General features: G+C 41.6%; 2 protein-coding genes and 1 pseudogene across 2 annotated transcripts in view; 1 reads left to right on the top strand and 2 right to left on the bottom strand.

Moving 5' to 3' along the window:
• Positions 1 to 1173: 1173 nt before the first annotated feature.
• Positions 1174 to 4469, top strand: LOC127786270 (uncharacterized; annotated as a pseudogene).
• Positions 4470 to 26226: 21757 nt separating this feature from the next.
• Positions 26227 to 35016, bottom strand: LOC127785784 (cysteine-rich receptor-like protein kinase 14). The gene is made up of 7 exons (XM_052313181.1): positions 34563 to 35016; positions 34303 to 34338; positions 34220 to 34250; positions 33949 to 34010; positions 28705 to 28812; positions 28085 to 28448; positions 26227 to 26863 (listed from the first exon to the last, which is right to left on the bottom strand). Exons 1-7 carry the CDS (start codon positions 35014 to 35016, stop codon positions 26227 to 26229), a joined length of 1692 nt encoding a protein of 563 aa, XP_052169141.1.
• Positions 35017 to 71873: 36857 nt separating this feature from the next.
• LOC127786364 (V-type proton ATPase subunit a3-like) overlaps positions 71874 to 72089 on the bottom strand; it is an 8586-nt gene continuing 8370 nt past the window's right edge. Inside the window, exon 18 of the mRNA XM_052313750.1 lies at positions 71874 to 72089. This exon is cut by the window's right edge and continues 357 nt beyond it. The gene's annotated coding sequence lies outside the window, so the exon portion shown is untranslated.

The raw sequence follows: 72089 nt of genomic DNA, 5'->3' as shown, positions 1-72089 counted from the left end.
GTTTAGGACGCCTGGGCTGCTTACATGTTGGAATATTGATCTGGCGCGGCTATCTTTGCATCGTTAATGATTTTCTAGACCAGGCCAGCTACATGTACACATGTGTCCTCCAATTGGAGTGCATTATAAATCCTTAAGAGAGTATGGCGTGCACAATTCTTTAAATATTAATGATTAGGCTCGAGTATGGTGATCTGACTAAAAAATGTCCTTGTACACTCACTTTTGTCTCCAAAGAGATTGTCTTTCCGATTGAATTAATATTCATTGCACAAATGTACTTTGGAAGCAGCATACGACACTGCTGGAGAAACCATCTTTCGTCGGCCGATTTCCACAATAGTCCCGGATGCAATAAAAACCTGGCTAAAGATGATTTTTAGTCCCGGTTCAAAAAGGTAACGGGCATATTTGATTTTTAGTCCCGGTTGGTAACACCAACCGGACTAAAGATCATCTTTAGTTCCGGTTCGAATGCTGTCAGGACATGTCAGGCCCCCCCGGGAATACCAACCGGGACTAAAGATCGTAACTTTAGTTCCGATTGGTATTACCAACCGGGGCTAAAGATCCTGGTGATCTTTAGCCCCGGTTGGTAGCAAAATCCCACCCCTATATATATGTCTTCTTCCTACTCCAGCTGCCTGAGCAAGCTTCAAAATTTCTTCAAAAAAGAGGAGAGGTCATGCCAAAATTTCTATTGAATTTATTTTGGTGATTACATACAAATCGGAGGTGCCTAAAAGGTTTACAACTTCATCCTCCAATGTTTTTTTTTGTCATACTACATTTGTACCTATGTTTTGCACACTTTTTTTGTCTCCAAAATTTAGTTGTAAGTTGATGAGAGAGAAAATGTGTGTGGGGAAGAAAGAATATATAGAAATTTAGTTCATTTGCTAAGCAAGGTTTTATAAAATAGTTGAGAAGGAAAACTCTAGTGAAAGTTAATCTTAAATAATAGAAAACAAACTAAAATGAAAATTAAAAGAAGTAAAACACATTAAAATTAGATTAAAACTTTACACATAGTTTTTAAGAATTATTTGGTGTAATATTTTATGATTTTTGTATGAATAAACATATCTTATAATTATTGTATGACTGTCATTATTGTAAGAATAATTATTTGTGTACGGTTTTTTTTGACTCATGTAGATGGATCGGCAATGGATGTACGCTGACCGGCGGTCCAAAGAGTTTATTTACGGCGTGCACTATTTTTTGAGAGTGGCCGAAGCTAACAGGCAAAGGGGTTTTATTTATTGTCCATGCAATAATTGTAAGAATCAGAAGAAGTATTCTGCATCCGGATTATTCATTTCCACTTGTTTGAGTCGGGGTTCATGCCAAGCTATAATTGTTGGACATCCCACGGAGAGCAAGCTGTTGAAATGGAAGAAGATGAAATGGAAGACAACAATATTCCGGACTTTGCTCAGTATGTTGGATTTGAAGAAAATCAAACGGGTGAGGAGGAAATAGCTGCTGATGGTAACGACGTTGCGGATGATCTTGGTCAGATGTTGCAGGACGCTAGGGAGGACTGCGAAAGTGAAAAGGAGGCCCATAAATTGGACAAGATGTTGGAGGACCACAAAACTTCGATGTACCCAGGTTGCGAGCAGGGGCACAAAAAGTTGGATACCACTCTGGAGTTCTTGCAATGGAAAGCAAAAAATGGGGTTAGTGACAAGGCATTTGGCGATTTATTGAAACTCGTCAAGAACATTCTTCCGGGGGGAAACAAATTGCCCGAGACAACGTACGAGGCTAAGAAGATAGTCTGCCCGTTAGGACTGGAAGTTCATAAGATTCACGCATGTCCGAATGATTGTATCCTATATCGCGGTGAGGAGTATGAGAACCTAGAAGCATGCCCTGTTTGCAAAGCACTACGATAAAATATTAGACGAGACGATCCAGGAGAAGTTGACGGGCAGCTAACAAAGAAGAGAATTCCTGCTAAGGTGATGTGGTATTTCCCTATAATACCACGGCTAAGGCGTTTGTTCAGGAACAAGGGGAATGCTAGAATGTTGCGATGGCACGCTGAAGAGCGTCAACAGGACGGGATGCTGAGACACCCCGCCGATGGTTCGCAGTGGCGAAACATCGACAGAAAATTTAAAGAATTTGGAAAGGACGCACGAAACATACGGTTTGGTTTGAGTACGGATGGCATGAATCCTTTTGGAGAGATGAGCAGCGGCCATAGCACTTGGCCCGTTACGATGTGTATCTACAACATCCCCCCCTGGCTATGCATGAAGAGGAAGTACATAATGATGCCGATTATTATTCAAGGCCCCAAGCAACCTGGTAACGACATCAATGTGTACCTAAGACCACTGGTCGAAGATCTTAAACAGTTGTGGAAGAAGGAAGGTGTCCCCATGTGGGACGAGGACAAACAGGTGGAGTTTAACCTACAAGCGCTGCTGTTCGTAACCATCAACGATTGGCCTGCACTTAGCAACCTATCCGGACAGTCCAACAAGAGGTACAAGGCTTGCACTCACTGTATTGATGAAACAGAAAGTTCGTATCTTAAGCACTGTAGGAAGGTTGTATACATGGGTCATCGTCGATTCCTTACAGCAAACCACCCGGTACGGAAGAAAGGCAAGCACTTTGAACATAAGGCCAACCACCGTACGAAGCCTAAACATCGCAGCGGGAAAACAGTGTTTGCTATGGTTAAAGATCTTAAAGTAGTGTTCGGAAAGGGGCCTGGAAGCCAGCCTATAGAGAGCGAAGATGGTCACGTGGTGATGTGGAAAAAGAACTCTATATTTTGGGAGTTACCATATTGGGAATTCTTGGACGTACGCCACGCAATCGACGTGATGCACCTCACTAAGAACCTTTGCGTAAACCTTCTTGGCTTCCTAGGTGTATACAGAAAGTCGAAAGATACACTGGAAGCACGTAATGATCTGAAGCATACGGAACAACGCGGCGACCTTCACCCGGAACCAAAGGAGAAAGGAAGCCATTACTTGAGTCCAGCCAGCTACACTCTTAGCAAGGCAGAGAAGGAAACTATGTTTGAATGCTTGGAGAGTATAAAGGTACCATCTGGATACTCCACGAATATCAAGCGAATAATAAGCACGAAGGAGAAGAAGTTCACAAACCTAAAGTCTCATGACTGTCACGTGTTGATGACACAACTGCTACCAGTTGTAATAAGGGGTATCCTTCCAGACAATGTCCGGGCAACAATAACAAAGCTATGTGCATTCATGAACGCAATTTCGCAGAAGGTCATCGATTCGGATAGATTAGAAGCCCTTCAAAATGAAGTGGTGCAATGTCTCGTCAGTTTTGAGTTGATATTTCCACCTTCATTTTTCAATATAATGACGCATCTGCTTTGTCACCTTGTGAAAGAGATCCGTATTCTCGGGGCTGTGTACCTACACAACATGTTTCCTTTCGAGAGGTACATGGGCGTTCTGAAGAAGTATATTCGTAACCGTGCTCGTCCAGAGGCAAGCATCGCCAAGGGTTATGGAACAGAGGAGGTCATCGAATTTTGCGTAGAATTTATCGAAGACCTTTGCCCAATCGGGGTACCTGAATCACGCCATGAAGGAAGACTACGGGGAAAGGGAACTCTCGGAAGGAAAGCAATAATGACGGTAGACAACAATTTATTCCGTAAAGCCCATTTCACTGTTCTGCAACACTCTTCATTGGTAGCTCCTTACATCGAGGAGCACTTGGCTCTAGTTCACGCCAGGAACATCGGTAAGTCCGATGCATGGATTACACAGCATCACATTGATACTTTCCCCACGTGGTTACGACAACATCTCATGGGTAACGAGTCGATCAACCAACAACTTGCCTTCCTAGCGAGGGGACCGTCTGTGTCGATCGCGACATTCCAGGGATATGAGATCAATGGGTACACATTCTACACGAGAGCCCAAGACATGAAGAGCACGAACCAAAACAGCGCTGTTCGTGTCAATGCCATGGGACACGATGGAACAACTGCCACGTATTACGGTGCCATCGAGGATATATGGGAACTTGACTATGGTCCTCTCAAGGTTCCTTTGTTCCGGTGCCAATGGGTTAGGTTGACTGGTGGAGGCGTAATGATTGATGACAGTGGTATGACAACTGTTGACCTTAACAAGGTTGGATACTCGGACGAACCTTTTGTCCTTGCCAATGATGTAACGCAAGTCTTTTTCGTGAAGGACATGTCCAGCAAAGGAAAGAAGGGCAGAGGGCCTGACGAGCCAAAGCGTCAAGTGGTTCTCACAGGCAAAAGAAAAATCGTCGGAGTTGAGGACAAGACTGACGAGGATTACGATCAGTTGGATGGGCAACCCCCTTTCACGGTGATGATTGACCCTAGCATCCTCCTATCAAATGAAGACACCCCTTACTCACGCAGCGATCACAAGGAGGGAACAATAGTGAGGAGAAAGTATGTGCGGTCAACCGTCACCGCCGATGTAATGCCGTAATTATTGTGTACACGATGTAAACTATTTTGGATGTATTGATTATCCATATAAATCAATTGATGTATGGCATAATTTACTATCATTCATATGCTACATTTAATTGACTATCATTCATATGCTAATTATAATTGACTAGAGAATTTTTAAAAGTATTAAATCATTCATGTGGCATTTACAGATGTTAATTAGAGTTTTTCACAATTTAATTTACTATCTTTCATATGCTACTTATATATGACTATTCGAATTTTTAAAAGGTTTAAATCATGCATGTGGCATTTACATATGTTAATTAGAGTTTTTAACATTTAATTTAATATAATTCCTACGCTAAGTATATATGATGATTACAATTTTTATTAATTTTAAATCATGCAGTATGTACATACATATCTTAATTAGAGTTTTTACCAATTTAATAATATCATTCATATGCTAAGTATATATGATTATTGGAGTTTTTATTAATTTTAAGTCATATATTTGCTTATTACGATTTATCCACTTAATTTATTATAGACAAAAATAATTTTTCGAAGTAATTGTCATTAATCTTTGTACTTTAAATAATGTTAATACATTAACTTCTATTTTAGAAACACATATGTAAGCGAAAATAATATGCAGTGCTATAATCTTTAGTCCCGGTTCTTAACCCTAACCGGGTTTAAAAAGAATTTGGAAATAGCGGGAAAAGATCTTTACTCCCGGTTGATGAGAACAACCGGGACTAAAGATATCTTTAGTCCCGGTTGTTGAGAACAACCGGGAGTAAAGATCTTTTCTTTACTCCCGATTGTTCTTAACAACCGGGACTAAAGATATCTTTAGTCCCGGTTGTTCTCATCAACCGGGAGTAAAGATCCGGGGGTATATATTTTCCCGGTGCGCCCTCGTCTTCTCCACCAACACTTAACGTTTTCGGCCGATTGATCTCTCTCGGCCTCTCTCCTTTGCCGCCACTGCCTAGGGCAAATCCCCGCGCCGACGCCGCCGTATCTCGCCGTCGTCTCGAGCTCATCGTCCTCGCCGCCGCCTCCGCCTCCTCCGCCGCCGCCGCATCTCTGGGGTGAGAGCCGCCGCCGCCTCTCCCTTCATCAATCTCCGATCTCGATCTCTCTCTCCGTCGCGCCGCCCGCCACGAGACACCGCGCCACGACGACGCCACGCCGCGCCGACGCTGCGCCACGCCGCCGCCGGCACACCACGCCGCCGCCTTCGCCGCCGGCGCCACGCCACGCTGCCGCCTTCGCCGCCGCGCACCGCCGCCGCCGCATGCAACGCCATGCCGCCGCCGCCGCCGCCGCCACGCTGCCGCGCCAAGCGCCGGCCCGATGCCGCCACACCGCCGTTAACGAACACGTGAACAAGAACGAACACGTCAACGTAGAACGAGAACGATCGAACGAATTAATGTGAACGAGAACGAACATGAATGAGAACGAGCGAACGAACGTGAACGAGCTAGGGAACGTGAACGAGCGAACGAACGTGAGCGTGAAATGTAATATATATATATGTTACTTCGCATTTATCCTAATACATATTTTTTGTATCTTGCAGAAAAGACGTGTTGTCGGAGTCGTCCCTCAAGCCGGAGTGGAAGAGCTAGCCCTAGAAGGAATTCGTGCAGGCAAGTGACGTAATAATATAAATGATTGTTATATTTGTAATGCACTCAAATAATATTAGACTTGTAATTAGACTTAGCATATAAGATTGTGTAGTGTTCTAATATTCTTTGAGTTTTAATATAAGATTATTTTATTGCAAATTAGACTTAGTATGTAATTATTGACTACGGAATTGGTGCGACTCCTAGCAATTGACTATTATAGTCTTAATTAGACTTAGCATATACACACGAAACACTTAGCATACATGACTATTTTAGTCTTAGCATGTAATATTATTTGAGTTTTAATATAAGATTATTTTATTTGTAATTAGACTTACTATATAATATTGACTACGGAATTGGTGCGACTTCTAGCAACTGACAATTTTAGTCTTAATTAGACTTAGCATATACGACAGTTACACTTAGCATACATGACTCTTTCAGTCTTAGCATGTAATATTATTTGAGTTTTAATATAAGATTACTTTATTTGTAATTAGACTTAGTATGTAATTATTGACTACGGAATTGGTGCGACTCCTAGCAATTGACTATTGTAGTCTTAATTAGACTTAGCATATACGCATGAAACACTTAGCATATACATGACTATTTTAGTCTTAGCATGTAATATTATTTGGGTTTTAATATAAGATTATTTTATTTGTAATTAGACTTAGTATATAATTATTTACTAGCTAGGGTTGTATAATATACGTAGACTTAGCTTATATCACGATTTGTAATTAGACTTAGCACGTAAGGTTGTGTAGGGTTCTAATGTACGACATTTACACTTAGCATACATGACTTAGATTGTTAAAACATAAATGTCTCGTGACTTAGCAGATGTTTCTTGTATCAACAGATGGCTGACCGCGATGAGGAACAGATATTGTATGATACAATCGCGGAGGGAAGCAGCCAATACTGGAATGAAGAAGAGGGGAACGAGGATCCAAACCAGTACTTGAACGAGGAAGGGAACGTGGAGAGGGATGCGGAGGGGAACCAGCAGGGTCACGTGGAAAGGAATGTGGAGGGGAACCAGGAGGAGGAGGCTAGTGATAGTCAATCCTCCGTTGGACAGAAGAGGGCACGCGGGCAACGAGGTGCAGCGAAGAAGCTTGAGGGTCGGCACATCATAACGGAAGTGGAAGAAGATGGACGTCCTAATGCCCCGGCCGGAGCCGCCAAGAACTATGTACGTCACAGCGGTTGGGTTGTGCGGGATAACGTGCCTATTAGTACGGTGTACTGGCGAAGAACAAGGGCACGCGGAGATCATGAGAGCTTTGTCCCAGATTCGGAGAAAGAGATGCTGTGGACCACAATGCTCGAGACATTCACCCTTCCTGCGGGTACAGAGGACAAAGTGAAAAGGTGGACTCTGAAGAAAATGGCAGAACAGGTTCAGAGCTTCAAGGGAGAGTTGTACAAGAAATATATCTTGAAGGGGCAGACACCGAACTTTGACACATTCCCAAAGCTTAGGGATCACTGGGACGAGTTCGTTGCATATAAGACAGGTGAACAAGGGCAGGCGATGATGGAAAGAAACAAAGAAAATGCCGCCAAGAAGAAGTACCATCACCACTTGGGGTCAGGAGGCTATAGCGTCGCGATGCCGAAGTGGGAGGAGATGGAGGCTAGCTTGATTGAGAGGGGTGTCGAACCGGCAACCGCCAATTTGCCGGAACGATCGAAGTTCTGGTACTATGCTCACAGTGGAACGCTCAACCCAGCTGATGGCTCACTGGTCTTCGGCGATCAGATACGAGAAGCTGCACGACGACTAACAGATGCAGTGGAAGCCTCCTCTCAGGGCACGTTCCGACCGGACAGAGATAGGGACGAGCTAACACTCGCCCTGCAGACTCCAGAGCATCCAGGACGAACACGAGGGAAAGGGGTGATTCCTTGGAAGATTGGTTTCAAGGAGGACATCCACACGTACAGGAGTCGGATGAGGAGCAAGAGAGATACTAAGACGAAGATTGCAGATCTAGAGTTCCGGGTATCGAGCTACGAACTCAGCATGCAAGAGGAGGTGGCAAGGAAGGTTGATGAACGCATGGCCGCACATCGGTCCCATGATCCCCAGCCGACCATTCCTCATGCAATGGTGAGCCCGTCAGGAAACCATAGCAGCTCAACGGGGCAGGTAGGATCACAGAGCATGGACGCCATGCAAACACAGGACGAATCGACCTGTCCCGTTGATGACATCACTCAGCGGACACCATGTGAGCTGCATATTCCTTACAAGAACTTATCAATAAAGGTAAGCTCGTAGTTTATATATTTTAGATTTAGCCATTCCGCTAGTTGCTGCTTATATATGTTGATTACTAATAAATAATCTCTCACAACATGAAGGTGGCGTCGGGCATGGCCATCCCAACGGACCCTTCAGGTACTTACCACTGCAGGCCGATTCCAGCAGGATACTCGATGGTCGAAGTTGAGTTGGTCGAAGGCGCGTACGAGGACCTCGAGCTGGATTACCCTGGAGGAGACGGTGAGACGCATCTACGAGACACAAGCCATGCCATTATTCTATGGCGCAGGCAGTACATCATCCTCCCTGGGCGACAAGCGGCGTCTCGTGCACCATCTCCTCTGGCTCCGCCATCTCCTCCTCAGGATCCTGCACCGTCTCCTCCTCATGCTCCGCTAGCACCGTCTCCACCTCAGGCTCCAGCACCGACTGCTCCTCAGGATCCTGCACCAACTCCTCCTTGGGCTCCTACACCTACTTCTCCGCAAGCTCCTCTTCCGGCACCTTCAAAGTCAAGGGCCCCCCCAGCTCCACCGCCTGCCCACATAAGGGCAACGAAGAAGGCGAAAGTTGACGCCGCCAAGAACAAGGACCCGGGGTACGATTGCACGCAAGAGGAGCTTGACGCTTACGTTGCATCAGAAGTCAAGAGACAATTCAAGCCTCGAAGTCCAGAAAAGAAGATTCCTATAGACCCCAGTGTCAGGAACTTCTTCAGGGGTATGTCTGCACCTGTCAAGGAGGCCATCAAGCTATCGGATTATGAGCGAACGCTGAAGAAAGCATCTTCTGGAAAGTCCAAACCAGTCCCTCAGCTTGGAGAGCAACCAAACCAGGAGATCGAGCCATTGGTGACCGGGGAAGACATGACGATAGAAGAATTTATTATTGACACCGGTCTAACTACGGATCAATTGCTAGGAGTTGAACCAATAGAAAAGGCGGAATTGAAATACATGTACGAACTCGGTAAACCGCTTGTCAAGCCCGAGCTGGTGAAGTCCCTACCCACACAAATGTACAAGTTCCATCAGCTGTACATGGAGATGAGCACCACCGGTAGAGAGATGATCGGAGCGAGGATCAGGGACCCGGACTTCTTGCAAGGAGATGATATTCTCTGGATCAATTTCAAGGGAATCTACGAAGTATACCAGCTGGACGCCCTCGACGTCTCTATTATGAGTTGCTGGATTTTGTAAGTATATCATTCAGTTATATTTCTTAATTACTACGTCTCCTTTATTTAATTAGGTCCTTGTATATAAGTAAACTATATAAAATAAAATACTCCCTTTTATCGTTGTAGAATGAAGATTCAAAGGGCCCGTCGGCGGAGGGTTTTCGATACTGGATTCATCGACCCTCGGAGAGTAAACGTCGCAATGCTCGACCAATATCCACAAGAAACAGAGGACAATCTCGTCCATCTCCTGAAGGTGCAGCATTACAAGACGTTCATACTGTTGCCGTACAACACAGAGTTAGTTTAATTTTACTGTCTTCCTACATACCAAATTTCATTCCCGTACGAACTTGCTAAGTGTTTCATATGTAATGCATCCCACGCACATTGCAGATTCCACTGGGTGCTTTTACTCTTCGACCTGTCGGCCTGCACCGTCAACGTATATGACTCAATGGATAAAAAAGAGTCTACGTTTGACAAGGTTTTCGAACTTATAGACAGGTACTGGCATAAGTTCCTCTGTTAATTAAGAAATTCTTGTTATGTTAATTATTTCTACTACGAATCATATCTTCAAACTCCATGTAGGGCTTGGTATCGGTTCCGTCATTTGGTCCGCGGCAACTAGAGAGAAAGACTTAGGCGGAGGTTCAAATTTCCTGTGAGTACACATGCTCTACATTTATATTTCTCCGATTCAAATTAATACATTCAAGTGTATATTAATTAGATCTCACGCCGTTAATTTGTCATTTATTTGTAGTGCGCAAAGCAAAAGCAGGGAACTAACTTGTGCGGCTACTACGTGTGCGAGTATTGCCACTGCCTTGCAGACCAAATCATCACCACAAGAGAGCTCGATGTACGTACAAATAAATTCAAAATTTCATTACGTAACGATTTCTTGTTTAATTACTAATCAATTTCATACATTCATATAGTTTATTCGCATGAGGGATAACCTGACCACACACAAGGAATTTACCGCGGCGGTTCAAGAACAACTCATGGGATTCATCAACGAAGAAATCCTTGATCCCAAGGGTGAATTCTACTACGACGGAAACACAATTCACCGGTCCTTAGCTTCTGAGCTAGCAGCGAGTACTACTACTACGTCGAAATCGTAGCTAGCTAGGACATATAATGGATTGTAATTAATACATGACTACATATGTTTCTATATGCATGTGTACACATTTTCTATAATGTAAATATATTTTGGTCATATATATATATATATATATACATATATATTATGCATGTACATATGTACTGAACCATATATACATATAATATAATATAATATAATATATATATATGTATGCATATATATGTATTGAAACATATATATGCACGGTTTATATATATATATAAACCATGCAGCAACAGGACCATGCAAAAAAAAAAAGGTCAGCTCGATCTTTAGTCCCGGTTGGTGTTTGGCTGAGCCATCTTTAATCCCGGTTGGTGTTACCAACCGGGACTAAAGATCGATCTTTAGTCCCGGTTATTTCACCCGGGACTAAAGATAGCGATCTTTAGTCCCGGATTGGTACTCCCGGTTTGCAAACCAGGACTAAAGGGGGGTTACAAACCGGGACTACAAAGGGCTTCTCCACCAATGCGAAATGCTCATGGATGAAAAGAGATGTTGGTCGAGGATTTATAACCCTCCGGAACACCTTTTCCTGAATTACTGCCCCTGTGGAAAAGCTTGGATCTCCATTCCCGGACCTTCTTCTATTTTATTTTGTTATATACACATTTTTTTCGAACGCACAGAAGATATACACATCATTTAATTAAATAAGAGAGAAAAGAACTCTAAGAGAATTAGAATAAACCCCTCACCCCAACATCCACAAGTCTTGCACAACAAAAATTTGAAAAAAGACGACCACAAGCAAACATGCTTAAGGTAAAATAAGCATCAACATTGAGACAACGCAATAACATTGCGACTGACAAATTTAACAGAATGAAATAGCAGAAGGATGTTATACCATGTCTAGATATCGCAATGCAGAATGAACCAAACGACGACGAAGAGAGCAATCGTGCGGAAGCACTCCCCAAAAGCCTGATCACCCGCCTATCCCGTGCAGATCTTAGGCAAGGGTGTGGTTCCGGAGGCCCTGCTCGTCCCAATCACTTGTGCGCGCAAGCGATCAGAACTAGGGAAAAAGAGAGCAGCACAGGCACAGAGAGATGGTTAACCGGCAATGGAGATGGTTCGTCCAGAGAGATGGATCTGTTCCTCAGCTCGTCCTAATAGCGCAGGCAGAAGAGATGTAGGATCGAATCACAAGAACTAAGCCAACCAGAGGGGGGTGAATGGTTGGTATACCCAAAAAGCCAAACTTTTAGCGGAAATAAAAGTTACTCTCAAATTCGATGTAGATCAGTCTGACCGAGGTTGATCCGCCGGTCTGACCGCGCTCGTGCCGCCGGTCTAACCGGTGTTGATTACTCGATCCAACCGCCTGAAGATCGCCTGCCGCGTGTGAAGTCGCCGCCGGTCTAACCGCCTTAGCGCTGCCAGTCTGACCACCGCTTGCCGCCGGTCGAACCGCTGTTGAGTCGCCGGTTAGACCGCCGCACCCGATGAAACACAAATCGAAGAACTCTCAAAGTAGATGACAACTTTATTACTTCTCTCTGTGTTTACAAAGTGCAACAACAGCACTCCTTACAAAAAATCTCGACTAAACTCGAAACCCTAAAACACAACGCTATGAAAAGCGACACAAAAAGAGATTCCGGGAAACCTCACGCTCCCCCTCTATTTATACATGAGGTAGGCAGCCTAAAGCCACGAACCAAACTCATACTAAGAGTCCTAAATACCTTAGGAAACCCTCTAGTACAAGAAAGAAACTTTACATAACCAATCGTAGTAAATTTGGACTCCTTCCAAATTTGACATAGCGTCGGCCAATCAGACCGCGGGCCGGCCGGTCTGACCACACACAAAGCGCCGGTCTAACCGGCAACCTCTGCCCGGTCAGACCGTTCACATAAAATAACAGTGAATCCGATCATCTCCTGAAAAGTGATTATCTACAAAACCAGTTCGACGATAATCTCCAAATATAAAAACCAATAATCACATATGCCAATTATTCATCACAGAATAAGAAACAAAACACATTTTGATCTTACAATCTCCCCCTTGATGAACACATTGGCAAACCTCATCAAAAATGATTTGGTGTGTGGAAAAATAAAAACAAAAGTGGTTAAAAGCACACTTCGTACAAATGTACACATCGTGCTCTCAAAAATCCAAAAGAAAACTTCTCCCCCTTTTTAAAAGAAAGAAATTCCCAGTTGAACCAAAAAAACATGCTCTTCTCAAAAACTCTTCTCTTCTCCCCTTGCTTCTCTTAAAAAACCAAAAATTTTCACATTACTCATTATTTCTCCCCCTTTTGACAATGAATTCATTAAGCATAGGAATTATGTTCATTAATGTTCAAGAGCTTAGCATACATATAGCATATCAAGTCATGTGTTGCAATAAAAAGAAGATGAACCCATCTATAACAGGACAAGCATGCATTAAGCTTGAATCATGAACCAAAGATTTTACAATTAAGCTTGAATCAACAATCAAAATTCATGATTTCATACGATTTATAATGCAACATCTTTACAAGCACATAGGTTGAAGAATAAATACTAAACACATATACCTATTGCATTTATCACTCTTTCTCAAATAACCTTTTAGCACAAAATAACCAAGAGAATTTTTTCAACCTTTTCTTGAGCCTTTTTGCTCATACTTTTTCTTTTTTTATTCCGGTTACGTCCCTGTCGTCAAGACTATTTCCAGGAATTCGGCACCTATTATTTTGCTCACATCGAATACGTCCTTGTCGTCAAGACTGTTTCCAAGGATTTGGTATTCATTTTTTCATATATTTTATTCTCTTTTTCACAATGAGCAATTAAAGCTATTTGAGGAATAACAAGTCAATAAAGCATATGTATAGAGCATTTAGAAATCAAACCATATGCTAGCATATTTTCTTAATTCAAGTATAGAATTTAAGTGTCATGCATCATCTCCCTTAAAAGCAAAATCTAAATCTCATGAAAAGACTAGAATACATACAAGCTATGCTAGAGACAAATAAACCTTGAAAGTATTGCTAGCATGCACAAGAAAATACCATATGTATATAACAAAGCTCTCTTTTTGCAATTTTTTTTCATTGTTGTATTTTTGCTTGATAAAACCATGAGGTACAAACTCCCCCTCAAATCATGCCAAAAGGATTCACGAATAAGCACTAACTCCCCCTCAAAATAACCTCCAATTCTCCCCGAACAAAAATCAAGAAGAAATCAAAGATTTTGAAAAAAACATCCAATTGCCAATGATATCACCAAGATTCTCATGAATTGACATGTATACACTTGTATTAACAAAAACTACTACCTCAAACACTAGCACATGAAAGGCTAATAATTAAGAAAAGTAGAACCAAATATATGTCAACCCAGAAGTAAATTGATGTTACCTTGAGAAGCAATCCTCATCTCAAAATTGAACACTCACGGGGAGTATGCCGCCAAAATACCTACGAACGAGAAGATGTCGAGGCCTCCATGTTGGGGTTAGAAATGAGAAATTTTGGAACCAAACACTGAGTCACACAACCTGTAGAACCAGTAGTACAAATGCACTGACAAAATCAGAATCAGACTTACCTGAAAAATTACCTTTTTGCTTGACAAAAGTCTGAGTTGAATTTCGCGCAAAATTGCCCCGAGGCCGGTCTAACCGCCGCTATACCTGCTGTCTGACCGGGCCTGGCAACCGGTCTGACCGCCTGTTCAACTGCGGTCTGACCGCTGGTCGGTCTGACCGACTGGTCAGTGTCGGTCTAACCGTGGTCCTCGAATTAAAACCCGATTTTTGCCAACGTTGTTTGCAAAAGCAATTTCTCTTTCCTTGTTCTGTTTATGGGCAAGTCTAAAACAAAAACCAACCAAATGTCCATCTTTTCCACAAAAAGAACAAGTATACTTCTGACGACAAGTTTGTGAAGTAGATGGTTTTGAAAGTGATGGTTTTGCAACAACAGAAGGTTTTGCATTCACAACATTTGATTTTGAAAAAGATGCATTCAAAGAAGACATGATGCCAGCAGTTTTAAACACAGTGTTCTTAGGCTCAGTTTCAATCAAAATTTCACCTCTCCCAGCAGCACCCAAAACAGTAGGAGGATGTCTAGTATAATAAGCATAAGGATCAAAACCTAAACCATGATTGTGTGTGCTAGCCTTAGATTGATCAAGAATCATGTTGAGGTTTTTTTTACCATCAGAAAATCTTTGCAAAGAACTTTTCAAATAAGAAACCTCCTGAGTAAGAATAGCACAATTTTTGCAAGCATCCAAAATACCTTTTTGTTTTCTACAAGTTGAGCAAGAAAACACCTCATCTTGTTTAACAATTTCTTCCATGTGTTTAACACGCTCTAAAGCATCTTTCAACTTCAACTCATTCAAAACACACTTTGAACAATCTTGAGAAATCAAAACACCATTGTTTTGTTTTGCCTTATTTGCACATGAAGCATTGACCAAAAAACTTGCACAAAAAACAACTTTGTATTTTTTTTTTCAAAACGTTCTTTGTCAAAATCAACTCATCAAAACCACGAGCATGTAAAGCAAATCCAAGAGCAAAAGAAGACTCCAACTTTTTAGACTTTTCAATCTCAAATTCCAATTTCTTCATTAATTTCAGAAAATAAAACTTCACAAGATTGACAATTATCATCATTAGGAATCAAAGATTTTAATCTAGCAATTTTAGCAGTTAGAATCTCAATAGTGTGATCCATCTCATCAAGCACAATAGAACATGTTTGAAGTTTCTTAGCAAATTTATAAGCAGCATATTCTAATTGATCATAACTAAGCTTTTCTTCATTATCATCATCAGATTCGTCAACATCAGAACTTGCATTACGAGCAATAAAAGCTAGATCAACAACTTGCTTACCTTTGCTCTCATCTTCATCTTCCAGTTCATCAAAAACTTTTATGAGTTCTTGAATTAACCACTACATGCAATGCTTCTTCTTCTCTTTCATGTTCTTCTTCTTGTTCACATCATCATCTTTGACTCTACCATCATTTTCCTTCTTGCCTCTCCCAAGCTTAGGACAATGCGAGCGAAGATGATCAAGTGCTCCACACTCAAAACAACGATTCGGTTCTCCTCTTTTCCTGTTCCTAACATTTTTCATAGCTCGAGAAAATTTGTTAGATAACAAAACCAAGTCCTCCTCCTCGAATTGTTCGAGTTGATCATCGAACATGGCATTAAATAAAGCAAGAACAGAAGACTTCGATGAAGAAGCACCAACATCCAAAGAAGTCAAAGACGAAACCAAAGCACTAGACTTAGAATCAACTTTACGAGCAAGAATATTCATCTCATGAGTTTTCAATTTTGTGTAAAGCGAATCCAAAGTCAAAGTAGACATGTTAACAGACTCCTGAATAGATGTAATTTTCATCTCTCAAATAGGCATGTCAAGACCATTCAAAAAGTGACGAGAAATCTCAGATTGTGGATAATTAGCATCATAAGAAGAATCAACAGATCTAAGATCACTCAAAAGTTTATTAAACCTACAAAGATAGTCATCCAAAGCTTCTCCAGGTTTCATCTCAAATTTAATATGCTCCTTTTTGAAAAGATCACGACGAAGTTCTTTAATATTATTTGTTCCTTGATGAAAATTACTCAAAGCAGTCCAAATCTCATGAGCAGTTTGAAGATGAGCAACACGATCATAATCCGAACGAGAAATCCCACTCAAAAGAATATTGCGAGCTTTGCAATTGTGTTCAAACTCAGTTTTTGCAGCATCAGTAATAATAACTTCAAGAATCACATAAGGATGAGAAACTTTCTTCCAAATATCATAATTCTCAGCCATGGCAAAAAACTCTAGATCGATTAAAATCCAGAGAAGCAAACAAGGCTCTAATACCACTTGTAGGATCGAATCACAAGAACTAAGCCAACCAGAGGGGGCTGAATGGTTGGTATACCCAAAAACCCAAACTTTAGCGGAAATAAAACTTATCCTCAAATTCGATGTAGATCGGTCTGACCGAGGTTGATCCGCCGGTCTGACCGCGCTCGTGCCGCCGGTCTGACCGGTGTTGATCACTCGGTCCAACTGCCTGAAGATCGCCTGCCGCGTGTAAAGTCGTCGCCGGTCTGACCGCCTTAGAGCTGCCGATCTGACCGCCGCTTGCCGCCGGTCGGACCGCCGTTGAGTCGCCGGTTAGACCGCTGCACCCGATGAAACACAAATTGAAGAACTCTCAAAGTAGATGACAACTTTATTACTTCTCTCTGTGTTTACAAAGTGCAACAACAGCACTCCTTACAAAAAATCTCGACTAAACTCGAAACCCTAAAACACAACGCTATGAAAAGTGACACAAAAAGAGATTCCGGGAAGCCTCACGCTCCCCCTCTATTTATACATGAGGTAGGCAACCTAAAGCGACGAACCAAACTCATACTAAGAATCCTAAACACCTTAGGAAACCCTCTAGTACAAGAAAGAAACTTTACATAACCAATCGTACCAAATTTGGACTCCTTCCAAATTCGACTCCGCATCCCATACGCACACAGTACCTCCATCGTATGCCATATGGAATCTCCATCAACCACGTGCATCAACTCTAGCCTTAGTATCCTGCATGATATCTGACCACCACGGACATCGTCTTACCACCAAGCCGACTCCCGGTCCATCACCGCAAATACTCTTCCGAGGCATCGAGTCACCTACACATGAAACCAATAAAGAAACCATATTCCGATACCAAGCTATCACCAACTTAACTCATTGTTAGCAAACAACACTATTACATACTTATAGTATCCATCTAGAAGCCATAACCGTGAAACAATCACGAATATCCAAAGAAACAACCCGAAACCGAAACCGACACAGCGTCGGCCGGTCAGACCGCGGGCCGGCCGTTCTGACCGCACACAAAGCATCGGTCTGACCGGCAACCTCCGCCCGGTCGGACCGGTCACATAAAATAACAGTGAATCCAATTATCACCTGAAAATTGATTATCTACAAAACCACTTCGACGATAATCTCCAAATATAAAAACCAATAATCACAGATGCCAATTGTTCATCACAGAATAAGAATCAAAACACACTTTGATCTTAAAGAGAGATCGATCTGTTCCTCAGCTACGCGAACCGTTGCCACAGTAACGACGCGAATTCAACTCAGAATTGATTCGAACACCTGTTGCGGAGGTAATCTCGCGAATTCAATTCTCTGCCGTTGCAAAAGGATCGAGAGAGAGAGAGAGCCGAGACGCAGCGCATGCCACGCCCATGGCCTCGGCACGGCGCGCGCGAGCACACACATGTGGCTATTCGGCCCCCACCTCAACCGGTCAACAGGAAGCCTCCAATAACTCCCTCTTTAAGTTGAGATACTCCACTTTTTAATCTCTAATGTGGTATTATTATCTTTAACATTTTTTATGGGCCCTTGAGATTTTAATAGAAATAAATCGTGCCTGGCCCATTTATTCTAACAATATCATGGCAAGAAAAATATAAATATCTCGGATAGATTAAGAATCAGTACTAAATATATTTTTAGTACCGGTTCTAAAAGTCTAAGTACCAAAAACATCTTTAATTCCGGTTGGTGTTACCAACTGGTACTAAAGATGCATTTTTAATACCGGTTGGTAACACCATCACAGACTAATGCTGGAGAATCTTTAGTCTCTGTTGATATTACCAATAGGTAGTAAAAATGCATTTTTAGTATTGGTTGGTAACCCCAAACCGTAATAAAGATATTTTTGTTACCGGTTGTTGTTATGGATAGGTACTAAGGCCATGTTTAGTTCCCACACAAAAAACTAAACTTTTCACCCTATCACATCGAATGTTTGGACACATGTATGGAGTATTAAATAAAGACAAAAAAACTAAAGAAACAGAATGATTTGACAATGTGGTGCTATAGTAAACATTTGCTAATGACATACTAATTTGGCTTGATAAATTCGTCTCGCAGTTTACAGGCGTAATCTGTAATTTGTTTTGTTATTACTCTATGTTTAATACTTCAGATGTGTATCTGTATATCCGAAGTGACACGCCAAAACTTTTCATCTCGCGAGCTAAACAAGGCCTAAAGATGCCTACAGGGTTAGTTCAATATGGTGGTGAAAACGGGGCAGGTATTTCCCGCCCGCCCGGCCACATTATTTCGGGACAAATTCGGGTACCCGGGACTTTTCATGGATATCAGGTCCGAATACGGGTCTTTTTTTGTGGATACGAGATCGGGTTCGGGAACGTAGTATCCGACAGATACAGATTATCTGGTAAAAAATCCGGGTATTACCTTTTTTTTAGGTAAAAATCCGGGTATTACCCGGATAATTATACGGATATACCCGAATTGTGTTTTTGTGAGGCACTTTTTGGTACTATTTATTGTTTCTACTCTAATGTATTTTACCCTATTTATTTCCTGAGGTCCAAATGGCCTAATATAATTGTATTATGTATATATGGAATTGTTAAATGGTTTTTGTCTATGTGATATATAAGATTGTTGCTTCGTCTTGATATCCGAATAAATATTCGTAACCGATAGTGTACGTATCCATTTTGGTATGTATTTGATCCATATTTTTGTCCGACATTATCTGAGTTTGTATCCGTATTCGGTACTATCCGTGTCTGACCCGATTCCGATTATAAAATATGGGTTAGGATAGTAAGGGTGAGATCCGACCGAACCCGACCCGTTTTCACCCCTAGTTCAAAAAGAAAGCATCTCTATCCACTTGATGTGTGGAGTTGGTGGGATGGTTACGCGCATTAGGGTTGAGGTGAGCGATCTTGAGTTTTAATCCCATCCCACATATATTTGGATTTGGGATGCATGTTGAGTACCGGTTATTTCAATCGGTACTAATCCATTAAATCTCAAATCTGAAGAGATATTCTTTAATAACTTGAACTGTCAAAGGACCTTTAATATCTGTGATACATGCTTGTTTGTCCAAATGTCATTACAATGTTAAACAAAATTTATAGAGATCATCTTGAACAAGCAAGGAGCCAATTCTATAATGGCTTTACTTTGCAACCATCTATCCATCCAAACGATAGTGGCTTGCCTGTTCCCAACTTGTGATTCAACAGCCACATTAAAAAGGTCATGAGACATATGAGCTATCATTATGGGCAGCCCTTGCCAAGCATTGGTGCTATGAGTTTTTTGAAGCCATATTCAACGAATCAAGAGAACCCACCTCATATAGTCCAAATTAAGGATCCCCAAACCAGCATATGTGACAGTTCTTCTCAAGAAACCAAGCAATTACCACCATTGTTTTCTTATTTAGCGAGGTATGCTTCGGGTTTCCATTAGTTTTCATCCCGAGTTAGACATGGAGGAGGACCTGTAGGAGGCATGACCAACCTCTATATTTAGCAAAGGAATAGCAAATGCTCAAATCAGGGAATGCAAAGTTGAATTCATTCAAAATCAATACCGTGCAGGTCATAGGATAGAACGTAATAGAGACGCAAGCCTAGACACAAACGGTACTACAAGTTAACACTAGAAACAACTCAACCACAACTCTGATATATGAAATTAAGCTCAAGATAACAATTGATTTTCTCTTTTCTTTCTTTCTTTCTTTTATTTTATTTTTTTAGTTTTTTGTTTCGCTTTTTGTTTTTCTTTTGTTAGCACATTTTTGCCTCTCCTCTCTTTATTTTGTTTTTTTAGCAAAAACCAATTTAAGGGTCTTAATATAAAATTATAGGGACTCAAATGTAAATATAAAAATTACAGGGACTCAAATGTAAAAGATTAAACCCTAAAATTAGAACTCTAAAATGGAATACTAGTTATGTGGGTTCCGTTTTTCTAAACAGATCCTAAATCCGATATTGAAAAATTTTCATCAAGGTGTCTAGCGACTTGAGAACTTCAAAACAATATGGTAAACAGTAAAACAACCGAACGTACGGTGGGGAGAAGGATTGCACGAGGTGGAGATTGACTCCCGCTTGGCCTTAGTTTGGAAAAGCCCCATTTGAATAACATGAACAAACCAAGCACTTCCTTTTTATCTCTTCTGCGTCGACCACCAAAACAGAAACCAATCGAATCTAGTCTCCTCCTTTCATCTCCTCAGGTGCAACAGCACACACACAACCATGGGACAAGGCACAACAACATGAAGGAAACCCAACTCTATGTAACTCCAAACCTAACTGACAAAAACTTTTGAAAACTAGAAAAATGGAACTTTGGCAGCAAGATGATTCCGTTTTCGAAGTTCCGGACGACAACAAATACATGTTGGTGGCGGCGATAGTGGTACTTAATGTGACCATAACTCGAAACTCTAAATGGACTAAATGCTAAGACCAGCAACACGACATGATGATGCAACACAAAATTCAACAAAGCAAAAAACTAAAAATAAGAACAACACAAAGATTGCTAGGTTATTTGTTTCTTCTTTTGGTTTTTTTCTCCTTACGGGTAGATAAAAATTCACCGATCAACATAACCTCTGATACCACTTGATAAACCCTGAGCTCCACTTGATACACTCACGACTCTGGTTGGTCCGATCTTTTGGTAAGTTGATGATAACTAATACAATTTAGAAGAAACGTTGACGTTGTTGTGTTGCACCTTAGCGACCGATACACCTCTCCGTGGGTTGTTGATCTTGCCGGTGCAGATCAACCTTATTCTTGCAAGCAAATCGAAGAAACAAGAAAAAAATAAGATAAAAGCAATCTAATACACACGATAAGTTGGGGTTCTGAACATGAGGAATTAGGCGGTCTAGCCGACACGCGTAACTACAAAGGTAAAGTAGCAACGACTAGACTTTAATCTAACGAAACCTGAGAAACCCTAAAGGGGTACCTAGCTATTTAAGGAGGTCATAGGATGGCAAAGATATCCCTAGGGTCATGCTCCATCAGGTTGGGGCCCACCCCACTTGGGCTCTACTTCGGTTAGGGTCCCAAACGAAGTTACAAGCCCAAATACCCATTATATGTGATGCAACATCTTATTTCTATGATTGTGGCCGATTGAGATGAAATAAGGAGATGAAGCTAGATCCGTTGCAAAGATAACTCCGAGTGTTTTCCCTCAAGTACTCATGGGCTCAAAATGGAGGTTGTATGCACATTTGGCGGCCATTTGAAATCAGCGTTGTTGTAGGTGGCTAAATTGGTTTGCAGAATTTCCACGGCTTGATTTAGATGTCTTCATGTAGATCAATCATGTGGAAAATGGTTGTATCTTTAGTAGGCATGGTCAAATCAGATGTTGTCAAAGGAACCAAGTAGAAATTAGAAAATGTTGAAGCAACTGAAGGAAACAAAGGGTAGCTTGGAGATCCAATGTTGATTGTGTTGATGACAAGGCCGGAAAGATAAAACCAGGTATGCCCAGATCATGAGAGATAAAGAGTTGGCTTTGTCAATACAAGATGGATACAAGAAAGTGAAATCTACAACCAAGGTCCCAGACAAACAGTGATAGCAGAACAAATAACAGGCTATGAGCAAGCACAAACAGGAAGACCCTGAAGTCTAGGTTTCCCATGCTGTACATGATTCGGAGGAGCTAAGTCAAAACAATGACCTGACAATGGAAGATGGGGAGAAGCTACAATTAGATGTGAGTCAGGAGAAGCTACAATTAGATGTGAGTCAGGAGAAGATACTTTTAGATGTGAGTGAGGAGGTGTTTGACACTTTGACTCCCAAGAATCTGAAGAGATTTTGTCTAAAACAACCGAGTATTAAAAAAAGGCAAGCAAGATGATGAGAAATAGAGAACATAAGAAATCATTTGACCTGCAATTGATAGGAAGGAGGCCAAGAATCCATTCCTCAACAAATGTCAGAATCAAATTCCTTCTCTAGTCAATGCTACAAATTTATCATTTGTAGAGATAGCTAGTTTGATAGGTTTAAATTTAGCTTGGCCTTGTCAATCCAATTGAAATTAATTTGAACCTGATTAAACCCTAAATCTGTCAGAATTAAGTTCTTTGATTGAAAGAGCAGAGTCCCAGTGGTGTCGTGTGTGAAAACAAAAATGAAAGGCCTAGTATGGAATATCAAAGGTATAAAAAATGATAATTGAAAACAAAGTTGATTTTAGTGGCCTTGTCCACTAGTTAATTCAGCGGCGAAGGCGGGATCAGTAGAACGCGACGATCTTTTGCCAACGTCTAGTACCCCTCTTTATTTTACCAGCTATGACACCAGCGAAGAGCTAAACTAGGCCCCTTCGCTAAACTAGGCCCCGGTAACATTGTTGATTGTTCCGTCAAAGCTCAAATGGTTACTATAGAAACAATACTAGCAAGCAGCAAATAGAAAATGAACTAGCACTTGCAATTATACGACGGCCCAATATACATAAATGATTGAGATTTGAGCCCATAAATAAGGCCAGAAGCCACTACTCCACAAATTCCCTGGTTTGCATCATGATATTCCTGATTGTCTTGCATTGGCATTGCACGTCCTGACATCATATTTCATTTTATTTCCAGCATAATGAAAGGCAAAGAATTAGTGGTTTTGATAATCTTTGGTACACTTGGTGTCTTTTACAGATTAATAATGTACATGTTTTAATAATTTTATAGACAGAAGCCGCAATAGGTAAGATGTAACACTACTACAATAGGAGTTGGTTTATTTTAATAATTGTCTCGTATTATGTAGTCCTATATCATTAGTTACAAGCTACATGACATATTTCCAATTTAGTGTTGGATTCCAACCAGCGATATGACTTTTTTCGCAAAAATTTGATAAATTTTGGACGAATTTTGGTCTAATTTTACTGTTTTAAAAATTAAATCTCGAAAACCATTCAAAATTTCACTTGGAATCTACTTTTGCCCCGCGTGGAAACATCAAAATTACTAGGTTTTTGATCTTTTTGATAGAAAACGTAAACCCTGATCAGGACGAGTCTGGACCCCGGTGACTATTTATCCTGGCTTCGCCCCTGAGTTTATTGATACCCATCGGAGGAAGGAACAGTTTTAAGTGCCAATGGTACCTGCCACAAGAGATCAGCAGGCACTAATACAAAAAGGCAAATAAGTGTCGCTACTATAAGTGCTGGCACAACAAAAACCAGCACTCACCTATAATGCCTTCCCTACCCATGCACCCACCTCCACACGCCACATATTTAAAAACCAGCACCTTTATGTCTAAATAAAACCCGGCACCTAAAACCTGTGTCAGAGAAAGGTGCCAGTTCTAGATCTAAAACCGACATCTTTAATCTTCTCCCTCCCACACTAGCTGTTGGTGGGCCCCGCACATAAGTGCTGGTTTTAGGACAGAGGTGCCAGTTTTTTAAAAACTGACACCTATAATAAATTAAAGGTACCGGTTGTTTAAAAAACCGATGCCTTTATAGATCGAGCCGAGCCGGCTGAGCCGACCGGTGGACCCAACCACCACCACCCGGCATCGGATAAGGTCGGCATGGATGCGGATCCTCTGACTTTACATGGTAAAGTCACGGTGGGAGTGTGTGACTTTGGCTCATCTTCACCGTCCAAGTCATCCGACGGGAGGACATCTCCCGCACACTGCTTCCTAGCGATTAATGCTAGTATTTGTTTGATGATTCTACGCAACGATTAATGAATCTAAACAATACTCCCGGTAACTGAAAAAAAAAAATTACTTGTCACTCTATGTGCTAATTAAGTTGTCGATTCCATGTGAAGACTAACTACTGTAATTATCATTATCAAAAAAAATGTACAATCAGTACATGTGATTAGTTTGTTTTAACACCAAATTTTGATATGATTTTTTAGTTGACTCGGTTAATGAAAGAAGCCGATTGGTACACAATTATTAAATTTCTTTTGTTTCACACAATTATTTGCTTAAATTTCTGTTGTTCCATAGTATTCCTAGTATTTATCTGTGTAATTATTTTGTGATGTCATTAATTTGAAACAGGTTAAGTAATTTCAATGTCCTATTTCTTTGTGTGAATACCAACTTAGTATTTCATATCATAACAAATTACAACCTTCATGAATTTTAATCACCAAAATACAAAATAACTTAGCACACAAAGTGGCAGGTAATTTTTAGTTACTGAACTAATATCATCTAGTATTATTTACATTAATCTTTAGGTAGAATCAGGCAATCAGCCATCAGATGGCATTAATGGCCAGGAAGCAGCATCCGCAGGGACTTCCTCCATTGGATGAGTCGGACGGTAGAGATGGTTTGAAAGTCACACTGTGTCTTTACCATGTAAAGTTAGAGGATCCGTGTCCGGTTGGCATCGTCTCCCCTCTCGTATCCTCTCTCTCTCCCTCCTCTCCCGCGCACTGCCGCGGAGGCGGAGGCGGCGACTCGGCGGCTGGAGGGGAGCCCTCCCCTCCGCCAGATCTAGCGGGAGGGGAGGTGGCGACGGGAGGAGGGGGAGGCGGCATCTGCTGCTGTGGGAGGCAGGCGGCGTCTGCAGCGGCCGGAGGGAGGCTACAGCGGGAGGTGGCGGCAGCGGCGGGCGGCGACGGGAGGAGAGGCGGCAACGGCAGGCGGCGCCCTCCCCTCCGCCAGATCTGGCGGGAGGGGAGGTGGCGGCGGCGGCGGCTTGGCGGCGGGAGGTGGCGACGGCACGGCTCGGCGGCGGGAGCGGTGGTGGCGGCGCCCTCGTCCTCTCCATCCGGCTCCTCCTCCTCCTCCTCCTCCTCCTCTCCAATTTATTCTTGATGAATGTGTGTTCTTGATGAATGTGATGTTGATGTGTTTGTTTCTTGATGTGTTTGATTCATGAATTTGAGGAAATTTTGGGAATTGGATCGGCTTGACGGCTCGATGCATTGAGCTGATTTTTTTTTTTGGCTCATGGGCACCTCAAAGGTATCGGTTCCAAAACCGGCAAACAGTGCCGGTTGGGTAAACAGTGCCGCCTCTTGGGTGCCGGTTGGGAAAACCGGCACCGAAGGGGGGTTTCCAACCAGCACCGTTTACAGATTTCTGTAGTAGTGAGGGATCCTAGTCTGTATTGATGATGAAAAAATTACAACTGTATCTACAAAATTTTCTCTCTAACCAGTTTGACTATTCATATAAAATTTGCTTCCATTTCGGAGCGAAAACCTTCACGATATATAGCTTCCAGACCAACCAACGATTATTTTCTTATTATTCCAATCAAATCATGAATATTGTTCCGAGATGTCAGAATTGGTGGAGGAAATGACTCTATTGTCCAAGAGGTTGGAATTGGTTGCAGGAATGACTTTGTAGTTCAAACAGCTGTGGCTTCTAAATTCACTTCAAATTATTAGGTTCAAATGATAGTATCGACAGAAAGTTCAAAATCAGCAATGAGTGTACTGCAGATAACTTAAAGATACAAAATACACTGATCAATAATAAAAACAACACAACACCTTGCCGCTTGCTAATGTAGTTAACTTGTCTGGTCGCATGCATTCTGTTGAGTTCATGCTAGTCACGACTAGCATTAAGGTCTCAGCTAACGAGCAGAGACACCGGCGACGATTCATAGTTGTTAGCAGCATGGATGGTAGCTGGACTTGCAGGATATGGCTCTGCTGCAGGCACATCGCTCCTTCCTTTCAGGTAGTCCACCACCGTCGCCATGTCCGGCCGCTTGTCAGGCTCCGGAAGCACACACAGGAACCCAACCCGGATCACCCGCTCAATCTGCTCCTCACCGAAATCACCCTTCAGCCTCTCGTCTGCCATATCGGCGACTGATTTCCAGTGGCGGAACGAGTCCTGTACCCACTCGACGAGGCTGTTCTTGTTGTTATGGCCATGCTGCAGCATGGTCGGCTGCCGGCCACACGCGATCTCGAGCAGGACCAAACCGAAGCTGTAGACGTCTGAAGCCGCACTTACTATCGACGTCCTGATGCATTCCGGGTCGAGATAGCTCCGTGTACCAATCACGGTTGTCTGCCGGCCTGGGGTCACTTCGTCATGGTTGATTTGTTTCACCAGCCCAAAGTCGCACAGCTTCGCGCAGCTGAGGTTCTCGTCGAGCATCACGTTGCTTGGCTTGATGTCGCGATGCAGGACACATTCGTTACGTGCGGTGTGCAGGTACTGGAGACCATTCGCCATGTCGAGTATTATATTGTACCTGTCACACACAAAATATATAGCATATTTTTACTAAGCAAGAAAGCGGTTCCAAAAAAAAAATCTGGATTAAGCATATAAATACGGGTGTGTTTAGTTTACGCTAAAATTGAAAGTTTGGTTGAAATTGAAACGATGTGATGGAAAAGTTAGAAGTTTGTGTGTAGAAAAGTTTTGATGTGATAGAAAAAATTGAAAGTTTGAAGAAAAAATTTAGAACTAAACTCGGCCGTAGGCATATGACTACTTAGGCATATGAATTAGGCATATGACTACTTCCTGAGCAAAAAACAGGTTCCAAAAAAGATATGAATTAGGCATATGACTACTTAACCCTGATAGCTGCCGTCACGGAAGTGCTAACTGGAATGGGATGTTACGAATTCAGGTGCTTTCGTGATAGCAAGCCATGAGGACAACAATAACGTTATCCATAGTTCTCCGTGAGGACACTATGCCCAACAATTGTGAAATGCATGGTCGTCATCTATCAAGCTAGTTGTGATGTTCTAGCATCTAAAATTTGGGTTTGCAACCCTTATAATGTGAGGTGGACGGTTCTATTCATGATGGGCCAGGCTACACATTCTAAAATTGTTAAATCATTAGCATTACACTTGAAGAGAGGAAGCAGGTAAGAACATCCCTAATATCTTGTTTCATGCTGATGTGCGCCACATGATATTACTATAGAACTTACAGTGATGATAGTTTGATATATTGTTCATATTGCTCACTCTGTTTTTAACTCAAAATACAGTTTTCAATTTTACTCTCGTATATTTTAAAACAAATATCGGTTCATATTAATCGAACTAAACACGCCCACCACTCCTACCCATCAATCACTTCTATAATTACAGTAGATGTGCTTAGTTTGCCATCAATAATTCATTAAACTAAAGTTCCATATACTGTCCTACATCTACTGTAATTAGTACATGTTTGTCATAGTTAAGCTGGAGCAAAATGGTGACAATTAAACGGAAATGACGGGAGTAATTAAGACAATAATCTCGCTGTAGATCGAAAATCTCTATCTTTAGGTTCTATTCTAAGTAGTCTGTGATTTTGCAATGTGCAGTTGTTTATTCTGCAAGATCTTTAATAATCGCTTATTTCTTATTTAAAGCAAAAGCTGGAATGAATTCTACTAACTTAAAAAGGCTTAATTAAAATAATTCCTTAGCAGACGAGACAGGGCATCTATGATCTTCATTACCTTTTCTTCCAGTCTAGCACAACTTCACTTTCCCCCATGCGTTGTGGAGGGTAAAGGTGGTAATCAAGGTTACGGTCCATCAGTTCGTAGACAAGCAAAGGATTGTTACGGTCGTCGCACCAGCCCATCAGGTCCACGATATTCCGATGCTTAAGCTGGGTAACAATGCGTATCTCTGCCACGAATTCCTGCCATGCTGCTTCAGACATCCTCTGAATTTTCTTGACGGCCACAAGAGTCTGAGATGGATCTGACAGGACTCCCCGGTACACAGCACCAAACGCACCCTGGCCCAACTTTCGTTCATCTGAAAAACCATCTGTTGCAGTGCACAATTCCTCGTAGGAGTATGATCTTGGACCAGCTGCAACAAATAGATGCATCATATATATCGTGTGACCATTCTATGTTTCCAGGCAATGGCCCCAAGGGTGTTTGGAAAGGGGCCTAATACACTATTACTTAAGTTAATTATCTAGTTAGTTAAATGATTATCTGTGGAAAAAAATATTGGAGAGGGCCGTCCCCTGTTTCCAGCTTGTGTTTTTTATCTGTAGTATAACGAGTATATCTGTAGTCTATATGTACTAGTTCGGTAGAACGATAAGAACTGTACATACCCAGTGCAACCTTCTTGATGGCTCTATGCCTGACGCAAAGCCAAACAACAACTGAAACGAGGACCACAAAAACGACTGCAGCAACAATGGATCCAATCATCACCGGCCCTGTAGTTAAAACAGTGCATTAAAATTCCAAATCTTATCCAGAGGTCAGGAATAATGAAATACTTTGTGTGGGTGCAACATGAATTATTGTCATAAATTGAAATTTAACAGAATGTACATAAGTATTATGTTACATGCATCAACCATAGTTGACAAAAAATCTCAAGCTGATAAGAAAACAACCAACACTTCCAATCACACGGGGCCTCCCTTAGCTGGCCTCTTGCATGGAATAAAAATGGGATGTAAATTTTTTTTAGTTGTGTGCCAGCCAAGATTCAAACTCAAGAACTATTGTTCTGATACCATATTGATTATCAGTTGTCGCAATTGAACATTAAATATTCCTAAAACATCCTTATTGATCGGAGGTTAGGGAATCACCAATATATATGGCAAAAGTGGTATATATAGATGAGACCCACATAAATAAACTTTAACTATAGCAATTCTCACAATGTATATGGATACAAGGTGACATTAGGAGAAGAGAGAGAAGTAGAGATAGATAATACTATTTATCTCATAGGGGTAGCCCATATGCATATATATATATGGCAACATATCCTATGCACACAGTCCCTCACGTGTACACACGTGCACACCAACTAAAAAATGTCACCAAAAAATCTAGAAAAAATTATACACATACTTTAAATTGTATTACACCTAGGGTTAAAATCTTAACGTCAAATTCATTATATTTTAGCCGTAACAAAAAAAACAAAAAATCTGACAGTTTTAAGGTTGTAATTTTGTCAGAATTTTATCTTTTTTGTTATTCTCTATGTAGAATGAATTTGAAGATGCGACTTTGCACGTAGATGTAATACTATTGAAAGTATATGTATGAATTTTCCTAGAATTTTTTGTGATAATTTTTAGTTGGTGTACACGGTGTGTACACGTGAGGGCCTGTGTGCATAGGATACGCTCCCTATATATATATGGATACCTTTTGCTATCTCCTTTATATGGACTAGTTGTACAATGTTACTAGGTGTCTGAATGGAATAGTTTATCCCCTATGGACTACTTTTGTAGTACATTGTGGATGCCCTTATACCACACAGTTATAGATGTTCTACGGTAGTATTAGTGTATGAAATATACATTGACATTTTTTTTGAAATTTTCAATTAATTTGAAAAGTGGTGATTAAGTATTCAAAAAAAAATTGACAAAATTTGCATCGGATGATGATAGTAATAGAAGGTGAATACATGATTGTCAAAATTCACATTTTTCAAACCGAATACTCATTCAAAAGTTAATTTTCAAAATTGATTGATGCAAAGTTTCAAAAAATATTGAAATATAAATGATTTCGGTGATTTGCCCCTTACTATTTTTCATAACTCAAACAATTCCCACTTAAAAAATTTCTCGCTTTTAATCATTTCAATGAAACAAGTGGTCAACTCTTGGTCAATTACTGGAATGGACATGTAAAGGACTAAAACAAAAAATCTGGGTACTTTTAGTTCAAGCATATATATCTCGGGGTGTAGAAGCGATAGCATGAAATTTTTGGGGGCATGTAGGGAATTTTGTATTTATTTATGGTTGTGCAGCTTGAACTATTGTCATTAATTATTAGAATTTTAATAGAATATGTTGTATAAGGACTAGATGAAAAACTACCTCGTTTTAGGCCAATATTATGCTTTAATTAGCTGTGAAAGTTCAAATAAAAAAGGAATAACTGCAACGTTTGGATAAAAAAAAAATGCTTGTTGACTCAAGTTCTTTTGCCTAGACCTTGGGACGTATGAGAGATGGACATCCTTCCTAGCATTAATTTTGGGGACTGTATTTACGGTGCTCACTGTAACTTGCAAAAATTACATTATAATTTTAATAATTACAATGTAAGTTTGTAGCACACACTATATAAAGATTAGAAGTAATTAATTAACAAGTTGGAAGAGGGGCTTGGCAAGATGGAAACATACTTACATAAGTGGGAGATAGTAATCACAAAAAGAAAATTAAAAGCTGAAATTAAGTAAAAAAATATGGTATTATATCTATCTATCTATCTATTATATACTAAAAGTCCATTAAACTTCCTACAAACGCTCTCAATCCGCCACGTGAGACTCCTAAAAACACTCACAAGTCGCCATGTGGCATCTAACTATCACTTTCCTTTAAACAAGGTGGACCCATTAAATTAAATTTATCAAAAAAGGAAAAACCACGTTCCACCGATTCCATCTTGTACGTGGTACTGGTGCACGTACGTATGTACGTTTGTCCTCAGCCTCACGCTCAACCTCCACTCATATTGTCTCTCTCCTATATTTGTGTTGTATTAGAAAGAATTAAAAACATATTTTATGGTAATAAATAAAACAACTAAAGATGTACTCCCTCCGTTTCACAATGTAAGTCATTCTAGCATTTCCTACATTTATGTTGATGTTAATGAATCTAGATAGATATATATGTTTAGATTCATTAACATTAATATGAATGTGTGAAATGCTAGAATGACTAACATTGTAGAACGGAGGAAGTAAATCATATGACTAATTTTTTTCCATTTAATTTTTATTTGCAATAAGTTTACAATTCCTATACTTCTATAAATGCTCCTAAGATGCCACGTGATGCTCTAATAAATTCGAAAGAATCTATGAAAAATATATTAAAAAGTAAAACATTTATCCATCAATTTACAATTAAATCAATGATCCATTATTTCCAACCATTAAATTAGATATACTAAAGTAATCTCTATGTGCTAAAAACTGTATAATTCTCTACATACGTACATAACTCCTACATAAGTACACAAGAGATATAAAAAGAAAAAAAAAAGAAAGAGTGTGTGTATATTATTCGTCCCATCTGGTAACTCTCTTTTCTTTCCGGCTCTAAGATTTTCCAAAATTGAGGATATATAAATGTAGCAACCACTCTTACCGAGGTGATAAAACATGCTATGCCATGGCGCTGCCTTACACCACTCATTGCTCCACTCTCTTCCCGTTGATTTTCTTGAAAGTATTGTTTTTACCATTGATGTAAAAGGCAATCATATGAACTCATATAAATATGTGCAGATGCACACTATGAGTACACATGCGTACACCCTATCCCTATGTTAGAAAAATATATGTCTAAAAACAGAAAAATATTTTTATGTCATTCTCATCCAAATAGTGTTAACAAATTAGAACTAATTCCAACGCATATTAAACCATATGTACATGCATAGAAGAATTAGATGTATAATACAAGTAAAAACAATCAAAACCGTAAGTTAGCAAAGGATCATCGTGTGAGCAAATATTTTTTATGTGGTCCTTGCCACTGAAGCTTTTAGATAGTTGAATTATCAATCGTGAAATTTTTTTTAAAAACATATGTCTATACTACTAAAATTTACCACTATTGATTAACACCATAAACACATTATGGCTACTCTATAAAAAATCAACTCAAGATGAGAAAACCTTTTTTCATTATCTCCATCTTCTTTCACTCATTCCCTAAACGGTGATAAGCATGGATCTCAACTGGCTACGCTATAGTAAACTATGCAGGAGTATGCATTATTCACTTGAGGTGGTACAAGTTAGAGATTACCGTTGAAAATAGAGTTTAACTGGCCTACTTACCGATAGAATTGTGCTTCACACTTGTCTCGAGAAGCACGACTATATCAATACGAGACCCATGAATTAAGGCATTAGAGAAAAACCGTTAGCGGCTAAAGTCGGCTTCACCCGGTTGTTAGAGGGGCATTCATATATAAGTTTAATAATTTTATCCTATTAATTGGTAGAAGCGATATTTTTAAATATTAATATATAGATTTGGAAACATGTGAGACATGGGCACTTGGGTATGATGTGGAGATTAACTTTTTATGAAATTAATGATATATTGGGTTTATTTTTAGGTATAACTGTAATTCCATCTATTAATATGACACTCATATTTCAAGACAATGATAATAAGAAGTGGTGATTGGCGAATTTACATATAACCGGCACAAAGTAATTTTTTGTTTGGGTATGATAGGAATTCTTATCGTTTACTATATTTAAATCTATGATCTATTTCTTATAGTGAATATAATGAGATAGAGCTTCTTTTAGTATTATTTTTATAGACAATAAATAAATTACCCGCGCATCTGCGCGGGCTTCTTTCCTAGTTTTAAGTAAAAATATACACACACCTCGGATGCAAAGCCTCGCAACACGCGAGACTAAGAAATATATCTCTAGGTACTTCTCCAACCTCAATGATTTATAAATTGAAAACCAGTTGAAATATTTTTAGCTTAAATTTGTCACACCTATACTCTTCTAAGATAAGGCGATAGTGAATTTGCCACTCAACCAACTATATTTTTTTTAGGAAAAAGTCCAAATAACCTCCTAAACTTTGGATGAAAATCCATCTAGCACCAGAAACATTAAAAACAGACATCTAACCCCCTGAACTTTATAAAACCGTTCATATTACCCACTAAGATGGTTTTGGATGGTGGTTTTGTATATTTTAGAAGCTTAAACGAACAACTTTAAATAACTAATGTACATCATCAATTGTAAGTAATCAATTCATACTTATACGGTGATACCATAGCATTATTATGGTGATACCATACCATGCTATGGTATCATCCTAGTTATATACAAATTAGATCTAATGTGTATATCACGTGATAAAACTCATCCAAGTTATATACAAATTAGATAAAAACTACTGTACAAAACCACCTTAGGGGTAATATGAACGATTTTGCAAAGGTTCGGAGGGTTGGATGTCCAGTCTTAAAGTTCAAGATGCTACTTTTATTTAAAGTTTACGGGGGGTATTTGGACCTTCCCCTATTTTATATATTTTTTACCGACTATTTCTTATGTACTTTCGTATTACAACATATTCATTCTACGTACTCTGTCCATTTTTTTATAAAACTGTTGATTTTTATCATGATGTTTCGCCATTCATCTTATTTTTAAAAATATTATTTTTTTTCGAGTTGTTTTATCGTAAAAGAAACTTTTAGTTGACTTATACTATAGTATATTTATATAAAATTTTTAAATATACAAATATTTAATCTTATTCCAAAAGTCATCGGCAAGCAGGAAAGTACATCGTACTGACCGTTGTTCTTCGCAGAATTCACGGATCCAGGACCTGCCAGGGACGACGTCGGTGTACCCGCACTGCCAGTGCTCAGATTGAACGGCACCACCATGAAACTGGTGTTGACGTCGTACCGGACGCGGCAGCTGTAGCTCTTGCGCTCGCCGCGCGCCGTCGCCGGGAACGTGGCCGAGACGTTGGCCGCCAGGGCGTCCAGGCAGCCCTTGCACGCGTCGGGCGGCAGGTCCCAGGTGCACTGCGCCAGCGTGTACGGGTTCGTCTCGCTCACCGCGAACCGCGCCGGCGAGCTCGCCGCCTGCGACGTCACGAATGGCAAGGCGTTCTTCATCACGCTGCTTACACTGTCCCTCCCGGTCAAGATCTCCCCGTCCGAAACGTATGTTATATCTGCATATATACATGCATAATAACGTGTATAATCGTTCAACGGCAGCATGCAACATTTGTATAATATAGAAGAAATTTTACGATACTTGAGAAAATATCTCGGGTTATCTAATAAATTTATATTAAAATTTGATACCTCGAGATTATTATATTTTATACTATACCACCAATCACTTCTTAAATATGATAAAATTACTGAAAATATACTATGCGTAGTTGCGTACTGATATGGGCTGTGCCGAAGAAGCTACTGTCGGAGTAGCGGAGGAGGCACTGGTCGAACATGGCGGAGACCGTGGTGCTGCCGGGGCAACGTTTCACGACGCCTCCCGCGCTGATCCCAGCGGCGACGAGGCAGTCCATGCAGTCGGCGCGGCTGAAGTCGGCGGCGCACATGGCGAGGCCGTACACGGTGGCCGTGCCGTTGCCGACCGTGCCGTTGAAGAAGCCACCGTTCTTGGACACGGTCTCGTTCGGGAGCATGGCGAGCAAGCGGCCAAGGTTGGCGGCGTACGCGCCATCCTGCGTGTAGTTGCCGGCGGCCGTCGAGGTGCACTCCAACGCTTGCAGCACGGGTGCGCCGCCTGCGTCAGCTGCACTCACCAACGAACTGGCAAAACAAAGGAGGCAAACACAGGAGAACAAGCCTAGAGCATGGTAGACGAACGTCGTCAACATGGCTATGGTTAATTAGGCAGCAGCTTTTATGGTTTAATTAGACCTTCTCGTGCTCTTTTGTTAGGTTACGAAATGGCTATATATAGACGCAGCTGCCACAGGACTAGAAAGGTGCCAACAAGTACACCTGTTCAGTACTTCACTGCCAACTACAATTTGATTAGTTGACTGAGAAGTTTCAACCGTTAAGGCTTAACCGTTGACGTCGATTGTTAATTTTCATTTTTGAGCAATGAGGTAGGAGGATTATTGTCTCATCTGTTGATAAAAAAAAACATGGAATACCACGGTGCTTTAATTAGTATATCTGACTCCATTTTGATTTGTTTTTCTTACACTCCTCTTACTATGTACAGACGGCCAGCTAAAACTAGATCCGCCTATCATAAATTTGGATCAAGGATGGAGGCACAAGCCGCCTCTATAAATTTATTGTCATAGACAGCCAATCGCCTGTGAAAATGTATCAGCAGCATTGGTAACTGCCTGTGATAAGGCATACTATCCGTGACAACTACTTAAAGCCAGCCGCCAGCGACAAAGTAGCCGTCTGAAAAAAAATCACCCACTATCACCAGTACAGAAATGCCTATATGCCTACCGGTTCATGACTGTTGGTTTTCAAACAACTATGACACAAGTGGTAGTGATGGCCGGCTACTATGCATGCTTTGCCTTTGCTGAATCAACAATAATATAGCGTTCGTTGCTACTGAATATGAAGATGAAGATAGAACACATAAAACAAGAAAATCATTAGCGCAGGATTAGTTGAAGTTTAATTATTGCAAACTAAAAAAGGATTTATTATCTTAATTAGAAACAAATATGCCCTTAAGGGCATCTACAATGGTTGTCAATAGTGGTCTCTTAGCATTGCTAATTAGAAATACTTGTTGACATGGAAGAAAGAGGAAGAGGAGAGATAAAACTTCGTTGTTATGCATAACAACGGCTTAACAACGATTCTTAATCACTATAATATGGACTCTTAATCACTATAATATGGAAATATGGTTGCATGAGGGTAGAAAAATGGAAAAAATACTAATAAAAGGATTATTTTTGAGTTAATGATTAGAGCTTTTATCGTCTCAACGGTGGTAAAGGCACAGTCTCTAAATAATCTTTTATTGTTTAAGAAACCATACTCATCTCTACCATTGAACATGCCCTAAGTATCTCTACGAATCCAATTGGAAACTGGCAGTAATGAGCATTTGGGGGGGAAATAAGATAAAATGCAATTTAATTGGATATTCCGCCACAAGCTGCACTCACATGCTCAAATTCATTCAGATTGGCTCAAAAAGAATAAACAGATTCACGTACAATAAAGTACAAATACAACTAATTCAAATCCACATAAATATTTATTACCCAATTTACATCCACAATTCATGTCCGCCACCTCCTATGTCCACCATCGATTACGAGAGCGCCCCCTCCTATGTCCACCGCTGCCTGAGTCCTGCAGGCCCATAGCCAGCTAACCTGGCCGGCCACCTAACCTTCCAGATATGAGTGAGAGAAGGGAGAATAGAAAGAGATACTACTGGACAAACCATCTTTCATCGGTCGACCAAATTCTACAATAGTTCCGGTTGCAATAAAAACCAAGACTAAAGATTATCTTTAGTCCCGGTTCAAAAGGTTAGAGCTACTTTTTTATCCTTAGTTCCGGTTAGAACAGCAACCCGGTTCAAAGAACAATAGGCAGTATCAGACCCCCTCTATTATCTTTATTCTCGGTTGGTAACACCAATTGGAACTAAAGATCTATTTCTAGTCCCGGTTGGTAACACCAACCAGGAAAAAAGATCGGCATGCGCGGTGGATAGGACGAGGCGTGCGCGAGATCGAGGAGGAGGAGACGGATCAGTTAATAAGTTCTATCTCCTCCTCCCTCACCTTATCTCCTCCTCCTCTTCACCCCCATCTCTTCCTCTTCCTCCTCTCCTCATTATCTTCCTCCCCTCTCCTCCCCATTCTCAGGTGGCCAGGCGGCGGCGGCGGCGGGGCCCTCATGCGGCGGTGGATCCGGGAGGGGAGGCGGCCAGCCGCCGCAGGATCCGAAGGGGGAGACGGCCGGATGGCAGCCTCGCATGAAGGGCCACGCCCGGCGGCGGCCGGTGCAGAGACCAATGCGGCGGCAGGCGGTGGAGGCCGGCGCTGTTGCATGGATTTTTTTTCTTTTTTCCTTGATATGTGATTTGATCTGTGTTGAATGATTCGATCTATATTGAATGTGTGATTTGATCTGTGTTGTTGTTGTGAATGATTTGGGGATGAACTATTGTGTGAATGATTTGGGGATGAACTATTGTGTGAATGATTTGGGATGAACTATTGCTGTGAATGATTTGGGATGTACTATATTGCTGTGAATGATTTGCTGTGAATGTTTGATCTGAGATGATTTGGGCAAAAAGCAAAAGAACAGTGAAAAAGAAAGAGAGAAGAAAAAAAAGAAAAAAAAACCTCCAGCCAGGACCACATCTTTAGTCCCGGTTGGTAACATCAACCGGTACTAAAGATCGATCTTTAGTCCTGGGTATTTAAACCGGGACTAAAGATAGCGATCTTTAGTTCTGGATTCTTACTCCCGGTTGGAAAACCGGGACTATATGGGGCTTACCAACCGGGAGTAAAAAGGGTTTCTCCACCAGTGAGAACTCACTACAATACTTGGTTTGTCACAGCAGCTCTACTGCCACGCACCACCGTCGTCCCCAGGAAATAGATGGCTGCCGCCATTCGGCGGAGAAGGGGGTCACCACCGTCGTCGTGGTTCCCACGGAACCATTGTCATTGTCATCATTCCCACGGAGCCGCTGCCACCTCCATTGTCTTCTCGAGCTGTGGCTGTAATCAGCATCGTCGCTCACTGGCATCGAGAATGGCCATCGTCGTCGAGCCTAGGGGATTGGAGGCGGCAAGGCTGGGAACCAAATTTGACGGCTCCGAAGCTAGGGACCATTGGATCGGGTGGTCCTGAGCTCGGGGACCGTCAAATCTGGCCCCTTGCCACTGCATCATTCGCTGTTGCCGTCCTCTCCCTGCCCTCTACTCACCGATGGAACCAGAGGGGAGAGGTGGCCGAAGAGGCGGTGAGGGGACGAAAGCAACCAGAGGGGGAGGGGAGTGAGAGGCGGTCGGAGATAGAAGGAAGCAAGGGTTGTAACATCCGGAAATAAGCAACCATATTTTCAAGTATTTTATTGCATAATTCCAAGTCCCAAGAGGCATGGTACAATATCAAATGATTTATTACAAAGCCATATAGGCAAAAGCGTAAAAAGGTACGGTACTACCATAATACATGGTCGATGGCCCTTAGATTAAAAAGAAAGAAAATAAAAATGAAAGAGTAAGGAGGCTGAACACACAAGCAGTTAGCGGTGCCACGAACAAGCAGGCGAAGCCCTTTACCTTCAACGGATCTCACTTTCTGAGCCACAGAAAGAAAGAGTGAGTAAGACACTCGTACTCAGCAATCCACAAGGACATGGATATAATCCATAAGGGGAAAAAAAAAAGGAATGGCCTACTAGGTTTATTTTTGTCTAAAACTAGTATTTGAAACTGCTCAGTTTGCAAAAGCATTTTTTTAGGCACAGACCTATCCTAAATCATATTTAAATTTTAACCATACTCAGGTAAACCGGCACAGGTGCTGATTTTAGAACCCGCAACCGACACCTATAGAGATTATAGGTATTTTTTCTTCTATCCATAGAACCAACACATATAATCTTCAAAAGAAAATTTAAAAAATGGGTCTCAGGGAGGCACCACCGCCCGGTCATCCAAGATCTCTCTGAGATAGACGAGCGAGGGCGAGGAGGAAGGGGCAGGATGAGTAGAGGCGCGTGTGCCTGGACCACCATGGCGGTAGAGAAGGTGCCGACGACGACACCAACCTTCTTGCCTCTCCATCTCCATGGCCGATGGCGCGTAGTGGGACGGCCTAGAGGGGAGAGCGCAACGGCAGTGGTGCTAGGAGGGAGCGAGAGCAGCTTTAGTGGCAGGGCGCTGGGCAACGAGGAGGAGGTCTCGATGGGCCACACACCTGGTGCTGCCAATGCCTATAGGTCCCCCACCAATGACCCCTTCGTTCGCCGCACCGCCAACACCTTCTCCTCCGCTAGTGACGAGAGGAGGATGAGAGAGGGATGGAAACATGGGGTGGAAGGGCAGGTGCTGGAGGGGGCACGGTTGCATAGGAGGAGCGATTTTGGGCAAAGGAGGATGATGAGCGATTTTGGGTGCTGGGAGCGGTGGATTTGGATAAGGCTAGACCGATTTGATGTGTGTGTGGGGGGGGGGGTGGGGGGGGGGGTGGGGGGGGTGGGGGGAAGGCGGCTAAAAAGGTGGCTCATTTTTTGGGTACCTGTTTTTTTTTTTAAAAAAAGGTACTTATAAAATTTTGTAGGTGTCGGCTTTTAATTAACTGGTACCTACAATGGTACCGGTCTTTCCACTACAAGGATACACATATAATTCCCAAAGGTGCCAATTTTGTTTTTTTTTTATCCTCTGGTGGTGGAAAAAAGGTCCATAGGTTTTAAAACCAGCACATATGAGCCTACATCTAGATCCATGAGGGGTTTTGTAGTAGTGTCAGTTCTGAGTTAACTTGTGACATAATAATATTTGCTGCAACATAAGTGACATGTTTCAGTTTGCTGCAACGGTAGCGTGGGAAATTATCACAAAACTACAACTTTTACGTTATATGCTGCTACAGTACATATAGGTGACAACTGTATCAACATATAACGTAAAAGTTACAGTTTTATGATCATTCCCCATGCTATCATTGCAGCAAACTGAAACAAGTCGCTAATGTTTAGCAAACTGATAGTTTGATAGTTTTGTCACTAAAGTTGCAGTTTTCTAAAATTTACTCTCTTTTTTCTTTCTCATTTGTCCCAAAGTAAGTTCATATCTAAGTAATCATTACATTGGAGTTTTGAAAGTAGATAAGATATGAAATGATTGCATTGGGATTTAATAAAATGTGGGTAGTTTAGTCTTTTTGTTTTATATCGATATATTGTATACTACGGTAGTATACTAAAAGTTCATCAAAGGTTAGTTTGTTAGGAAAATAAATGGTAAACGCAATTGTTAACAGATTACAAAATAAGTGGCCTCTGCGTAAGCACATGTATTTTACTCTATATCACCACCAGAAAAATGATTTTTCATGGTGGTATCCTATTTTTTTCGCTGACAGTTATATGAGAAATCCGCTTGTGAAATTCTATCGAGGGGCAGAGGGTTTAGGACTGCCAGCGAAAATCTATTTTTGCTGGTGGTTGCTTAAGAAGTCCGCTTGCAAAAATAACCCTATTTTTACTGGCGTAGATTTTTGTTAGCGGTTGCTTAAAATTTCCGCTTATAAAAATAATCCTATTTTTACTGGCGGGTACTAAGAGCAACGCCCTTAAAAAAATTTCATGCACACTAAAAAAGTAATTGCGTGCGCCTACCCATTACAATAATAGCCACCCATCTCGGCCACATCTCCAGATTAAATATCTCCTCCAGATCCATTCCACCCGCCAGCATCCTCCTCTCCTCTTCCCTCCCCACCAGCATTCCACGCACAAGCGACGGCGCGGCTCGCGCGGCTGGAGACGGCGGCTCGGGCGATGGTGGCGGTGGCGGTGGCTCGTGCCGGTGGTCATGGCAGCTCGCGCAGGTGGGGGCGGCGGCTCCGGCGGCGGTGGAGGTGGCTCGCGCCGGTGGTGATGGCGGCTCACGCAGGTGGTGGCAGCGAGAGGCGATGGCAACAACATGCAGGCAGCTCCTCGCCTCCCCACCCCTCCCCTCCCTCTCCCTCTCCCAGATCTAGCCAGCGGGAGGGGGGCGGCGGCCGCCGCCACAGCGACGGCAGGCGGGCAGCGGCAGAGGTAACGACGACAACCACGACCGCAGTGACGACGACGACGACACTGCCGGCCGTGCTTGGCGACCTTGACCACGCGCGACAACTCCCCTTCCTCTACTTATCTCTTCTGGAGGAGGCCTACAGCGGTGGCTCACAACTCAAGATGGCCAGAGGTGGTGGCTTCGGCGGCGGATGGCCGGAGGTGGCGGCTTTGGCAGCAGCTCGCCCCTGATGGCTTCGTCGGCTAGGGTTCTCTTGTGTGTTTTTGCTTGTTTTGGTTTGTAAGGATGTTTGTTTGGTTAATTTGTGTGTTGTTAATCCGTTCTGTGGATGATGCCAATGTTGATGCTCTGTATTTGGATTGATGCCAATATAATGTATTTGTGATGCTCTCGATTTGGATTGATGCTTGAATGATGTTCATGTCCATTTTCAAATATGGACTGTTTTGAATTTGGCTGGGTGGGGAATTTTGAATTTGGGGTAGGGATTTTTGGCGGGGTGGGTTGATTTTCTCTGGCGGTTCTCTCTAGGCAACCGCCAGAGAAAATGGGTTTTCGCATGCAGACCTCAAACGTAAGCAAAACTCGTTTGTCCGCTTGCGAAAATCGCAAGCAGACCGCAACTGCTAGCAAAAATCGTGTTCGCTTGTGCTATTTCACAAACGGAACGAAACCGCCTGCGAAAATCTTAGATCTTCACTAGCCTTTGCTTTGTGGTGGCTCTAAATTCCACCAGCGAAAATCCAAAATGACCGCCACGAAAGATGGTTTTCGTGGTAGTGTGTCAACACGTAACGATGTTGACATGACAAATCATTGGAGTTGATAAAATGTCACTAGCATATATGTAGACAAGAGATAAATGATCAAGTTAAGCACAAACGAATTGTTCTAAAAAAAAAGCACAAACGAATAAACTAGGTGGACTCGATGGGAAGTCAACACTTGTATGTTCAACTAAGTCATTGGGCTATAAAAAAGGGAGACCTTCACTATCATATTTTCTTAGAATGGACCGACGACTCAACTCTGTATATGTTATTATGCCAGATTGTTGGTTCATTCGTTGAGCTGATAATGGAAAATATTATGTGCTTTTATTTCATATTATTTTCCATACCTTATACTTTTACTTTAATGGACACCACGAAACGTCAGACCATCTTACGATTATTGAGCTTTAGATCGATATGTTATTGTCGAGGTTATCTACTGATAATTGCGCTCATTGACAGCATATATGGAGGATTGAAAGTTGTACGTGCATGTAGTACTGAGCAAGAGACCATATACCACAACTATGTCATATACCAATGCTCAACTTTGCAAAACAATTATATAAAGCAACTACACAGACAAGTTTATCTTTGCGAAACGTTTATATTTAACACTTGCAACTCAGATTTCTGAAAAGTTTATATTGAACAATAGGCACACAAATTTTAGCTTTGCGAACAATTATCTTTGAACAACTGCAATACAAAGTCCAACTTTCTGACACGTATATGACCTGCCAATTTAATAGGGTCGGCTGTCTAGAAGGTATAACTTTACGGAGTAAAACATTTTATATTATACATATGTAACATAATCTTTAGTTTTATTCAATGTTGGATCCCAAAAGCTATATGTACTGAATATATTGATGCAACGTGCCAAGATAATTAGTGCAAAATATTTGACATATTACAACAATATTTGCAAATATCTTGATAGAATACATGTGATTCGGATGACTCACCTCTCAATTCTTATTAATTCTTTTATTGATTTTGATGGAGGCAGTAAATCAATCAAAAACGAACAACCTTTCCATCAAATTGGATAAATTGATTGATCGGTAATGTGGGTTTTATATCAGGTCAAGCAATCAGTAAATATGTGAAAGCACCCAGCAAAAAACGCTACTCCATTTGTAAAAAATAAAAGGAAAGGAAAGAAAGAAAGACAACTTCATTGTCAGAGTAGGGTGTCATATCGGTATTTTTATGATGGGGGCAAGATATTAGGCCTTGTTTAGTTCGCGAAAAAAAAAATTTAGGTGTTATATTTGACCAGATGTCGAAAAAGGTTTTCGGACACGAATAAAAAAACTAATTTCATGACTCTTTTGGGAACTGCGAGACGAATTTAATAAGTCTAATTAATCCGTCATTAGCACATGTGGGTTACTGTAGCACTTATGGCTAATCATGGACTAATTAGGCCTCAAAAGATTCGTCTCGCGATTTCCATACAAACTGTGCAATTAATTTTTTATTTTATCTATATTTTATGCTCTATGCATGTGTCCAAAAATTTGATGTGACGTTTTTGGAAAACAATTTTTGAGAACTAAACAACTCTTTAATAAAGCGAAACATGGAACCATGTCTACACTGTTTCCAATTCGGATTGTCTTTTGCATGTATTGTTTATGAAACAACAAAAATGAAACAATACATTTTATAAGCTATTCCAATCATTAATTAAATTCAGTATTGCTTATGTAGCATTTTAGAAACATCAAAATGACATCTCTCATTGCAAATGGCCTGACACAAAATCGAGTGACTTGTCGTACAATAAGTTGGAAAGTTTAATTAGTACTACCAGTGAGAAATTGAGTTTGTGGGGACTTAATGAACTCCAACGCACTATCCTTGCTGCATTCATTCTGTTTCTAGCTGTTTGCGTACAAAACTGCTATTGGGCGGCCAATCACGCGCGACCCTCCTCATGCGACTAGACATGTGTCACGTGCGGAGAGTAGGCGGCGGACGGCGCATCGCATGGGAGAACCGGAGGAGCAAGTTTTTCCGTTTATTTTTCGGATTCTCTTTTATTTTGGTTTTTCCCTTTTTTTCTCTTCTGATTTGATTTTTTCCCTTTTTTATATGTACTTATCATTCGTGTTTTTTCTCATGGTTATTCAATATGTTTATATACAAAGTTTGTATATATGTATGTAAAGTTTGTATACGCATATGCAAAGTTTGTATACTTGATGTATTTTCTTTTTTTGATTTTTTTAATACGTATGTATATAAAGTTTATATGCGTCCTATATAAACTTTATATATGTGTATATATTTTTTATGTATTAAAAATATATTCATATAAAAATTATATATATACGTATAGTATATACATATAATGTATAGATATATGAGAGGGCCTAGAGGGGGGCGACTACCCCGCGCGCACGGGGGCGCGAGGCTGATCGCGTATGAGCGCCCCCCTGTTTGTGTAGGTCAGAACCGCTGTGCTCGTAGGCACGTGTAAGATATGGCAGTAGCGCACAAAGAGTATGGTTGTGTTCGCACGAATGGGTTGGGAACCCATCTCTTGCCTATGGAAAACGGAACGATCCATCAGCACGTGATTAATTAAGTATTAGCTAATTTTTTTAAAAAAAATAGATCAATATGATTTTTTAAGCAACTTTTGTATAGAAATTTTTTTAAAAAACGCATCGTTCAATAGTTTGGGAAGCGTACGCTCAGAAAACGAGGCGGAACTAGGACTTACGAACAGAGCCTATATCATATACTCTCTCCGTCCCAAAAGGAATCAACCTATAAGAGGATGTGACCCCTCTTGATATATACTCCGTCCGTTCTAAAAGGAATCAATCTATGAGGGAATGTGACCCCTCTTGATAATAATGTATCTGTATGTTTTCCTTTTGGGACAGAAGGAGTATATGAGAGTGTGTGAGCCTGATGAGGAGTATTGAGGAGTTACCCAAACTTTAGCAGGCGTTTTGGAGTATCTCCTTCGAATCGATAGCACGTGGATATGCATCAGACATTCGGACGCTGCAAGTCCTGCGGAGCACACGGTCAGCAGGCTAACCGCACAGAACCACAACCAACACTTCGGCAAACGATGGACTTACGACTTGTATGCACTGTTCCAACGGAAACAACTATGTGAAAGCAATAATACACCATGGATCGAGCGAACGTGTCGAGGCTAACTATTCCCTTCGTGTGTCGACTCCTGCTCATGAGCCTCTCTGCTCCATCACATAACACAGCCCACATATATGCAAAATCTTCTAGGGCCCACTAGCTAGCTCAAGCATATATATGTCTTTATCTTTCTCATTCAAACCCTCTAATCTAAGTACGTGTTTTAAGTGAGCTTAGACTAAAATCCAACATATACAGTTCTAATTTATACTTTGCATGGCAATACTTTGCATATAAATAATATATTTTTTACTTAAAAATTTTATTAATAAATAATAGACTTTCCACATGTGAAGTTTATATAAGATTCAAAATCCCTTCTCTAAATAATAGAGAAAAAAATATTCAAACAAAGTTTGATGTTGTATTATGTTTTACAAATGGTACATATTTTGTGATCACAGACTAAATAACAAACTAGAATAAAAGAAGTTCAAAAAAAAAAGTTAAAAACAAGATAGAAATGTCAACTTAAACTACTATGGCCCACAAGTCCCATGTGGTATGTATCCAGAATCTAATCGGTTGGCGCTCAGAATTTGCAACGCTACAGCGATTCACGTAAGTACACAAGCGACCTGGAAGATCGGCGTTCGCGCGAACTCGTTTTCGCGAATGTTCGCGCAACTGCTTTTTCGCACCATGGACACTGTACATACGTGACTTGGTAGTTCTGCTTCAACTTTTGTTATGGACATCCATACTAAAATAACATTTTCCCACGATCAAAAAGAGTTTTCACACTCGATCCGGTGGGCGGACCAGACCTTTGAAAATTGTTTTCTCCTACGGTCAAAAAGGACATGCTAATTAATTTTGTTGATCTGTCCCATGAACGGGGCACCAATGGGGAATTTGCTCCAATTAGAGAAGACCGGATATACATCAGCGCCACAGTTTCCCTCCAAAGGCAGCCCCGCGTGACATGTAAATTATGTGTTGCAATACACTTCGCAAACCGTTAAAAAAGCGTGTTCAGTAGAGTGTTTGGCTTTTACTACTTCCTAATTTACCATGAGCATGTTTTCTAAACTCGTAATGGAACTCAGCCTAGTATCATAGCACCAGCTCTTCTCTGAAGAAACTGATCCACCTTAGCCAATGCGCATACTAGGCCAACTGCAGGTTTAAAACAGTGTAATCTTCTAGGCACAGCACCACTGCGCTGGATTGCTAGCATTTTTTTAGATAATATATATAAACTTTTATTGAACTCAATCAATTACATTAAGGTGATACAATTATATTAATAGTAGAACTTGAGCTTGTAATCTTTGTGGAAAAAGCAGTGTTGTTTCACCCCTTAGATAGCCTCAACCATGTGTAGACAGCAATTAACGTTGACTTGACTTCTAGAGCTCTACCTAAGTCTTAATACCCACCATGATTAATGATTAATGTGATATTGAAGGTAATTGACAGGGACAAGAATGGAGTACACTGGGGAAGAGATCTGCAAACTAGAAGTCCTTTTCTTTTCTTTAAGGGAGGGAAAGTAGAATTCTAGATCATGCTTCCTCACTCCTACCTTCGTCTTTAAATATGCACTACCAAAAAAATGCCTTTTGCATGTGACTATTTTCAATTTTAGCAGGTGGGTGCTTCATCCGCCTACAATCACGTGTCATACCAAGAACCGGCACCTTGTGTAGGGCCCACCGTCGGGCATGAAAAGCACTATTGAAACAAAGGTACCGGTTTTGGGTTGAGAACCGGCACCCTTGTCTTAAAACCAGCACCTATGTGTGGGGCCCGCCAACGACTAGTATTGGAGGGAGAAGATTAAAGATACCGGTTTTGGGTCTAGAACCGATACCTTTATCTGACATAGGTCGGTTTTATTTAAAAACCAGTACCTATTTGGATATAAAGGTGCCGGTTTTTGAATATGTGGCGCGTGGGGGTGGGAGCATGGGCGGGGAAGGAATTATAGGCGCCGGTTTTTGTGCGCCGGCACCTATAGTGGCGACACCTATTTGCCTTTTTATAGTAGTGCTAGCTCATCTCCGAAGAAACCGATCCGCCTTCACCGGCGCGCATACTACGCCAACTGCAGTTTTCAGACGGTGTAATCTTCTACGCACAACACCACAACGATGGATTGCTGGCAAGATTTTTTTTATACAGTGGAATTACTTCCTGTCTTTACCCAACGAGTTACAGCCAATTAATGCACCAAATCGCTCATTTACAATCTAATAAAACCATGGAACACACAAATTTAACATAAAGCAACACAAACTAATAAGCACCAACACAAGATTAAGATTAATGACCCACAATTATTGAATCCTATTCGTGAACCTTCATCCAAAGTTGGCAAAAACCTACATAACCGTTGTCTCAAGTTTACGACATGCATCATTTATTAGCTTAATGTCTTCATCACACCTTTGTAGTTGAGCCCAACACCGAAGCCAGTACGTTGCCCTGAAAAGTAAATGCGTATAAGATTTTGATAGTGCTTTTATTAAAACCATATCATTTCTACCAAGCCATAGAGTCCAACATACTACAGATGCTTCTACAAGGATAAGTTTCTTGGTCTTTTTTATCAATACCCACAAGCCAATCCCTAAATGTATACGCCCTCCATTCCAAATTAATCTATAAATTTCTTAGGTACACCAAGACCAAAAAAAGCTAATAACTCTTTCATAATATATTTACTCTAGCAACAAACTCAATGCATGCACCATCCCCACTATTTCCTAGCAAATAGCAAATCAAGATATTACATGTGGGTTATAAATGCTTATGTGCATGGATGCATACATCAATGTCCATTTACTCTAATGCACAAATAACGAATAGACTTAATAAATGAATACAAATATGATGATCATTTATGAATAACCTAAAAAAACTATATGAAGATCATTTTGGAATGGAGGGAATATATGATATATACTATGTCGAGGTTATAACCCAAAAGCAATATGTATGGCTCTCCAAAGAAATCTGGAAAAATAGCAATCCAAGAATAAATGATAAATTGTCTCATTTTCCGTAAAAAAACAGCATCTCATTCTACCATTCCAATTCCTCATATCCAAATTATCCTTTGTTAACACTATTCCTTTAAACAGATACCAAATACCAAATAAACTCTATTCCTTTAAGCAGATTCCTGGTATGTGCATATTCCTGCTTTATCCATATTAAATACATTATGATGGCACATCTAACAAGCACATCCTCTTTACCTAGTGGCTGGCTGCTAGTCCCAAAGCATCTTCTTACTGTTTTGTGCAGGACTCAATGCATGCATGCAGCCATGCAGGGGTAAATCAGTCTAAATTAATCACATGGAGGCTAAAACGTCAAGTTTTTATCATCCAAAGGGTCCAAGCCTTAAGAGCTACCATGATTAATGCATGATTAATGTGATGTTGAAGGTACGTAGTAATTGTGTTGGGGCATAAACGTTGACTTGACTTCTAGAGCTCTACTTAAGCCTTAACACCTACCCATGATCAAGGGGTGTTTAGGTCATGTAAAGTTTTAACGTGTCATATTGGTTATTATATAGGGTGTCGCAATGGGTGTTCGGGTACTAACAAAAAAAGCTAATTGCAAAATCCGTCAGTAAACAGTGAGACGAATTTATTAAGCCTAATTAATCCGTCATTAGCGCATGTTTACTGTAGCACCACATTGTCAAATCATGAAGCAATTAGGCTTAAAAAATTTGTCTCGCAAATTAGTCGCAATATGTGCAATTAGTTACTTTTTAGCCCATATTTAATACTTCATGCAGGTGTTAAACGTTCGATGTGACAGGGTGTAAAATTTTAGGGTGGGATCTAAACAGGCCCTAATTTAATATTGAAGTTTACTGAGCGCCGGTACAATAGCAGACTATAAACCAGCTATAAAAATATTTCGAGAATATAAAAGAGGAGAGATAAGAGCAGACTACAAGATTTTGGATCACGCTTGGACAAAGAAAGACTCACTGGTGGAGAAGTGCTTTTTAGTCCCGGTTGTTCAACCGGGACTACGAATCCGGGACTAAAGATCGTTATCTTTAGTCCCGGTTATCCCGGGTGAAATAACCGGAACTAAAGATCGATCTTTAGTCCCGGTTGGTGTTACCAACCGGGACTAAAGAGGGAATAACAGCAGTACAGATGGTCCTCTTTCTTCTTTTTTTTTATTTTCTCCCGAATCAAGTGGCATGCATATCCCCAAATCCCAAATCAATGTAACATCGCAAATCCACATCACAAATCTTTAAGTTACTTATAATACACATAAATCAAATACATCGCAAATCCTAAAAAAATTACACAAATCAAATTACATCACAAGTTCTACAAAATTCATCGCAAATACATCACAAGTTCACATCGCACACAAATCAAATACATCACAGGATCATGCAATAAATCACAAATTCTTAGAAAAACAAAAAAAAGAAACCAAAGAGGCGCCGCTCGGCCGGCCGCTGCCGCCTCCTCTCCGCGCCAGCCGGCCACCGCCGTGCGGTGCTACCCACCGCCGCCCGCTGCCGCACAGGCCGCCGCCACGCGGCCCTCCACGCCGCCGCGCCAGCTGCTGCCCCGCGGCCCTCCGCGACGCCGCGCTGGCCGCCGCCACGTCGGCCGCGCCGCCCGCCGCCCGGCCGGCCCGCTCGATCTCGCTCGATCCAAAAAGAAGAGAGGAAGGAAGAAAGAGATAAGGCAGGAGTTAGAGAGGAAGAAAGAAAGAGATAGAGTTTCTTGTGTGGACGAGAGAAGAAGATAAGTAATAGGGATTATATAGTACGTGTTGATTTTTCCCGGGTAGTAACACCAACCGGGACTAAAGTTAGATCTTTAGTCTCGATTGGTGTTACAAACCGGGACTAAAGATCCTAGGCGCCTGACACGGTCTGACATGGAACCATCCGGGACTAAACATGATTTTTAGTCCCGGTTGGTAATACAAACCGAGAATAAAGATCATCTAGTCCTGTTGTTCTTATAAACCGGGACTAAAAATCGTTTTTAGTCCCGGTTTTTAATGGAACCGGGACTATTGTAGATTTGGGTCGACCGATCAAAGATGGTTTCTCCACCAGTGACTACACTGGGGAGGAGCCCTAAAAACTAGAATTCTTTTTGTTTTGTTCAGGCGAGGAAAACTATAATTCTGGATCACGCTTCGATGCATGCTTCGTCGCTGCTACTTCCGTTCTAAAACATGATATATTTGTTAATACAACAAATCTAAACATCGTCGAAAATATAGATGGAGAAATTATTATAAACTCTCGAGAGGACATCCCCTTGTTGTTTCCGTATCATCCAAATAGTTATAAAAAAATTGGAAAAATAAATCAACAAGATAGATTGGTACGTGATAAATCACTACGCAAATATGCATGATCAATTTTAACTTCTACAAGTTACAACAATAAAACAAATGTAGCTGCAAATTAAATTTGTTATTTTATATAGTATTCGTCTATTCATATGTATGTCATTCGAATTCACACAAAATTGAAATAATGTCACCGCCGTCATGTTTTTCATCTTTTTCATGCCATTGCCGTCACATTTTTCCATCTCCTTCCCCAATTTCTTCTTCCTCTCCTACCTCTCGCCTCCTGTCTCCTTTCCCCCATGGCTGTACAATGTTTTCTTTTTGAAAATTCAAGTCTATTAATTATATAGATTAAAGACATCGCCATAACTTATACAATTTGCGGAGCGAAATCATCCTTTTAAAAGGTAAAGCCAAATTATCTAAGGGGACAAATTTTCCAAATAAACCAAATAGTTGTAATGGATGAAATCTGAGAAGAGGCTATGGCACTGCCGCGACAATTGCATCCACAAGCCTCTACTAATAGTGTGCACTCCGTTTGACAGACTGGCGACCCCTTCGGCTGCCTCCACGGAAACAGCACAATTCGAGATTGATTATTGAGTCATAGATTTTGCTTAAACTTCACCGGACTAACATCGATTTGCCAATAAGTTCTCTGTCAAATATGAGGAATGCTAACTGCAAACCTATCGACAAGAATCGGACCTGAGGTCTGCACTCAACCCGAACGAAGCACTCGACATGGTTACTGCTGCAGATAAAATTAGAAGTCGTCCCTAAAGACCAACAGGCTCAATCATGAGACAATTAGGACAATGACGATAGAACCGCTGCCTTGCTACATCCCACCAGAGCCTAGTGGAGCAAATGACCTGCAAGTGTCTTTTGCAACTCGTCGAGCAATATGCATTGCATCCATACCTTCCAGACAATGTTGCCAAATCAACAAGACCAGCAAGATGCAAACTTCATTGATAATGCCGAATCAATCCAAGGCCAGCTCTGTCTGTTCCATACACATCGCCCCCAAAGCCATCCGTCCCCGACAAGGGTCGATCAGATGAAGACGACAATGGCTAAACAAGGAGCAGAGTGGGCAGGTGAGCAGGAGTCGGCACAAGAGCAGCCAACCAACGACGACACGCAGCCGCATGGGATATAGCTGCGAAGGTCGCCACAGGAGCACTCCGTATGCACACCACCTCACTACCAAGACACAGGAGAACGTTGCCAGCCTCCACACTATGGTCGTTGCAAGCGGCAGCCGGTGGAGAAGCTGGAAACCTGTAGAAGAGGGAGGGTTATAGAAGCTCCAGATCTAACAAATCAGAGCACCAACACCAGCCAAGTTGAACTCCACCAAGTGGATTCTTTTCAGGGTCGCCGAGGCATTAGGACACCGCCACCATCCAAAACCGCCGCCTGCAACTCCACCACTCTCCACCATGGGAGAAGCTCAGGTTCCAGCAAGAACATGTTAGGCTTCAGTGGGTTATGGATTGCTATTCGTTTCATTGCTGGGTTGTTAAGTGGCCGGGGCCCAGCCGGCCCAAACACATGATATATATACTGCCCTCCAGGCTAGAAAGGGGGTCATCGTGAAAGAAAATATCAAAACAACTACCTCCTTCCCTGTCTTGCTCTACTTCTTCCCCCTTTCAACTTAGGCAAACTCATCCCAAATCCTTGAGCGATTCGCTAGGAAATCCAGTGTTCGTGACATTTCTGGTATCAGAGCGCAGGAATCTAGCACATACTGGCGAGGAAGAAATCCCAACCAACACTCACGGAGAGGATGGTGGTGGCGGAGGGAGGAATCGAGTCGCTGGGTGAGCGCGTCACCGAGCTCACTACCAACATCAACAACCTTCTGGGGACGATGCAGGGGTTGGAGAGGTGGATTCCGGGAGTCGATGCGGGGATCAAGGATCTGCGCGCAGCGGTGGACGGGATCGCAGCGCGGGTGACGGTACTGGAGAACCACCCAACAGCGGAGCCATCTCCGGCAACGCCACCGCCAAAGGGGCACCGCGTGGAAGATAGTTACCAGGGTGCTGCACCTAGGGCCTCCACGGTCCGGGAGCAAGCCCTGGTCACGGGTAAGCCCCAGTTCCACAATTCTCCTGTTAATTCTGACCTTGGAGAGAGTTCGGAGAGGGGAGGAGGAGAAACCCATGGAAGGAACTCAGAGAGAGGTGGAGGAGAATCCCATGGAAATAGCCGCACTGGGCGGCCTAGATTGCCTAAAACCGATTTTCCAAAATTTGATGGCGATAACCCAAAACTCTGGAAGACAAATTGTGAGAGATATTTTAGTATGTACCATGTGCCCTACGAAACTTGGTCCTCATTTGCCACTTTGCATTTCATTGGTAATGCGGCTCTCTGGCTACAGACATATGAGGAGTTGCATTGTGTGGAGAGTTGGCCTGAACTTTGTGTGGCGGTTCATAGCAAATTTGGGAAGGATAGGTACTAACAGCATTTAGAGGAGCTAGAGAACCATAACAAGGCTGGGGGTGTAGAGGAGTATCATAGCAAGTTTGAGGAAATCATGCATAAGGTGTTGATTTATAATAGGGGCTATGATGAAACATTCTTTGTGACCAAGTTTGTAGGAGGGCTTAGGACTGAAATTAAAGCAGCTATTAAGCTGCACAAGCCTAGAACAGTTGATGCTGTGTTTTCTCTTGCTAAAATACAGGAAGAACTGGTGGGAGAGGTGAACAAGAAGACACTCTCCAAGCAGCCATTCAAGGAGGGGTACAGAAGTTTCAGTAAACCACCATTCCAAGGCAAGGGCATATTGGGAGCAAGTCCAGAAGAGAACAAGAAAATTGAAGAAAAGCCCAAGTGGAAAGAGAGGTTTGACTCCCTGAAGGCAGCAAGAAGAGCTAGGGGTGAGTGTTTCAAGTGTGGGGAGAAATTTGGGCCGAGGCACAAGTGCCCAAAATCTGCAGCTTCATGTTCTTGAGGAGTTGTTAGAAGTCCTACAGATTAAAGAAGAAGGGGAGCCCACACAGGAAGGTGAGGCAAGCAGTGAGGAAGAGCTGGTTCTCTCTGAATGTGCTCTCACTGGATCAATGGGAAAGATGACTATCAGGCTTCAAGGGCTAATACAAAACCAGGAGATGCTCATCTTGGTGGACTCTGGTAGTTCCAGCAGCTTTATAGCTGAGCATCTTGTGGAGAAGTTGAAACTGGCAACTCAAGGAATCACTTCAACCAAGGTAACAATAGCTAATGGTGGACAGCTGTTCTGCTCCAAGATGGTTCCTAATGCTGAATGGTGGTGCCAAGGACAGAGTTTCTCCAATGATCTGAAAGTGTTAAGTTTGGGGAGCTATGACATGATTCTTGGCATGGACTGGCCAGAAAGATTTAGCCCAATGTGGATAGACTGGAAGAGAGAGATAATGAGGTTCCAGTATAAGGGGAAAAACATTACCCTAACTAGAGTCAAGGATCAGACAGACCATTGCAAAATGATATCTGGTAGGCAGATGGCTGGCTACATCAAGGCAGGATCGATTTCTCAGTTAGTGCAGTTATGTGCTATTTCTGAAGAATCAAAAGAGGGTGGAACTATACCTTCCTCAGTTTAGAATCTGATACAGGAGTTTCAGGCCACATTCCAGGAGCCAAATGACTTGTCTCCACATAGGGATTTCGACCATGGAATACCATTAGTTCCTGGTGCAAAACCTGTTATCACAAGACCTTATCGATATGCTCCTGTGCAAAAAGATGAAATAGAGAAGCAAGTGAAACTAATGCTGCAGCAAGAGATCATACAACCAAGTGTCAGTCCATTTGCCTCTCCAGTGTTACTGGTAAAGAAAAAAGATGGGACCTGGCGATTTTGTGTTGACTATAGAGCTCTCAACAATATCACAGTCAAAAACAAATATCCAATGCCAGTTGTGGATGAGTTGTTGGATGAACTTTCAGGAGCACAATGGTTCACCAAGTTGAATTTGAGGTCAGGTTATCATCAAATTCGACTGTTGGAAGAAGATGAGCACAAGACTGCCTTCAGAACTCATCAAGGACTGTATGAATTTAAGTTTATGCCCTTTGGACTCACAAATGCTCCAGCCACTTTTCATGGGCTAATGAATACTATTTTTTTGGACATGATAAGGAAGTTTGTGCTTGTATTTGTGGATGACATTCTCATTTACAGTCACACTCTTGAAGAACATGTTGCACATCTCAGGGCAGTGATGACTAGGTTGAAGCAACACCAACTTCTGGTTAAGCTCAGCAAATGCTCTTTTGCCAAGCAACAGTTGGAATACCTAGGACATATTATTGGTGTGCATGGTGTCGCCACAGATCCAGCAAAGGTGAAGGCTGTACAAGAGTGGTCTGTTCCAAAAACACTGAGACAGCTGAGAGGGTTTTTGGGACTTGCCGGCTACTATAAAAAATTTATACGCCACTATGGTGTGTTGACAAAACCACTCACAGAATTGCTTAAAAAGGATGTGGCTTTCAGATGGACTGTCATAGAGCAGCAAGCTTTTGATCAAATTAAGCAGAGGTTGGTGCAAGCTCCTGTTCTTGCCATGCCTGATTTCTCCAAGGAGTTTGTGATTGAAACTGATGCAAGTGGAGCAGGGATAGGAGTAGTTCTCATGCAAGAAGGCCATCCCCTAGCATTCATCAGCAAGGCTCTTAGCTCAAGATCTCAAGCCATGTCAACTTATGAAAAGTAATGTATGGCAATGCTCTTGGCTATCGACAAATGGAGGCAATATTTGCAGCATGCTCCATTTGTTATTTTTATAGACCACAAAAGTCTAATACACCTTGATGAGCAAAAGTTAATCACCACCATGCAACATAAAGCTTTCATTAAACTTATGGGGTTGCAGTATAAGATAAGATACAAAAAGGGAGAGGATAACAGAGCAGCTGATGCTCTTTCTCGCAGGGAAGACAATGAGTTTCTTCAGTCCATCTCAGAGTGTCAACCCAAGTGGTTGGAGGTGGTGACAGATAGTTATCTCACAGATACAGCCTCTTAGAACCTGCTGCAGAAACTTATTCTTCAACCTGCAGGAGTGGACAATTTCACTCTCACTGATGGGGTGATCAGAAGTAAAGGGAGAATTTGGTTGGGTAACCATCAAGATGCTAAGCATGCAGTGTTGCTCTCTTTGCACAGCAGCGGTGTTGGAGGGCACTCTGGAAAACATGCCACCTACCAACGAGTCAAGAATCTCTTTATCTGGCCAAGGCTGAAGAAAGATGTCATCAAATTTGTGCAGACATGTTCAGTTTGCCAACAGGCCAAGGTCGAACATTGCAAAACTCCTGGCCTTCTGCAACCTCTTCCAGTTCCATTGCAAGCTTGGCATACCATCAGTATGGACATTGTTGAGGGTCTACCAAAATCTGGAGGCTACGACATAGTGATGGTGGTAGTAGATAAGTTCAGTAAGTATGATAAATTTATTCCCTTGTCTCACCCTTTTACAGCTTTGTCTGTTGCCAAGGCTTTCATGCGCCATGTCTATGATGTCTTCGGTATGCCACAGGTCATCATATCTGATCAAGACAGGGTGTTCACCAGTGCGCTCTAGCAGGAACTATTTCATTTGGCAGATGTCAAGCTGAATATGAGTTCTTCATATCATCCACAGACTGATGGGCAAACCGAGCGATTGAATCAATGTCTAGAAGCATATTTGTGTTGCACGGTTCATGCTTGTCCTACCAAATGGGCTGATTGGCTATCCCAGGCTCAGCACTGGTACAATACATCCTACCACAGCGCTTTAGGCAAGTAACCTTATGAAGTTTTGTTTGCCAGACAACCCAATCAGTTTGGTCTTGTTGATTTGGGAACCAGTACTGTCCCTAATGTTCAGACATGGTTGCAAAACAGAGCTCATCTCAATGAGGTACTACATCAACAATTGCTTCGTGCCCAGCAATGCATGAAGGCACAAGCTGATAAACACCGCTCTAAACGCCAGTTTGAGGTGGGTGATATGGTGTACCTCAAGCTTCAACCATATGTTCAAATGTCAGTGGCCCGAAGGAGCTGTCAGAAGTTAAGCTTTCGCTTCTTTGGTCCTTACAAAGTGCTCGCTCATGTGGGAGCTGTTGCCTATCGCTTGGATTTACCTGCGGGGAGTATGATCCATCTGATAGTGCATGTCTCGTTACTGAAGAAGGCCCTGAAGCCGAATACACCTGTAAGTTCTGACCTGCCCATCAATTGTGCTGATGATTCTGTCGATGTGCAGCCTTGTTGGGATACGCGTAGGCTACGATAGCATAAATCAAAATTTTCTATCGCGTAAACCAGGAACTATGCAAGTATTAGATCATAGATCGTTACCACTCGACGCTGTGCAGCGGAAGAAGACGCTGAGAAGTCGAAGGAACTCTCGCGAAGTAGCGCGCGTCGATGTAGAGGAAGTAGTCAATCTCACCGGCTCGACCTTCTCCTCCTCGTGCATTCTCCTCGCCGTACTCCCAAGCCGATCAGCACCGCAAACCAGCGGCGCCTCTACCGTTATCCACACGTACAGGGACGGAACGCCACGCGCAGATGTGCTAGCACCCGCGCGCGGCTAGGGTTTTGCTCGGGGAGGGAAGTGACGGCTAGGGTTTCTCTCGTGATGCAATGCCTCCGCCGGTCACACCCCTCACGAATATATAGAATCCATTACTCGGGCCTCCAAGGCCCGTAGGACTCCTATTCGGATCCCTATCCGAATTAAGCTCATATTGGTTCTCTATCCAATCCCCTTATTCCGGCCCATTAAGTGTGCGACCCTGTAGGTTCATATACTCGGCTGTAACCCGAAAACTCCTTTTCGGTCCATGTGTCAACAGCGGCCCCTAGCAGAACGTATTGACCCACCGAGCATACATAAAGATCATATCGGCTGAACCTCTAGTATATACTTGTATGAACCCCTTTGCCTCACGATATCGATTAAGCTCAAGGCTAGATATGTGCCATCCTCTAATAGCTCAATAATTCGCTCGAACCTGTTGATAGATTATATAACTTGTGATTGACTCCTCAATCACCTTTGGCATGGCCATGCACTTCCATAATCTATAACATCGAGGGGCCCAGAGATATCTCTCCATAGGAGGGGCAAATCTCATCTTGATTATTCATATCCCACTACATGTTTCATAGCATACCCGAAAACTACTTTTATAACTACCCAATTACGGAGTAGCGTTTAGCAATCCCTAAGTAAGCTACTACACATGTTTAGAACCATGATAATCTCAGGTCTAAGGATTCAACACCAACACTCAATGAGATCACTGATGACACAACACATATGGCTTTTGCAGTGTCTCATGTTGGGCCTATCCAACAACATGTTCACCAACATGTGTCCACATTATTAATTTGGCATCTCAATACCATGATCCATGAGACATGATCATCAATTAGTACATGTGCTGATCATATAAACATATTTGTTCCACATATGATATTTGATCAGGGATCCTTTAGAAATAGTAACAAACAACATAAAGAGTCTCATGAAAGAATCACATATTCATTAACCAATAAGGAATTATCTATTTCAAGGAACAATGTCGGATAAATATGTAAACATAGTATGTGATACAATCATCTCTATGATTGCCTCTAGGGCATATCACTAACAAGCCTGAGGTCAGTCTTTGCCGCCAACTGATCAAGCGTGGCAAGGCCGCTGTGCCTTATGGACTGGTGCAATGGACTGGCCTGGCGGCCACTCTGGCGACTTGGGAGAACCTGCGCCAGTTGCAGCACCATTTCCCACACTCGGCAGCTTGGGGGCAAGCTGGTGCTTAAGAAGGGGGGAATGTTAGGCTTCAGTGGGTTATGGATTGCTATTCGTTTCATTGCTAGGTTGTTAAGTGGCCGAGTCCCAGCCGGCCCAAATACATGATATATATACTGCCCTCCAGGCTGGAAAGGGGGTCATCGTCAAAGAAAATATCAAAACAACTACCTCCTTCCCTGTCTTGCTCTGCTTCTTCCCCCTTTCAACTTAGGCAAAATCCTCCCAAATCCTTGAGCGATTCGCCAGGAAATCTAGTGTTCGTGACAGAACAGGGAAAACGGGATAAACCTACACAACAGGAGGACCTGACTATACTATACTGTAGGGAAGGAGGACTCTGGGGAAGTGGGGTCAGGGGAGGAGGGTTTACTGTAGCTTCCTGTTCCCCTCGCGGTCGCTCTCCAAGCAGCCTCTGTCCCAAGTACTGCCTCCCGCTATGGCCGTACAATTTTGATGGCGCGACAACACAATCAATAGACAATAAACTACGAGGGCCCCCCCGCAAAAAAAAAAACTACGAGGGCCCAACTGTATGTCTATCCATATCTGCTACCGTTGCACATGTACATATATGCAAATTGCTGAGATCAAATCAAATTGGAGACGAAACGAGATTGGAAGAGATAAACATGGTCTTTCTAACAAGAAGATCTGTGCATTGCGCATCTGTGGAGGAAATCTTTCGCTCGTGAACAATTTCAAACTTTCAGTCTCTCAATAACCGCATCAATTTTCCTTTTCGCCATATTAGTGTACAATAGTAGAAGTTACATACTAACATCTTGGAAGCCCATCATCAACCTCTAAATCAATATGACAAAACAAATCTCAAAATTAATTGGCGCCTTGGCTTTGATTCTGCAACTGTAACTCGGATCTGCCCTGTCGTCCAGGTCCTAAAGAACAAAAACCACACACTCAATTACCATACTTACAATTATTGAAACAATATGAACAATCTATATAATAACCTATACAATTTATCTCCACCTAATATAGTTATGGTATTTTTCAGCCTATTCCCAAGCTTCCACGTCATCCCAATTTTTCTTGGACGTTAGGTAGACAAGCCATCCAGCCAGCACCGGGAAGTAGAGGTGAAAACGGTACGGAAACTTTTCGGATTCCGGGCCTATTTTCAACAACGGAATCTGTCGGTCGGAACTTTTTTGAAATTTTTCGGAAATAAAAACAAATTCGGAAATATTTTCTCAGAAACGGAATCGAAAATGATAAGGGCAGTTTTCGTCGGAACTCGGAATCGGTCGGAAACTTTCCGGAAATTTTCTCGGGATTTCCGGAATTTTTCTCAGAATTTTCAGAAATCACAAAATACCCTGGATTCTTTTTTTAAGCTATGAAGAGTAAATACCATGGTGCTTGGCTGTTATTTTTTTAAAAAATATTTGTTATGCAAATCTAACATTATATAAGAATTTTTTTCCTGCATTGGAATTTATCAACAGCATTACTAATTTATTCCATAGATTGTGTTTTGTGATGTACTATTGATACTTAACAATTGGACTTATATGATTGTGTTTTATGTTGAATTGTTGACCGTTGAGACTTGAGAATTGAATTTATCAGATTGAGGGGTTTTTTTATTCCGATAAATTTTCGTTACTGTATTCGCGCCGGTTCATTTTCGCTCCATTTTCGGTTTTGATAATATTCGATTCCGTTTTCGTATCAGAGGTTTCCGATTCTGAAAAAATTATGAAAACGAAAACGAAAAAATATAATTTCCGTCCGTTACCATACCGTTTTCACCCCTACCTAGAAGCCCCATGTCCAATGGGACAAATCAAAGCCCAGCCCAACTTTAGCCGAACCTCCAACCAGCAGATGGTACAGATGTATCAGATCGCTTCCTCGACCGTTTCCATATTCCAAGCGCGAACCGGCCACACAAAGCAGGGCGGAGTCCAAGAGCTGGCGCATGGCCACCACTCCCCTCCCCAACAATGGACAGATGATAGGTTGTAGTAGCACGAATCTTAACAAAATTTAAAATATAGTTACCTAATATAGAAGACATATTTTTCTAATATTATAAATCTTGTCAGCACGGTCTAGATCCATAGTACTCATTCTACCTATATTATGGAATGGAGGTAGTTCTACATTAGAAAGAAAACTTACCAGCTGCACGCTGAATTGGTTGACTGGTGAGGCCATTCGATCCCTGCATCTCCCCATTTAGGCGTCAAGTCTTCAAGCACTGCACATGGGTATTTGTGTCTCTTGTCATGGCGTCATTTCTAAAGAAAAGATTAATTAGATTTATGCCATTACAAATTTACCATTTTAGATAACTGTCACTACTATTCGTTTATTCGTATATATGCTATTCGAATTCACACAAAATTAACTGTATGTATGGGTAGTTACTCAGTACGTAAAATCTATAACGAGAGGTCTCTCGATCTGGTCTTATGCAGCGACACTAGGTGCAGCCATCTGATTTAGTCGAGAAACATCAGAGTTTAGAATTTGAGAGAGGCTTGAGAGAGGCATCTGAGTGTTATGCATCCATGTCTTTTTTCCCTTCTTATAAAATTTTCTCTCAAATTACTTATCTGATCTACAATCCGATTACATATTGTGTTCGTTGTAATTAAATCAACAAGATCTCACATGATTATTTTACAATGAAAAATTACAAATTACTTTTATAATATATCTAAATTGCTTTTAGATTTCACTAAATTACTTCTTAGACATATAAAAGTAAATTAAATAAAGTCTAACAGTAATTTACATATATTATAGAAGTAACTTAAACAAAAAAGAAAGTAACTGTGGCATGACATTAGAGTAAATCCGTTCTTGGGATAAAAACATAACTCTATCTAGAAACTAAATTAATCAGCACAAATTATGGAATTGACTATAAAAAATAATAAAAGTAATCACCTCATAGCATTATGAATGTAGAGGAAGTAATTTATATATATGATAAAAGTAACTTAGTATATAATAAAAGTAATTTACAAACATAAATATTTTTTCATCATAATATAATCATGTAAGATTTTGTTATACAAATTTAATTGCAATGAACACAACGGTATAATCGGATTATAGATCAGATAAGTAATTTAAGAGAAAATTTTATTTGAAATTTAGATGGGTAATGTCACGCCCGGAAATTCACTAGTAATTTCCGAACTAATTTGTGCATAAAACCCTCGTCCAGAAATCAGCCGAGGTACACAAACTGACAATTTAATATACAAATCCATCATAATAATATCATTACATACTTACAAAAGAAAAGAAAAACAACAGCAGCGGAATAACGGTCTAGCGATGGCTTCAGCTCCACTCCCACAGGCAACTCAACTGGGGTATAAGCCAAACGTCTTCTCCTTCTGGATCTTTTTTCTTCAACTGAGGTTGATTGATTATTGCAAGAATGAGCATATGACATACTCAACAAGCCACACAGCAAATATGCAAGTGCACAAGGATACCAAAGGATGGCATAAAATAGGCTCATTTGCAAAAGCAGCATTTAGCAAACATTTAAGAGTAGTAAAACAGTAGAGTAATTAATCAGAAATTTTAATCAACACTGAACAGCACACCCATGCTGCACAGGCCCAACCATCCTGAACAACCATACCCGGCTGTACAGATCTAACTCCAAACCAGGAGCTAAGAAAATTATTACCAGTTATAACATCCATAATTATTGTGAGAGGTGTGAGACTAATCACAAAAAACATTGCTCAACTCGCCCATAACCGCGGGCACGGCTATTCGAATAGTTTTACTCTGGCCAGAGGTGTACCACTGTACCCACAAGACACAGCCTCAACATCATGTCTACCATGCGTCGCGATACTGGAAAGTACCCGAATAGAGGCTGTGACAATACCCCCTGCACAACATAACTCACCACAGTGCACCATTCCTGGATCATAATCACCCCCTCAAAAACCAGAGGCATGAACTCCCCAGCGACCCCCACGGACTTCTCGCCGCTTCTCAGTCTGGTGCCCCGCAATGAACCATGCTAGCCGTTGCCCACGCTGGCTTGTGGTTGGCACGGTTAATGTCTCACAACAGTAGCTCGCGAATCGGTCCTTAATTACCATGAGCACGACCTTCAAAACCATGTGCTCACAACCCACCTTTAATCAAGTTTTAATTATCAATTAATTATCATAACACGATTAACCATCGTGAGCTACCATTAAATATAACCATAAGTGATAGTGTAACATTAGTTATCCCAATTATGTGATAATGTTTCTAAGCATGGCTATGCAATTATATATATAGCATTTAGCTGAACCAAACCAATATATAAAGTCCTAGCTAATCAAATTATAACCTATAGGAAAATAAAGTCATCTTCGGCCATTAATTAATCGGGAAAGGCTCACCACCCGATGACATTCGAAAATAATGCATAAGTTGAAATAAAACATCAGCTTTAAACGGGTTCAACATGCTCAAAGGGTTGTTTGGGATCTATGTGACTTGCCTTGAGCTTCCTCAAACGCTTCTGAACCTTCCTCAACGAAAACGCTCTCCTCCGGAACGTCAGAAACTAAAGCGAAAGAACAAAATCAACAAAACAGTACAAAAACAAGCAAAAACAGTATATGTGGATATTTTTAACATGTAGATCTTGATTTTAGATGAATTTAGCAACTTGAACCACTCAAATCCGAGTTACGATGATTTAGTTATGAATTTCCGAAGATTTAATCTATTAAAAAAAACTGAAAAAGAGGAGATGATGACGTCATGATGACGTCATCGACGGCAGCCACGGCACGGGTGGCGACCTCGCCGGAGCTAGGGTGGTCGGCCAGACTTTTGGAGGACACCTACGCGTAGAGGACAACATTGCGAACTCAATGGTGCTCACCGATACGACAAACGACGACGGACGACAATGGCCAGCGGCGAGATGGACGGCGGCGGCGGCTTCGGTCGGCGGCTTCGGGGGACAGGCGGCCGGGCTTCTCCACCCTCCCGCGCACCTAACGGTGGTGACGGCGACCGGCGGCGACGACGGAGGCGGCGGCGCGACGCGGATGGAGCTCGGCCGGCGACGATGGCGGGGTGGAGCACGTGGCGGCGGCGCTACGAGGCACGGGAGATCACGGGAGAGGGGGCAAACGAAAGAGGAGGACTAGGGGGTCCTATTTATAGCCTTGAATCGAAGAGATCGGACTCCTCCCGCAAGAAATCGGCTCGGGAAATCAAAAACTCGGTTTTGGAGATAAACTCGAAAACGAGTTCGATTCGGATAAGATACTCAACGATTAGCTCCGATTTTTGGGGGTAAAGATAGGGGAGAATGAGAGGATCAAAACCCCTCAAACAATCGGAAGAAAAGGGGAGAGATTGAGGAGGAAACGGCGCGGCAAAGCGGCTCGGCATGGCAGCAAACTCGGCTCGGCCGGCGGCTGGAGCTTGAAGACGCACTGTAGCGACAGGGAGGTAAACTAGACTTTTGGCTGGGCTTCTACTTCCAAGGACTGATTAAAGGAGGGACCAAAAGCAGACTTCGGGAAAGAGAGGGAAAGGACTGTAGGCTGAGAGGAGACTGGGCCGAGAGTGAGAGGACTTTTCCTACTTCGGCCCGAAAAGGAAAAGGTGTATTTTAATTACTTTTCCAATTAAATTAATCACTGAAATGATCTTTGAATTGTTAAAAATACTTATATTGCTCAAATAATTTCAAGAAAAATCTTGAAAATACTTGGACCCTCAAAGTACTTAAAAAAATTACAATCAGGCCATTTAATGATTAATTTAATATGTGGATAATTACTGAAATGTTCTTTGTATGATTAAAATTAGGAATTGAGCTCCGAAAAATCTGAGAAAATTCCAGAGAGTATAATTAACCATGGAGAATTTAATAAAAATTAAATCCATCCATGCCTTATATTTAGGAAATTTTATTTTCCACATTTAACTTCACTTGTAAATTAATGAACATTTAATATAAATTCTAATAATAATTTATTAAATACTTTATAAATCCTGAAACGAAATTTAGGATGTGACAGGTAAGGAGGATGCAAGTGGCAGGTGCTACTACTTTTAGTAAGAAAGTTAACGAGTGGATACACACTGTATTATTTTTGGTAAAAAACGGATGGTTGTTGGTTAGCACTAATGAGTGCATACGCTCCCTATAGTCGAAATCAACCGTATCAACCCCAAAACATCTAATACCAACCCTTGTAAAACCTTAGAAAACATAGAGGTAACAAAAAAAATGAAACTATGAAATTGGGGGATTCAAGAGAATGGAGATGGGACAGGGGAATTGATGCTGTCCATGTAACGCAGAGAAAAAATAGCAAGGAAATCATTAAGAAAAAACAGAAAAAGAAAAATAACACACATGAGGTGGAATTCTCGCAATACCTATGATGTAGAGGGGATGAGAAGGAGGTCACTGGCGATGGAGCGCCGCCACGCATGGGGACGACGATGGGGACGGCGGAAGCAGCCGGAGAACCACCGACGTGGGCGACGATGAAATGCTGTCGGAAAAACATTATAACGGTCACACTAATTAATCGCTCTTAGCCGGTTACGCTATTTAATCCCGCATTTAATTCGTCCTGTTGTAACAGAAGACCGTATAGTTGATTTTATGATTAGTTAACAGAAAACCTACACCACGGGCTTCCGTTGCAACGGGACAACTACTACCACTAAATATCTAGCATCCTTATCCTCTTCTTTGTCTCTTCCCCTTCCTTCTCCCTCTCTCTCTCTCTGACTACCAGCACGAAGACGACGATGGTGGCTAGCTGTGTGGGGTAGTGCATTGGGCATGGAGGACGCTTGTCGGAGCCGGTGCCCGCCGTTGTCCCCGTCGCCGTTGCTCCACCGCCGTGGTGGTCGAGGCGACGATGAGGAGCTCGGCAACAGGTGTGGTGAACAAGAGGGAGAGTGGTAGCGGACGCGGAGGCCGCTGCTGGCGCCGGGGAAGGCGTTGCCGGGCGGGAGCTTCTCCTGTCGGCTCAGGAGCCCGGCCGCCGAGGAGGACGACGACGGCGCAGCCTCGGCAAGGGTCGCCCTCAAGTTCGCCTCCCTTACCGCGCTGCTCTGGCTCCCCGCCCTTGTTGGTCTTCTCATCGGCTGTTCCACCTCGACGACCATCGGATTCGCCGCTGCCTCCTCCTCCACACTCCGCCTCGCCGACCACCGGATTCGCCGCCGCCTCCTCCTCCTGCTCCACCACGCGGCTGCCTTCTCCTCTCTCTCTCTCTCTCCTCCTCCTCTAGGCTACCCAAGTACCAGGTATCATGGGTACCAGGTACCAGGTATCACGGATACCAGGTACCAGGTACCATGTATCACGGTACTAGATACCAGGTACCAGCCGATACCAGGTATCAGGTACCAAAGGTATCAGTCAGTACCAAAGGTACCAAGTACCAAGCACCAATTGATACCCAAGGTACCAGGTGTCAAGATGGAGTGCACGTGTTAGCGGGGAGGAGTCACTTAAACTATCCCGTTACAACGGGATCCCGTTTTGTAGCTGCTCTCTTAATTAAAGCCTTATTAATTCGAGGGCAGCTACACAACGGGACCTCATTGCTACGGGATACTTTAAGTGACTCCTCCCTTTCCTTTCTTCTGTATAGGTGAGATTCCACGTGTGCTCACTCCTGGTACCTGGTACCACGTACCAGAGGCGCGATACCTATCTGATTTCTCCTCGGTATCGCGCACGCGATACCTTGTCGCCGGTGTCACTCCTCTGCAGCCGGAGCAGCACAGCACAACATAGGCTGGTACATGATACCTGATACCTAGTACCAGTATGGTACCAGCTCCATGGTGTATGGTACCTGTGGTACCTGGTACCTAGTAACAGTATGGTATCTGCTGCATGGTGTGTGGTTCCTGGTAGCTTGTACCTATGGAATTGGGGGGATTCAAGAGGATGAAACATGGGAATCAATACTATCCATATAAGCCGGAGAAAAAATCAGCACAGAAATCATCAAGCAAAAAAAAAAGAGAAAAACACACATGAGAAAGGGATGCAAACGGCGGTGAAGCACTCCCGACGTGGTTAGGTGGAGGAATCAGCCGGAGTGGAGTGGAGTGTGAAGGGTACCTACAGGTATCCTGCTCCAATGTAGGATTGCACCTTGTCACACCAATAAGAAAAATCCAATCCGTCAAAAACATGTGGCTTAGTTGAAAACTTGTTAGCCATGGCTAAAACTCTTGATCGATTAAAATACAAAGAAGAAAACAAGGCTCTAATACCACTTGTAGGATCGAACAGCAAAAACTAAGCCAACCGGGGGGGGTGAGTGGTTGTAGTACCCAAAAGCTAAAACTTTTAGCGGAATTAAAACTGATAATCTCAAATGACAATTGTTCATCACGGAATAAGAATCCCTTGCCGGCTCATTTGGCCCCGAATTTTCTCGTAGGCTCTGGTGAAGAATCCCTCAGCCCATATGTATGGTGGATGGACCCATTTGAATGTGTTTTGTTAGGTTTGTGGGCTCAAAACTCCATAGGCTTGAATATGGAAGTTCAATTCACCTCCTTCTTTATGTATCTTTTGTCTCAACTTTGGTAGTTTGTCACCTGCATCCAAATATACACCAACACTCGTGGAAACTATAAGAAATAAACCCTACCACTATATTGAATGTTTTATACTTTTAGATTTATGCAGGTATTGACGGCGTAAATTTAGCATTTAACAGCCATCAACACTTGCTAAGAAGGTTAATCCCTACATGTGAATCGAAGAACAAAAGCAAGAGCTAGGTAGATTGCAACTCAATTGCAGATAAATGACTTAGCACTCAAAGTTGGGATTTTACGTACCGAACTAGTGGCGAAACTACATTTGGCAAAATAATCTAAGCAAAACCCAACTCTAAACTATGACAGCTACTGGAAAAATTTGATTATGAACATTCTAGGGTTAGCCTTAGGCCGTCCTCCTCTTAGGCTTAGCCCACGAAACAATTATAAGACCCAAGGACTAAATCAGACTCGAACTGGACGATGTGCTTGACTTGTTTTGCAAATTTCCGACTGATTATGAGGAATACGTGGAACTAGAACCATCTGAAAGTAGACTCCTTAAGCTTTCTAGCAAGTACTCATGGCCCCTGAAAACCCTTCTAGATAGTGACTAGTCCGTTTGAACATGATGCTGTTAGGGAGTCCAAATCCGAATCCAAAACGTACAGAATTTCATCTTTTGTTTTCTATTGATCAAAAGTGACGTAATGATATAGGAGTAGACTTGGGAAAAGTATAGGTTTGGTTCTCAATCAATTTCTTTGATTATCCGTGCATTTCCCACGCTCGGTCTCTTTCCCTTTACCAAACAAGAACTTTTACAAACAAGAACATAAAAAAGTCGATGCAATAATATTTGTTCAAATATATAACATGCAATTTTTGCATAGCATGCAACTTAGGTTGATAATATATAAAGTGGCCATGATTATGGCCTCACCATTTTACTCCCCTAACTATTTCACTGGAGCACTTAACCCCCCCCCCCTAAATTATTCATTTTTTTTAATTTTACACCCGAACTATTGAAAACGGTTCACTTAACCCCCTAACTCTATTTATGTTCTTCAGTTCTCAATGTATAAGTCATATTTTGCATTGAAATTTTGGTAGAATATAGATTCATCCACAACTTACGTATCAACATTCTTCTTTGATTTTTTTCATCTCACTATTTACATATGTTGAAAGCACTTCAAACTGATTTAAACATAAAAATTTTATAGTTCGAGCAAAAGCCATGAAAAATTTCAAAACATTTTTGAACTTTGGTAATTGTGTCATCCATGGTCTAATAAATTTCAGCTTAAAATACAACTTATACAAAGAGTAACAAAAAGAGAGAATTGTTATTAAGGAGTAAAATGACAGTAGCACTAATCCATGTGCTGCGCGCGGAATATTAGTTCGAGCGCCACACAACGCTCCCTTCTTCTGGTTTTCCTCTTTTTTACCACCCCACCTTTTCCTTTTCTGTTTCTTCTCTCCAATTTTTCTGTTTTCGCATTTTAGTAAAATATTTACCGTCTAGTTTTTCTTTCCGAGTTTTCTATTTTTCTATTGTCTCCCATGTTTCAAAAAAGTAACGATTTTACCCTGTTGAGTTTTCCATTACTCCCAGCCTCCAACATCTACTCATTCAAAAGTAACAAATTTACTTGCATGAATGCTCCCACATCATATGGCACCATTCCTAGATGGTCGTAAAAAATTACTACCAGCTTAGAACGCTACTCCTTCCGTTCCAAAATATAAATGATTTTGGATGGATGGGACGTATCCTAGTACTACAAATCTGGACATGTGCACTGTCCAGATTTATAGTAGTAGAATACGTCACTTCCAACAAAAATCCCATATATTTAGGGACAGAGAGAGTAGTAAATTATATTACCAGTGTTATAAATATTATTTAGATTTCGTGGTCTGCGAGTAAAACAATTACCATGTTCCTCTCGATATAGCCCACGATCTCGTAGCCACCGTGTAGTAATATGTTTACTGATGTCACAGTATAGGAGTAAAAACTAATACTGAGAATATTGTTAATCTTTATCACAAAATGGCCGTACAAATGAAAAACATTGCAGGCACAATCACGCACAAGTGATAAAATTACTCACAAGTGAATCAAACTAAAAAGGAAAAAAATGATTCAGCCAAAAATCCATCGTGAAACAAGGATCCTGGTGGCTTTGCTAGATCTTGCAATAAGGATGAAGAGGTTGATCTGTGTCTTGTGATTGGTAGTAGAGAGGGCAACCGGGTGGTGAGCTGTAGTCGATGATGGAATCATGGAAGTATGTAGTAGCGTGGTATAGAGATGGGCTCGACGTTGCGCAGTAGCAGCCATCCTTCATCTAGCAAGAAAAAAAATGCAAAAAACATTCTTGTTCATGTCATAGAGACGACGAGCAAAGGAAAAGTAGCAAACAACCTCCATCACGGCGGACTCCACCCTATCCTCTGCACCCAGCCACATGAAGCACGATGTGCAAATGTAGGACCTGAGTAGCCCATCAATTCAAATCAGGTAATATTGGAGATTGCACATTAATTTGATTTGTAAAAAAAAAATTGGAGCTTCATGCGTGAAGGTGAAGGATATGCGTGAAGGTGAAGGATAGTATGCAGATGCAAATCAGAGTGTCATTTCCTTACTTGCTTGTTCTGTCAATGTCGCCAACGTGGAGCAGCCGCCGGTTGTTGCTCTTAGCACCTCCTTGCAAGCTAAGGTGCTGACCGGCGTCCGGCTGCGAGGCCCGAAGCAGTGCCTTCGCCTCAACCGCCACTAGCCACTGCCGTCAACCGCCACGGTGTCATCGTCCTACTCCATGGTGCGTCACCGATCTGTGGGCTGGGATAGTGGATCGATTCAGATAAAAAAAGGAAAAAATAAAGTGGGGGCGAGAGTGTTAAGTTGGGTACGGGAAAAAATACAAGAAGGAGGTAACTTGTTTTTATCGAAGTAAATCATTTACTCCGATAATAGTAGGAGCAAGATGACGAGACATGGGGTGTAATAGGAAGCAGGGAAGTTGTTTTTATTATTGAAGTAAATCGTTTACCCCGATAACAATGTGAGCGGAATGACAAGACGTGGGATAGGGTGGACCTGGACTAATACATGTTTGGCGCTCGGAATACTAGGAACGTGGTGCACTCCCAATAGTAGTTCTAGTAAAACAAACCATTTTTAATAATTTTGGGGATAAAATGTTCAAGGAGTTAAGTGATCCATCGAATTAGTTTTGATTGCAGAAGAATTTCTACCCATTTTGTGAGAATCACAATTACTACCTTCGTCCTAAAATTATCCAACTTTCTATATTTTGAAATGGAAGGAATACATTTTTTTTGACCCAAAAACAGTGAGGGAGGACCCCACGGTATGATTTTAATTAATAACCAAAATTATTTACAAAGAGAGAAAAAAAAAGGGAGCAACAGGAAAAAAAAAGAAAGCAAAAACAAAATATTACAATTGATCAATCCATGATTGCACTATGGGCCGATCGCTTTCCCTGAACCTAATTAAATGTAGGTTCAGATCCAATTTGAGATTGGCCAGCCAATTAGTCATAGAGGGTTGAATTCCTTGAAAGATCAGACCATTTCTCTCCTTCCAGATGTTCCAAGACGCCAGAAGAAACAGTTCCATGAAACCTTGTTGGGAGAAAGAGGAGCGCTGAGTATGTATCATTTGATTAAATTCTAAAGAAGAGTTCCAGTACCATCCCAACTTGTTCCAACACCCTTTACTGAAGTTGCAGTCAAAGAACAAATGCTCTCTGGTTTCTCTAGCGTTCTCCTGACACGAGGAGCAAGAAATTGATAGATACTGGGCCACCAAATCATCCTTGTGTTTAACATACGAGAATAGCCTTGGATATTTGGAGGAGAACACTCCACTCTCACATTGGTAATCCCAAAAGAGTACATCAGTTCCCGATCCTAGAACGGGCTTAGCAATTCCTCTGAACAAAACATCATATTGAAAAATGTCTCTCCACATGTAGTAGGTTGGGAGAGAGGATAGGACATAATTCACCAGAGTAAGCCTATCACCACAAGAGAGGGAGGAGCTTGCTGTGAGTCTTCTCTCAATTTTGTCAATGAGCGGCGAGAAATCAACCACTTTTGGCTTAGTGGTGCCAAGGGGTAAACCCAAATAAGTAAAAGGTAGAGAACCCAGAGAACAACCAAAAGTTGAAGCAAGCAACGATGCTTTCTCCTCTGACAGCTTTAAAGGGGTCATACATGATTTAAAGTAATTCACTCGAAGCCCTGAAGAGGTTGCAAATGAGTTTAGAAGAGCCTTTAATGCAAAGAGTTGCGGAGCAGAGGCTTCTAGGAAGACAAGTGTGTCATCAGCATACTGAAGCACTGGGAAATTATCATCACCGCGGGCTAGGATGGATAAATTCAGAACACCTCTTTGGTGAGCTTTGTTAATGATAGACTGAAGCAAATCAGCACCCAAAGCAAAGAGCAGAGGTGATAAAGGGTCACCCTGTCTGACTCCTCTCTTGCATCTGAAGAACTTCCCTGGAACTCCGTTAAGAAGTACTGCCATTGAGGCAGAGGAGAAGATTGCTTTCATCCAATCATTCGAAGATTGCTTTCATCCAATCATTCCATTTGGCTGGGAAACCCATTGTTGTCATAACCTTTAAATGACCTCACACTCAATAGTATCATAAGCTTTTTCAAAATCTAGTTTTAGCACCACTATTTTCCTTCTGCAATGATTGCATTGATGAATGTATTCAAACGCCCAGGCTAAGCAATCCTGAATCGATTTTCTTTTGATAAATCCATATTGGTTTTGATGCACCAATTTTGTCATCAAGTTTGCAATCTATCTGCAAAGACCTTGCAAAGGATTTTTCAGTGATAAATTCATTAGGGAGATTGGTCTGTAATCATTAGGGCCTTGAGGGCTAGACTTCTTTTGGAACCAGAGTGATGTAAGAATAGTTAATACAAGACAAATCAAGAGAACCTCCCCAGAAATCAGCACAAAGCCTGTAAAAATCCTGAGCAATGATTTCCCAACAAGCTTTAAAAAAACACCCATTAAAGCCATCTGGCCCTGGTGCTTTGTCTGGAGGCATTTTTTTCACTATGTCATCAATCTCTTTAGTAGAAATCTGATCACAGAGAGAAGGAATACATTTTACTCTAATACCTTTTCAGTCTAGTCGACAAACGATTCTTGCACATAAGGTTCATCTGCAGTAAATGAAATCCAGAGTCCTAGAACTTTAGCTTCACGGTCAATGGATGATAAACCACTACAATGAAATAATAATCACAAAGAATGGAACTTATTTATTTCCACAAGTGTAATTCAAAAGACACATCACTCGTGTCACAGCCATGAGTACAGAACTTTTATTAACATACACCATGTAAAAAGGCAGTTATGCTATGCACTAACTTATTTGCAACTTCGTCCCAGCCGCTCCTGTCACCGCTCAAAGTAATAACAGATCATAATATACAGAATAACCTAGCAAGGCTA

Source organism: Oryza glaberrima, chromosome 10 (genome assembly GCF_000147395.1).
Source record: "Oryza glaberrima chromosome 10, OglaRS2, whole genome shotgun sequence".
NCBI classification, from domain to species: Eukaryota; Viridiplantae; Streptophyta; class Magnoliopsida; order Poales; family Poaceae; genus Oryza; species Oryza glaberrima.
This window is presented reverse-complemented; position numbering and strand designations above follow the sequence as displayed.

What these genes read in the sequence shown, in the direction of transcription:
- LOC127785784 (XM_052313181.1), bottom strand. Translation starts at nt 35,016, where the DNA reads ATGTTGACGACGTTCGTCTACCATGCTCTAGGCTTGTTCTCCTGTGTT. An exon ending in CTTCGGCACAGCCCATATCA is followed by an intron (nt 34,339 to 34,562) that starts GTACGCAACTAC and finishes GTATATATGCAG; the next exon opens with ATATAACATACGTTTCGGAC. An exon ending in GGACGGGGAGATCTTGACCG is followed by an intron (nt 34,251 to 34,302) that starts GGAGGGACAGTG and finishes ATTCGTGACGTC; the next exon opens with GCAGGCGGCGAGCTCGCCGG.